At 39.7% G+C, this 60,948-nt stretch overlaps 2 long non-coding RNA genes across 2 annotated transcripts; both read right to left on the reverse strand.

Moving 5' to 3' along the window:
* Positions 1-24,335: 24,335 nt before the first annotated feature.
* Positions 24,336-47,457, reverse strand: LOC121393354. Its single transcript, XR_005961013.1, has 3 exons — positions 47,152-47,457; positions 32,033-32,142; positions 24,336-25,849 (listed from the first exon to the last, which is right to left on the reverse strand). It is a non-coding gene; the product is annotated as an uncharacterized LOC121393354 (long non-coding RNA).
* A 3,925-nt stretch (positions 47,458-51,382) lies between these two features.
* Positions 51,383-52,482, reverse strand: LOC108715822. Its single transcript, XR_001935592.2, has 2 exons — positions 52,331-52,482; positions 51,383-52,003 (listed from the first exon to the last, which is right to left on the reverse strand). It is a non-coding gene; the product is annotated as an uncharacterized LOC108715822 (long non-coding RNA).
* Between the last annotated feature and the right edge of the window lie 8,466 nt (positions 52,483-60,948).

The following is a 60,948-nucleotide window of genomic DNA, read 5'->3' on the forward strand; positions in this document are numbered from 1 at the left end:
TGGTTGCCTTGGGATAGTACAGAAGCCCCAAATATAATGTACAACATTTCTAGCTACTTCTATAGTTAAGCTTTACTTCTCCTTTAAATATACTGTATATTTCAGCAGTTGTTCTATATTGTCTATTGTTGCTATTTTTCCTCCATATAAGATTATTCAAAGCTCTTATTTTAACATCATTGTTGAAAATTCTGGGGTTGAACAATCTGAGAGAAAGAAAAAGAAACGTGAAATGATTTTACAATGCACACGAGTAAATCCAAATAGCATGTACTAAAGCGATACCATAAACAATATCCTGCTGTCTTAGAAGTCTGCCATTACCAAAGAGAAACATGTGGTAGCATTTATCAAACACAGAGGGGAGGCACCCCAAGTGATGCTTTACATGCAGTTCATTGCAATGAGCCTACCTTGTATAATTCTGTGCCGAACTTAAAGGTAATCCATTCCTCAATTTTTTGAGCGATTCTTTTATACTAAGCAAAGCTTTTATCTAGGGCACAAATCCTTTCCTGCTTTTTCGGTCAGACACTTCATATTCACCAAATACGATATTCCTTGGGACTTTTGTAATATTGGCTGGATGTGAAACATTAGATATACTGACACAAGGAGAACATGTTGATACAAGAGCAAAACATCTGTAATAACGCACACCACGATGCACTTAGCACTCCATTCAGGCTTGTTTCCCCCTATAGTCAAGAAGGAATAGCTAGTGATGGGCGAATTTATTTGGCAGGCGCAAATTCCCTGCGAATTCCCGCGATTTGCCAACAGCGAATAAATTTGCGAAACCGCCGAGAAAATGGCTTTTTTTGGTACGCCGGCGAATTTGAGCCGACGGCAAAATATGGACGCCGGCGGCAAAGACGAGACGCCGGTGCCGTTTCGTAAATTTTTTGCCGTTTTGCGGATTTCATGGGAAATTCGCAAATTTTTCGGTAAAGTGAAACGCCCCAAATTTGCCCATCACTATCACTGAATTCTGCAAAATCCTATGGAAAAATAACAAGAATTAGGGTGCAATGGGCGCTATTGTTAGAGGAGATGAGCACGTAGCTTTCAAGCTACCTTGTAACCTATATGGCTGTATTTGTTTTTTTACCTGCAGCTGGCTAAAAAAAGCCAATCACTGATTGGTTGCTGTGGGTTACTGCCCACTGCCAATATGGCCAGTTTTGATAAATGAGCCCCATTAGTGAATATTAAAGGCAAAATACAGGTGTCACTGCATTCACAAGCAAGAATCACTAAGAAAATATAAAGTAAAATCTTCTAATGGTTTGAAACTTGGACACGTGCTACAAAAATGTATTTTTCTATTGCAAATTGTCTATTGTTCTTCTTGTAGTGTAATCCCTTGACTTCAATCTTTTTTCCTCCAAGTAAAAACTGCAGCCAGCTCAGGATTTACACTTGATCATCACAGACAAGCCCATTTTTATTTTAGGCCCCGGTAGTTTACAACAACAAAAAAATTATAGCTGTAAAAAGTATCACAACATAATTTTTGTTGTATAATTAGAGGAATATCCAAGGCAGCAAATGTCCATTCATCCCCAAGTGCTGTTATTACAGTTCAGACTGCCCCCCACCGTCTGCTTTGGGGTCTGTAGGGAGCCAGCCTATAGTTAGGGAACCAGTGCCAAAATAAAAGTGCAACTAGGGTGTATGCATATATCACATGATACTGTAAACTGTTATTGGCAAAAAATAAAAAAATACATTAAGAAAAAAAAAGTGTCACTAGGGCAGTAAACTAGTGATGTTCTGGTTGATCCAAACCCTTGGGACCCATGGGTTTACCCACAGGTCAGGTGGGTTAAGATTGAAATTTGGGTGATCATTGGAGGTTTTGGTTGGTTGTGGATCTGACTGGGAAGTTTGTTCTGCTCCTAAATAATCCCTGTCTTGGAACCAGAGGCATATGCAGAAGTACAGTAATGGAAAGGTTTGGCTCCTACAGTGGAAACATAGCTTTAGTGACAGGTGTAGGTCAGTTCTTGAGGGTTAGAGTTGGGTGTGTGCGGGTTGAGTTTTCCCTGACCCCAAACATTACTACAATGAATGAGGACCAAGATGTGATGCACAACATGCTGCAGTATAACATTATTTATGGGAGTTCTTATCTGGCAAATCCAGAAAGCTCAAAATTACATAAAATTAGTCTTGTCATGAAAGGTTCAGGTGGTTACATTTGACCAATAGAAGGCCATCTCCCATTTGAACTAAATAATTCTAACTTTCTGGAACTTTTTTCTTTTTCTCTGTATTAATAAAACAGTGTCTTCTACTTGATGTAAGTTGAATGAATCTATACTGGTGGTAAAACAATCCTATTTGGGTTTATAAATGTTTTTTAGTAGGAGATCCCTTACACATAAAAACCCAGGTCCCAAGCATTCGACATAATAGCTCTTATACTTGAGGTCTGTATTCAAATGTAATCAATGGGAGTTTCTGATACAATCTTGTATCACAACAGGATGACTACAATCACTTGAATGATGTTTAATGATATTAAATACAGAAACGGAGGATCCATACATAGCTCATTGATTTTGAACAATCACATAGATACAAAATAAGCACTAACAATGAAAGAAGAAAAGAATAGCTATTTGATGATTTTTTGGAAATTTGTTTACATTACACAATTATTATCGCCAGCACTACAATGTGAAGCAAAATGTCCAAAGTGCTAATAATTAGATTAGGAATGGAAACATGAAGAAAGTATTATATGTATACAGTATGTGCGCTCTCAGCAGGACTGAATACTTGAAGGGACTATTATCAGATTTGCACTCCCCATGGGGTGTTTATCTATAATAACGCCACCCCTCCCGTCAGCATCTCCCCTTTCCTCCCTTCAGCCCAGACACAATGCTGAATGCTGATTAATTAAAACAGATTGCCAGCTGATTGATTGAGGAATTCCACGTTTCACATGACAGACCAAAAACAAATCATTACCCCTCCTCTCATCCTCCACTGACAAAGACTCATTCACAGGGCTCAGACCTCTAGGAACAATTTCATCATGGCTCTAAGCACACTGCACGGAGCAGGGAGTCCCTGGTTTTGGGAGGCAAGAAATACAGAACATGTTGGCTCTCCTTGTCCATGTTCAGAGACAGCACAGCATTTGTCTCTTCCTAAAAGAGAGTGCAGCGAATTGCCCTGAGTGAGAGAGAGAGAGAAGGAGGAAGATAAAAGTTGTTTAATTCCAATATTAAAGGGATACTGTCATGGGAAAACATGATTTTTTGAAAATGCATCAGTTAATATTGCTGCTCCAGCAGAATTCTGCACTGAAATCCATTTCTCAAGACAGATTTTTTTTATATTCAATTTTGTAATCTGACGTGGGGCTAGACATATTGTCAATTTCCCAGCTGCCCCAAGTCATGTGACTTGTGCTCCGATAAACTTCAATCACTCTTTACTGCTGTACTGCAAGTTGGAGTGATATCACCCCCTCCCTTTTCCCCCCCAGCAGCCAAACTTTTCAAAAGAGCAAACAGATTTTGTTATATTCAATTTTGACATGGGGCTAGACATTATGTCAATTTCCCAGCTGCCTCCAGTCATGTGACTTGTGCTCTGATAAACTTCAATCACTCTTTAGTTGTGTAGTGCAAGTTCAGCAGCCTAACAACAGAACAATGGGAAGGTAAAGAGATAGCAGCTCACTAACACAAGATAACAGCTCCCTGGTAGATCTAAGAACAACACACAATAGTAAAAGCCAAGTCCCACTTAGACTGATTCAGTTACATTAAGTAGGAGAAATAACAGCCTGCCAGAAAGTAATTCCATCCTAAAGTGCAGGCACAAGTCACATGACTGGGGCAGCTGGGAAACTGACAAAACGTCTAGCCCCATGTCAGATTTCAAAATTGAATATAAAAAAATCTGTTTGCTCTTTTGAGAAATGGATTTCAGTGCAGAATTCTGCTGGAGTAGCACTATTAACTGATGTGTTTTGGAAAAAAAACATGTTTCTCCATGACAGTAATGCGACACGATGCAACAATTGAATTATTTACCTTATTTCCATTGCATCCAATGTGACGCCTGCGATTTTGCACAGCGCGTCGGATCGCTGCGAAATCGGCTGTGTAGTCCTGCCCTAAAGGTGAGCTGGAGCATTTGTTCTTAAAAAAGAGAAGGTAATGCTTCTATGAGTGGCCCCTTGATCAATACAGTCATGGCATCTATGCCTATACCATTGTCTGACATCATAAATTCATGTTTTTCCAAATTATTAACTGAGAGACAGCAGTCTTTTTATTGACAGTGCCATTCATGCCTATGGGTCATTATAGATGGAGACCATATTTTGGGTAGGGAAACAGCACACTAACACTACTTTCACGACTACATATCACGTCCTAGTCAATTAAGAACAAATGGTACAGCCTGAGACTGCCTCTAAATAGCGAGCGATTTCTGTGCTACATGGACTGCTGGTATTCCCATCACAATCCTGTGGCTGTCACTCCAATCTCCCAAGGGGATGTTACAGAGCATAGCAACTAAGGATTGTACCTCAGCATCTCAAAATCCAGGACTTGTTGCCATGGAAACAAAAAAGATGCATCGTATTGCCATGGAAACTGTGGAAACTTTCAAGTTTTTTAACTGTGGATTTTAAAATATTTCAAGTAAAAGCATATAACGCTGCATATATAATATGAGTTTAAACAAACTGAAAGCCAAGTCACAGTCTACTCATATTCTGTTTGGCTTATGGAACACCTGAGGGACCAATGTCTACAAATACAGATTTAGAGGAGACTGACTCATTTTCATGATCTCAACAGTAAAATATAATCATGGAAGCAAATTACTTATTATACGTTGGAAGCGTTTTGCCTAATGCATTGGATTTTTGCATGCCCATGGTGCAGATTATGTTTCTATTCACACAATAAAGCGGTTTAATGGGTAAATGGGGAATTCTGACAAATCCACTTGTTCAGCTGTATGCATATGATTAGAAATCACGGGGTCCCATACAACAAAATTTGCAGGGCCCTGCCCACCACCCCAGCCCCCAAGCCCCATCCCAGATCCCACCCACACCACAGTTAAAAGACCACACAGACATCAGCGCTATAAACTGTAAACTGCCCCACACACGAGTTATAAAAAGCCATTGATAATCAGGTCCCCCCTATAAGTTAAAAAAAAACGGTGGCGCCAGGGACCCCCATAAAAGTTTTTTTTTTAAAAATCATTGGTGGTCAGGTCCCTCCATAAGTAAAAAAAATAAATGTTGGCACCAGGGGCCCCTCTTACAACTTTAAAAAAAATTGGGACCCCAGAGAATATTTTTTTAAAAAAAAAACACTGGCGGCAGGGGCCTATAGAGTATTAAAATAATACATTGGTGGCTAGGGCTTTAAAAAAAATAAAATTGGTGTTCAGTCGAACTGAACTCGTGGCTTCAGGACTCTTTTCTTGACTCTGGGTCTTTCCATGGCTTCAGGACTTTTAGTGTGGCTTCTTTCGTGACTTTGGGACTTTTCTATTCAGGACTTCAAGTCCGGCTCCTTTCATGACTTTGGGTCTTTTCACAGCTTCTGGACTTCAGCATTTCGGCTCTTTCCATGACTTAGGGACTTCGGCAGTTCGGCGGTTCAGGACTTTCGAAGAGGAGACACGTTTTCAGAGCTGCCAAGGGGGGCTGGCTATTTCAAAAACTGCAACATAGCCGGGCCCCCGTTTAGGTCCAGGACACTTGTACCACTGATGGGGCCCTGCATATACACATAGCAAGTACCAGTGGTACAGCCTAAGGACAGTCTCTACAGCCTCTGACTGCACAAATGGATTAAACAGTCTTTATAATTCAATTACACCTCTAAATACCAGATTAAGATTTAGTACAAACTGATGTAGCCATTATAACTGCACTGGCCTGGTACAATACAAAGCAAACATTACCCATGGCATCTTGATCTCAGTCCATCTTGTTTGCCACCAACAATCTTTATGGTTATTCTCAATGGGTTATGAGTTCAGCAAAGAATAAATGAAAGTCAATAAGCAATATTTACCATATAACCATATAAAATGACTACATTATATAAATACATTATCTAAAGTTACATTTTATTAAGCGTTTTTGGAACCGTTTATGTTACCACTAAACTGGTGACTTTGTGCTGAGTTGTGTTCCCTATGGCTGAAGTCAGTGAGAGTATCCGGATGCAGACGCACACCCTGGCCCTCCACAGCATGCAAAACCCTGGTGCTCAGTAAAATAGGTATCGGCAACCTATGGACAATGTACTTCAAAGAAGTTCACTGGCACACAGGTAAGACTGGCAGGGTGAGACCCTTGCTTTAAATTTATTTGAATGCAGCATGCAACGTTTCGGGGTTGACCCATTATCAAGCATACTAGAACGTAATGCACAAAGCAATTTAAAGCGTAGGTAGGTATCGTGACACATTAAGTGGGTGTGACCACAATTAATTTAGTGAACAAAAATCAATTAATAAATGAGACAAATTATCAGTTAATTGAACAAAATGTAATTAGTTTAATTTATTAATTGATTTTTTGTTCACTTAATTCATTGTGGTCACACCCACTTAATGTGTCACGTTACCTAACTACGCTTTAAATTGCTTTGTGCATTACATTCTAGTATACTTGATAAAGGGTCAACCCCGAAACGTTGCATGCTGCATTAAAATATATTTAAAGGAATGGTCTCACCCTGCCAGCATTACATGTGTGCCAGTGAACTTCCTTGAAGTCAGTGAGAGGCCAAACAAGCAGGAACCTGCAGAAAACATTCCATTACAGTCATATCAAGGACTACACAGGCATATAAAAATCATTTTCTCAATAGAGAATCATATATATGCAGCAGAATACTTTCAGTTGAAGATAAAAATGCCAGAGACATAGACAATGCCCAAACACAGTATAAGGCTCTACTCGTACCAGGTATTTACAAGTTCACATGTTCATAACAAACTCATTATAGACAGGTTGTATTATTGGTGAAAACAAATAACATGGGTTTGTGGCTGGACTTCAATGTTTATACAACTAAACATTTAACTCAGTTTGTCATGCGGTATACCCAAAACTCTACTTTTTGCATAGCATTCCATAGAACACCTATATACAACATACTTCACAACCCCGTTTTATCTTGTCTATACTCAAACATCTTTACCTTTTTAATAAATGTTACAAAAAAAAGGGAATTTGAGTTGGCAAAATCAGTGAGTAAATACAACAAGATGACTCCATAATAACACACAAAAAAAGACAACGTTGTACAATACTAATACAGTATGAAGGAATAAAACAAACAAACATGCACAGGGCCCTATAATTAAAAGGGATGCACATAATCCACAATTACTGAATTCCAATATAAAGTAAGATGGCTGAATTCCAAATGCCATCTGAAGCCCAATTTGCATATTAAAACCTGAGCAGCTTCTGCGTACAAAAATATTATTGTCTAACTCTTTAAGTGCCAGAGGACATTGATCCAGTAAACATGCAGTGTGGCACAAATCAAAGTGCTCCCGCCATTCGTAAAAAATATCCGTCGCTGGCACAATGGCACTTTTATACCAGTGCTTTTATGATCTCCAAGGCAGAAAAGGTTAATTATAAAGGTATTACATGCAGTTAATACCTAGTATTTGTGCAAATCTACATCTGCTTGTGCTGGCCCGGCCTGCCCGTCCACGTTATATTGTTTGGCCTGTCTTCCAAGCTGTGTTGTCTTCCATCCAGTATCCTTGATGAAACGATCGTGCCCCTTTGCTCATCCAGAACCTTTAGCTTTGCTCCTCTCTTATTAAGACCGGGCGGCATCCGATTAGCTGAGAGCTCCTCCCGAGGTGAAAGGCGGCTGTTAAAGGCAGAAGCAAGAGCCAAGACCAGGGAGCCTAGCATTGGTTCTGGATTTAGGGTGCTAAATGTGACACTAAAGTTTGTCTCTTTTCGTGACTTCGGGTCTTTTTGCGGCTTCGGGACTTCAAGTTCGACTCTTTTCGTGACTTTGGGTCTTTTTTGTGGCTTCGGGTCTTTTTTGCGGCTTCAGGACTTCAAGTTCAACTCTTTTCGTGACTTTGAGTCTTTTTTGTTCAAGTTAGTCTCTTTTTGTGACTTTGGGTCTTTTTTTGCTCTTCAGGACTTCGACTTAGGCTCTTTTCTTGACTTTGGGTCTTTTCGTGGCTTCTGGAGTTTGGCAGTTTGGCTCTTTTCATGACTTCAGGACTTCTGACGGCGCTGCCAAGGGGTGCCCCGCTATATAAAAAAGTGCAGCACAGCCAGACTCCCCTTTAGGCCCGGGCCCAGTACTGGAGTATCGCCTGTGCCACCCTGATGGCAGCCTTGGATACAATAGTTGCTAATATTCCACAGATGCTGCTGAGAAATGTATCAACTTATGTAGCAAATTGTAACAGTTCAGAATCTGCACCTGAATTACTGAGCTGCCAGACTCAAACACCAGAGACAAGAATGTTTAACTTTAAAATTATATTTTGGAAAAACATTAAAAAATAAAATATGGAAAGCAACTGAAAAAGTCTTTATTTCTTGTAGACAATGTGAAAACAAAGGAACTAAAAATGTGTTGGAAAGGTGAACAACCCTTTTAAAGCACCCAACACAGCCAAAATTATGGAGGGGTGCATTAATATGCTATTTTGGGGGCTACTTAAAGTACCCAAAACAGCCCAGTGTGAGATTGCCTTAAATCACACTCTTGACATTTGATTGAGGCTCATGGATACAAAAGTTTAGGGACCTTGGGACAAATGGTAAATGGTGAAAGATAAAAGATCTAGGTGTTAACAGAAGCCACTGGGGCCAGATCATTCAACAGACATGTCATTAGTTATGTCATTAGTTAGTTAACGATGTGAGGACATAAGCAGGAGGCTGTGTGTAATTGTTAAGTGAGGAGTCCTGCACTCTCTGAATTACTGAGAGATCTCTATAGTACTAAAACAGAAGAGAGCTTTCTCAGAGTCTCTCAGATTGCACAGCAGTAAAATCTCATAATGCAGAGACAATTACACAGCGTACCCAGTGCCTCCCAATCCAAAGTGACTGATTTTCAGGAAATGGCAATCTTCCCACACCGCAACCTCTTAACCCTTTCATAGTTTGCATGACATCACTTCAGTTTAACGGTTACGTAATCACTTACGTTTGCATGACATCACTTCTGTTTAAGGGTTGCGTAATCACTTACGTTTGCATGACATCACTTCCGTTTAAGGGTTACGTAATCACTTAGAACAAGTCTCCAAAATGAAGAAGATACCAAATCTGAGGGTTCCCTAGGGAAATGTGTGTTGTTGGTGATTTCTAGTTGGTACAGCATTGGGGAGTATAAGCAAGGATGGAGTTACTAAGTTTAGAACCCAAACTTGGACACAACTGTGTTCTCCTTTGGTGATCTCACTCAGGGCACCCGTCTCTATGTGGGATACAGCATGATTCAGTGAGCACAGAGACACCGAGACAGACAGACAAGCTAAGGGCAAGTCACCTGGTGAGGAAATTCAGTGTCACGAATCAGCACCCTAAATCCAGAACCAAAGCTAAGCTCCCTGGTCTCGGCTCTCACTTCTGCCTATAAACGCACCTTTCACCTCGGGAGGAGCCCTTGGCTAATTGGATGCCACCAGGTCTTATTTGAGAGAGGAGCGAAGCTAACGGTTCTGGATGAGCAAAGGGGCACAATCGTCTCACCAGGATACTGGAATGGAAGAACACCTCAGGATGGAAGGTCAGACAACACAGCGTGGAACAGGCAGGCCGGCACAAGCAGAGTAGAATAGTCAGACAGGCCGGAATCAGGATTGAAAAGCGTAGAATAGTCGGTGGACAGGCAAAGGTCAGATTGGAGATTCCGGAGTAAAACAGGCAGGCAAGGGTCAGGATTCATGAGGAATATACACCCAGGAACTTTGCTAATAGAACCTAACAACGGGCAATGAGTTGTATACTGAATTCCCCTTTTATACTATTTGAATTTTGCACCAATGCGCGATGACGTCATCACGCCGGCGTATAAACCTTGAAATGCACCGGCGCTCGCACCATAGGGGAACCAGACACAGAAGGGGCAGGACGCATGCTGCGGGCTTTCCTGCCGAAGGCGCCCCCACATGCCAGAGGGCACACCACTGGACCACCAGCAGTAGGTGTTACATTCAGGCCAGATTTTTATCTCACATAGGTTCTAAAGACTTGCACCCTAATATGTATGCCCCAAGGCCTATACGTTAATGCATTTAAATAAAATACCAACCCCTTTCCAAATTCTCTTAATTTACTTTAAGGGGGTTATTTACTAAAATCTGAAAATGTCTCAATATTTTATTTAAACCACTTTGACCAAACTCCCATCCACATTTATACCTTAAAAAATCTGGTACAGGAAAAGACTTGATAAAATCGTGAAAAAAACCGAAATGTACAGATTTGACTTTTCAGATTATCACCGAAAACCACTAATTATTGGGATTATTGTACAAAACCCAGCGCAGATCAGGATATCTTCCAGTTGTAAACAAGACATCTGCCATTGACTAGCCTTGGCAGGTTTGAGATGGAGTACATTTTTATATGGAGTTTTAACAGGAGATTTATAGATTTTATTTGGAGATTTAACAGTAAATCCCGAACGATGTGAGTTTTTTTCAATAAAAAATGGTGTTTTCCCCTTTACAATTACAACCAGAAAAAAATCTGACTTTAATAAACAACCCCCTAAATGTGCACTTTTTAAATTTCTACATATATTACTTTCACTTATGTATAAAGCGTCAACGTATTTCTACATATATTATTTTACTTATGTATAAAGCCCCAACATATTCTGTAGCGCTGTACAATGTATGAGTGTATACATTGAACATTCAAATTAAATACAAAAAACAACAATGCACAAAGATGCAAAAAGGCAAAAAGGGATATATATACATATATGTAAGAACAGCGTGTATGGGCCACACACCATGAGTTTAGTTGAGACCTGGGTGCTCATGCATGAATAGTCAATAGAAAGTAAAGGCACAGGCCAAGGTTTCGTTCCCCATCTTGGAATTTTATCAAGGTCTTGATAAAGGTCCAAGATGGGGACCGAAAAATTGGCCTGTTTTCCTTTAATGATGAACTAAATAAAGGTGAAGTTTTTATTTTTTCAAAAATCCTAGGGTACATCCGGATTTCTTAGATGAACTTTAAATAATAGGCAAAGGAAAGCACCTGGGTTCAGCTAAAAACTAACGTGGGAGTGCTTGATCCACTACAACTTATATAACCCTAATAAATCCATCTATTTCAAACTACTTAGTGCAAAGTGTAAACTTTTTAAGGCAGCACAAGGCAGCACTTAGGGCATCTCATGCATGGTTAGACGTAACAGTGCATAACTGGCTGGATCTGGGTTGTGGTTTGAATTTGGTCAATATTTAAATCTGGGAATGAGTGAGAATGAGTCAAGAATCAAGCAAAACACCCCTATGACCACAATGACATCAGCAAGGAACCCATGAAATCCAACTTAATGAAAAATGAGCAAATAAAGTAGTTGCATATTACATGGTTGCACACAATCCAATGCAGTTTATAGCTATATCATAGTTTCCTACAATGGGGACTACCCCACTATGTGAGACAACCTGCCTGAAGGTTATTAATTAAGGTAAATCCTGTAGGAGCTTGTGTTAGTCCTATTTCAAAATGGTTAACTGGAAATTCCAATCTCAAAGGGTCACATATGTACAGTAACCTCTCTAAAGCAACTAAGTAATGCAGATAAGTGATGGATTATTTCAGGATGGTGTATATAGAATTCCCTGCACAAATCAGCCTATGGCTTAACTAAAGGCAAATTACCGGAAACTTCCCTTAAGCACAATTCCTATTACTTTTTAAGGATGGTCCTGATTACTGCTGTGTCTCCATAGACTGTCATACACAGTCTATGGAGCCCTTGCTCAGGTAGAGGTATTTTCAGATCACTTGTAGGACAGCAGCCAGCTCACATATGTCTAGATGGCCAGCCCTGAGTAGCCAAAGTTGTATTACAGGTATGGGACATGTTATCCAGAATGCTTGGGACCTGGAGCTTTCTGGATAATGGATCTTTCTATAATTTGGATTTTCATACCTTAAGTCTAAAGAAAATCATGTAAACATTAAATAACCCAATAGGCTGGTTTTGCTTCCAATAAGGATCAATTGTATATTAGTTTGGATCAATTACAAGGTACTGTTTTATTATTACAGAGAAAAATCATTTAGTCAAATTTTGATTGTAATTGAGCCTATGGGAGACGGCCTTTCCGTAATTCGGATCTTTCTGGATAACGGGATTCCGGGTAATGGATCCCATACCTGTACTTCTGAACTGTAGAGTTATTCCATTTGGTTATTAGGGAAATCACTATTATTACAAAATCCCCTTCTTTTTTTTTGCAAGATTTTCTTTATTGAAATTTTACAACCATAGCAATTAGGAAAGAGAGTTAAGAAAAGGGGGGGGGGGTAGAGATAGAAAATAGGGAAGGAAGAGGAAAGAAGAAGATAGAAAAGAGAAGGGGGGGGAATGGGCTCCCCTATACAGAACATCAAGCAAAGTGCATGTCAGTACCATCCTAGGCATAGGCACGGATAGTGGAATAATGTCACGTTGCCCTCCAGCCCCCCACGGGGATAAGCAACTAGGTATCCATGTCGCTTTCAAGCCAGCCACCCCATATCTTCCCAAACTTGTCTGGGCAGCCTCTGATTAAGTAAGTCAGTTTTTGGCTAGGGAGGACATCATTTATAAGCTTTTTCCAGAAGCCTATTGTCGGGGGTGCAGTTGCTTTCCAGGTCATCAGAATGGCTTTCTTGGCAAAGTGTAGCAGTTGCAGCAGACTCATCCGTTCATAAGAGGTCAGCGATAGTCCTTCAGTAATACCCAACAAACAGAGCTCAGGGGAGCGAACATTAGGAAGTCCAAGCTTAAGTGCACCATAGGCCAAAACCTCTGCCCAAAACCTCTGAATATGAGGACAGTCCCAAAACACATGCATATAATTCCCTGATCAATATTACATTTGGGGCATACATCTGGAAGTCCAGGGTAGATCTGGGCCAGTCTGTGAGGTGTCAGGTAAATACGGTTAAGAAACTTAGTGTGAATGTACCTATCTCTGATGGAAATATTTACCTCGGGTATTTGGCTGAGAATATCTTTCCATGAGCCTTCATCCAATTGGGGGAAGTCAGGCTGCCATTTCTGGCAAAAGTGCTGCAGTGGGTCAAAGGCATCTTGGAGAAGAAGGGTATAAAACCAACTAAGCGGTTTCTGGAGGCCAGGGCGTCTCAGATATCTTTCAAGCAAGGACTCTGTCACCTCTGGAGCCCTGTCGGGGAACTGAGTCAGGAGTGCATGGCGTAGTCTGAGGAAACTAAAGAGCATACGGTTCGGCAAGCCAAAATCCTCCTGCAGTAAGGGAAACTGCTTAAACTCCCCAGGCCTAACAATATCTCCAAGGACTTTGATCCCAGCCGCTGCCCAGGCGGCCGCATCAGGTAGCAATCTGAGTTGAGGGAGAGCATTATTGCCCCATAAGGGGGACCACCTGGACCACTTGTTCTGTTTCCCATATGGGGACACCACTGCCCTCTGGAATACTGTGCACACCGTTTTCATACAAGGCGTAAGGGAATATATGGAGGAGAGACCTCTATGCAGCTGATTGGCCAACGCTTCAAATGAGGAAATTACTCCTGCCTCGAGGACCACCACCTGATTATTTGGGTTAGGGTTCAGCCACCACCAGGCATAGACTAACTGACTGGCATAAAAATAGAGTAGAAGGTTTGGGAGCGCCAAACCGCCTCTAGCAACTGGGGCCTGAAGGGTCTGCCACTTGATCCTTGGTCGTTGTCCTGCCCATATAAAGCCCCGCATTATACCATCTACCGTTGCAAACCACCTTTTGGGGGGTATAATAGGTGCATTATGAAACGCATACAAAAACTTGGGTAAGAAAATCATTTTTAGTAGATTAACACGCCCCGGGAGTGAGAGTGGCAGAGTCGCCCAGTTCTGCACCTTAAGTTTAAGGGTTCTGACAATTGGAGTCAGATTAAATTCAAGATATAGTGACAAATCCCTATGAATTTCTATGCCCAGATATCTGAAACGAGTCACCCACTGCAGGAGTGGACCATGTCTGGGGTCTTTTTGGGTTTCCGGGTCAATAGGGAACACAAGGGATTTCCCCCAATTCACCCTGAGGCCTGAAAACTCTCCAAATTGCCCTATCTCCCGTAAGAGCTCAGACAGGGAGTCCCTCGGGTCTGCCAGGTATACCAGCATGTCATCAGCATACAGGGAAATGTTTTCCTCCCAACCCCGCATTTGTAGTCCTTTAATTTGAGTGTTGCCCCTAATTTTGATGGCTAGCGGTTCAATCGCTAGGGCGAAAAGAAGGGGAGATAGTGGGCAGCCCTGTCGGGTACCCCTCGCCAGCTGCAGTTCCTGTGACAGACCCGAGTTTACCCGTAATCTGGCCATAGGGGAATCATAAAGAGCCTTCACCCATGTAATAAAATTCTCCCCAAGGGCAAAACGGGATAGAATTTGCCACAAATAGGGCCACTCAACAGAGTCGAAGGCCTTCTCAGTATCCAGGGACACTACCACTCTCTCGCCCGGGTTCTGGTGACTGGCGGCAAGTTGGTGTAGAGACGCCTAAGATTAATGTCAGTGCCCTTAGTGGGCATGAAGCCCGTTTGGTCTGGATGTATCAAATTTTCTATTACAGATTTAAGCCTATTCGCTAGTACTTTAGCCAGTGTTTTCACATCCGAATTTAGGAGGGAAATTGGCCTGTATGACCCACAGTTCTCCGGGGGTTTGCCTTCCTTCAGAATCAGTGTGATAGTGGCTAATTTAGCTGTATGCGGTAGTGGGGCACCAACAGTGATAGTGTTGTATAGGATAGTCAGTTGGGGTGCAATGATGTCCCCATGGGCCTTGTACCACTCAATGGGGAGACCATCCGGGCCAGGCGTCTTTCCGTTGGGAAAGGCAGAAATAGCCTCAGTCACCTCATCAAGAGTGATGGGCCGACTCAGGAAGTCCGTGCTCTCCCGGGGAAATTTGGGAATTGGAATGCCATCACAAAATCCCCTCCTTAAATGTTGTTGAACTTACCTGTGAATTAATGACCATGTTGCACAGTTAAACTAAACCTGGCATAACCAACTCAAGCTGGTGGGGTAAATTCAAGCCAGCAGAGAATTTCTAGCATAAAAATGGTATTGTATGCGACGGCACTCGAGAGCAGTTTATACACAGCTGTTTTCAAGCTAATACCTCTTTTTACATCAGCATTTGACACATTTGCATAAAATCATAAGCCACCTGTGTAAATATATTTGATTTTACATATTGTGCCATGGAGTTAAAGTTGCAATGTTTGCTTTACTCCAACACCTTTATATAAATATACCTCCTTGCAAAAAAGAAAACAAAATAGATATTAGAGCTACTTATAGTTGTGCATGTCAGTTTAGCAAATCTGGAGAAAAATATTTAATTATAAACTTAAAAAAAATCAATAAAAAGCTATGGAAATGCCCAAAACATTGCTTGGAGGTACTATGCCCTCTAATAAGCTACTTGGTTGACTTAAGCTTGTGTTGAAAATTTTATAGAAAAACACTGGATGCCACTCATTCAGTGAGGAGCATAATACACATGCACAGCTGGCTCTTTTATAAGCTTATAGGGAGAGTGGTTCTAAACTAATGTGTTTGAGTTTACAATATAAAGAAAAACCTTTAGGCTGAAAGCCCCCTATGCTTTGGGCCACCCAAGAAGGGTCAGCGCCAAAGTTTGGCATCCATTGGTTTGTGAGATATAAATAAGATCAGGTGTGTCAATCAAAAGATATGTTTAGTCCTATAAAATAAGCAGTGGAGTTGTTTGCAATGTACATTGATGAGGAACTTAATATTGTTGATTGTTAGGCAGCCTAGAATCTTGTCTTGGGATTCTGAACAAACAGTGACACACAAGCAGTGATAAAGCCTTTGGAAGAAATCATAACAATAATTGACATGGGATCTAATAGACATTGCCCTGATGTGGGCAAGATCTTGAACATGATCTTAAAAACAGGTATCTTTATAAATTTTTATAAATAAACAGTATATAAGGGTTGGGACCCAACAGGTCTTAAGGTGGTCATAGAAGCATCACTAATATCAAGTTTTGCACAGTATTCGGTGCATCTATGGTGGAAGACGAGCCGATCAATATCAACAGAAGACTTGGATATCTTCGGCTCATTAATCGGGCACCTTTGAAGGCATCCAAACATCAGCCACTCATTAGTGTTGAATTGTCAGATACAGGTAGAATTCTATTGTTTCTACCCATGTATCTGACAATTCAGCTCTTACAGTTAAGGTGGGCACAGACACACAGATAATATCGTACAAAACCAATTTTCCGTACAATATTCGGTGCGTGTATGGTTGGAAAAGAGCCGACCAATATCAGCAGAAGACTTGGATACCGGTCGGCTCGTCAATCGAAAATCGAAAATCGAAAATTTTGATTGCGTGCCTTTGAAGGCACCCAAACAGTAACCATTGTTAGTGCTGAATCGTCCGATTTACAGGTAGAATTCTATTGTTTCTCCCTGTATATCTGATGATTCTGCTCTACACGTGTGTATTGAAATGAATGATCTTTCTTGGAAAGATCTTTTCCAAGAAAGATCGTAATTGTTACGTCTATGGCCACGTTTAGTATTGAATTCTAGACCAATGTTAGACCAATGGTCACAGGAAAGATCACTCCACCATACTGTTTGTAGTGGGTCTCCACAATCCCCCTAAATAATTTGAAACGTAGCTTTGCATCAGAATGCTTTGGGGGTTTTAAGGTTTTCCCATAATTTGGAGCACTACCCACTAAAAATATTTATACTTTTAAGTGTTAAAGTGGCTGAACTACGGGGGGGCTGGTTTGTGACTGCATCCTCCCATAAGACTTGCCAGAAGGATTGTAAGGATGCTCTGATGTGCCACCAACATCAATTATGTGTCAAAATTGTATTTTTGGGTTTACAATCCCTTGCAGCTTGATCATGTTTCTTTAAACAGCCACAGTAGGCATTAATATATGTCACCCAATGACCTGAATATTTATTTTGTAGGATGGGAAGCGTCAGGCTTAGCTAGTCAGAAATTACTATGTGTATGCACAACTATTAACAGAAAAACAAACTAAACCTGACTCTCAGAGAGACCTGATCATTATGCTCTTTTTAGAAATGCAGCACAATTAAAGCCATTCAGTGTCCAACACGCTGAAGTAAGCAAATTCCCAGTAAGAGCTTCGTTCAACAAGCAGACTGAAGGAACTTACTTATTATCTGCTTAGCTAGCATAAAACTCGAGAGAAATGAGCAAATCACATTATATGAGATGTAAATTCACAGTTCCTGAATCTTTGCCAGTGAATGAGCCAATATTATGATAAAGAGCTTTACTTTGTAATACATGGGCCATACAGTAGAATAAGAAGAGTAATAATGAAGGTTGGAAGGGGTTTACATAATGGACAGATCTGCAAAGATGGGGAGTTTAGAAGAAACAATGGTGTCCGGCTTCTCCATATAAAAGGGACAATGATAAACCGAACATCAGGGGGCAATTTGTTTAAATGGGGATGTCATACAAAGTGGCAGCTTTATAAAAATTCAAATTAGAGTTCACTGCAGTTCACCAGCCCTTTATTCACTGGTATGGAAATTGAGGACCATATTTATCAAAACTCTGCTCTGTTTTTACCCCGAAAAATCCCATAAAAATTAACAGAGAGCGATGAAATTTCCTTATGTTAAAATGTGTAGTACAGGTCCAGGCAGTTCACTAAGCATGTTCTTTCAGCTGCTAAATGGAGTTTGGCTATTAGTCGGTTGTCCCCAGCCATAAAATGGCAACAGACTTTGCACAAAATACAGGCTATCTATATTATGGAACAGCTTTCAGCTCGTGTTCAGGGAACCTTGGACAGATTTTCGGAAATTTGGGCCCCGTGGATTGGCTATGTGGCAACCAAACAGCTTCTTTTATAGCATTGTATGCATAGTGGATCTGTGAAAGATATTTTGTGTACATCATTGTGTTTTCTGTTCCATATGTGGGGAACCCTACTCTCTGAACTCTTTCTCTCTTTCCTATTCCTCTTTCTATCTGTTTTATTTTTTCTTTTCTTCAATAATTGGAGATTTTTGTGGCATTGTTTGATCTTGCATTTGTTATGTGACAACTTATGCCATTTAAATTGTATTGCATTCAATGTTCATGAGGCTTTATGTGCAACGATGTCCACTATGTAATTGTGCACTATTTTACTTTGTTTACTTTTCTTTTTGTAAAACTAATAAAAATTTCTGAGTAATAAAAAAAAAAATGTGTAGTACAGAGCCTTATTTTCAGTTCTGATAAATATCCACTGAATGCCATTGTGCACTTCGTGGGTACCATAAGATCCCTTTGAGGGCCTAGTGCAGCCAACAGGGCACCGTTAGGACAGCACTGAATTATATCAAAAGGTTGTGTATTTATTGTTATGTGTTTCAGCTCAGCACATAACTTACCCTAACTTACATTACACTATGTCATGCATACATTGTCGAACAGATTGCACAGACAACAGTGTAGATTTTATGTTGTGGGCAAGGTTAACAGCCTGCAGGCAACGTAGAATCTATGTTTATGTGTTGTATAAAAGTCAGGGAAGATTAATGTTCCCAGAGAAGGCTTAAGATATAAGAGAACGCACCAATCAGATCTAGACAGAGTGGAATGAAGATCACAAAGTTTACAATAAGTACATTCAGTAACAGAACTATGATCGCTGGGATCCCGTTGCAGCGCGCCTTCCCAGGGGCCTGAGGGGATTCAGCCTGGGTTCTACCGGTAGTTCCACTCCATATTTTTATTTAATGTTTATATGGGGATAATTGGTTAATTGGTTGATACCATATCCCAGGGATGGGCCATGTTTGTATTTTTTCTTTAAAATATATCTGTAAAACACATTTTTATATACAATTTTTTGGCTTTAATAACCAGTTAAGCAAACCTATACAAAAAACAACTGTCTACATGGAAGAGCCATCATTTACAAGACAGGAGATGACATATTATAAGAAGTTTGTCTATTGCAGCCTTTACAGCACAGAAACAATCCACCTGCGAGATCCCTCTGCTAGAACTGCCCAAGAGCTTATTCATTATATTTAACAGGGACATTCTGAAGCTCATAATTGTTTAATGGGGAGGATTAAGTTGACACTCTAGGCAGAGAGTAAACCAGACTATGATTGTTACACCTTTAATAAACTACTCAGGAAGGGATGATAGTAATCTTTCCCCTGTGGCCTTTGTGCTGTTTAGTTTATATGATTAGTTTACAATTACAAGCCAATGACAGTACTTCCCATCCTGCCAGGCCATACTAATGAGGATTCTTCTGACAGCACCCTGGGCCATTCCAAGGAAGAATCTGTGCATTGCCCTGAAGCAGAAGTTGTTCTTTGTAGGCTAAAAAAGGGCATATCGCAAAAAACCAAACACCTGAATATGTCTCAAGGGGACTGTAACAAAAATCATCAAAGAGTATAGGAAGAAGAATTCCAGTAGGTTAACTGCAATACATTTATAATGATGATGGTGAAGCTATTCTGGAGAGTGGATGGTTAAAGATCTTAAACCAGTGAGTAAAGAAAAACCGTGTGGCAGAGTCGATACATAAACTCTAAAGGTGACCATTAGGGATGCACTGAATCCACTATTTTGGATTCGGCCGAACCCCCAAATCCTTCGCAAAAGATTCAGCCGAATACCGAATCGCAAATTAGGGGTGGGAAGGGGAAAGCATTTGTTACTTCCTTGTTTTGTGACAAAAAGTCATTTGATTTCCCTCCCTGCCCCTAAATTGCATATGCAAATTAGGATTCTTAGGATCTTAGTTTGGATCAAGTACAAGGTACTGTTTTATTATTACAGCGAAAAAGGAAATAATTAAAAAACCTTTTTAACTATTTGATTATAATGAAGTCTATGGGAGATGGCCTTTCCGTAATTTGGAGCTTTCTGGATAATGGGTTTCCGGATAAAGGAGCTATAAATGTTACTTATTACCTAAATACAACTAGGTAAGGGGCTTTCTTTAACAATGCTACGACTGCTGCATAAATGTGGCACCAAGTAAAAAGCAGATAATTTTAAATTATAAAAAGCCCCAGCTGTATTACCAGAAAAATACGAATCGTAGAAGGAGACTGTAATTCTTCCCTTTATAAAAATTGGTAAAGTTTTATCATCAGTTTGTAGTACAGCCTTAGTCTCTAGTACAAAGGACATTATGTGACTTAAGAGACCAACTAAACTCATAAAAGTAATGGAAGATATCCTTGATGAAGATTAAGTTAAGGCCCCCAAACACGGGCCAATAAAAGAGTCAACAGCTTATAGGGCAGTGTGTGGGGCCATCCGACGGGCTTCCCTGATCGATATCTGGCTGAAAGTTGACCAGATCTCGATCGGGCAGGTTAAAAAATCCCGTTGGATTGCGACCGCATCTATGTGTCTATGCAGTCCCGCGATCTGACCGCCTGTTTTGGATCCATTATGATCAGTTTCGGACTGGGATGCCAGGGGCCCACCAGAAAACCTTAGACCGTGGGCCCACTTTCCAAACTATTATTCCTCCTCTCCTCACTCAACCTCTAGTCTTTTATCTCAACATGTTATACTCTATTCTTCCATTATTAAGCCTCTTTTTTCCCCATAATTTAAATAGAGAAAGACCATGAAATAGGTCAAATGGTTAGAAACAAGAGGCCCACTGACACCTGGGCCCACCGGGAGTTTTCCTGGGATCCCGGTGGCCAGTCTGACACTGATTATGATCTGATCGGTGGGCCCTAGAGCCCACGATTGGATCAGCCTGATATCGCCCAGTTCAATGTGGGCATATTGGGGAGAGATCCGCTTGTTTGGCGACAAAACGAGCAGATCTCTACGTCTATGGCCACCTTTCGGCAAGGAGGGATTGTTTACACTGGATGAAAAGTGCTTATGATCCCTGAATAAATATGAAAAAACTCATATATTTCTTTTATTTGCCAATAAAATTTGCCAGAGGGCATCACTTTATATTAGATTTACAGTAGACATAATCTAAGGTAATACACTGACAGTGAGAATTGTACAGCTCAGTAATTCTCCCAGCAGTACAAGTACAGGTAGACTGTGGGAAGGCATTTGCTTGTGTGTAATATAAACTGTACCATTACAATAGTTCAATATAACATTATCAATAAAGCACCCTCCATTTTAATGGGTGGAGGTTGGCCAGAGATTTATTGAATCAAAAACAGATAACCTCCTCCTTGCCATGTTATACCAAACATACTGTATGTTACCCAGATGCTAGGCACGATCAGGGGCGTAACTACAGAGGAAGCAGACAGCGGCTGCAGGGGTGCCCAGGAGGTAGGGGAACCCCATGAGGCCCTACTTAATGAGCAATTTCAATTTATATTTGTAAAACAGGACAACCTCTAGATATTTTGGGGACCCTAAAATAAATTTGCTTTGGGGCTCAGTAACTTCAAGTAACTCCCCTGGACAAGACCCAAATGGCAACAATTACCTGCCAGCCGCTGTGTCAAAAACCTCTAATAGTATTGACTTCCTAATATGGGTAGACTTCATAACACAATGGGGCCAAGTTATCAAAATTCAAGTTTCATTTTTTCCCCAAAATTCCTGAAAAATGCAGCAAAAAGGCTGAAGCTAACAAACTCAAGAATATTCTTCAGGACCGTGAATATTTATTAAAGAAAAAACCTATAAAATATTCAGAAAAAACCTTGGCAAGTAAAAGCGGGCGAGGTTCAATAGAAGTCGATGGGAATTGTCTCTATCAACTTTATTGAGCATTTTATAGAGTTTTGGTGTGTTTTTTCTACCGTGAATGCTTTTTTTGAGTGTGTTTATTATGTAAAAATATTCATTGCAGGAAAATGTACTAATGCGCTGAATATATTTATCTAAACCTGCACAATATTATTTATTATTCAGACTTTTGGGACTTGCAATTTAAACTCTGACTGCTGATCCTGTGCCAAGAAGCCACTTCGTATTGTTCATTTTGTACAGGTATGGGACCTCTCATCCAGAATGTTCGGGACCTGAGGTTTTATGGATACCAGATCTTTCCGTAATTTGGATCTTCACACCTTAAGTCTACTAGAAAATCATATAAAGATTAAATAGGCTGGTTTCACAAGCAGGTCGAACAAATATGCAGTCAACAAGCTTGACATGAGCAGTTCATATTTTTAAATGAATTTATCCCAGGTCATAACCGCATGCATTACATCATGTATCAGCATTCACAAGTGCATTATGCATAAGGAGACAGGATCAATATTTGAGTAGCAGAGGACTGTGTAACATTGATCGTGCAGAGCTGCACTGGAGTTTTTATAAATAGAATAACATACATAGGGAGACTATAATTAGCTAGCGCGCTAACGGCAGTGTCTGTATGAAACATAAATACATTGCTAAATTTTTTATAGTAAAACATTCTAAAATACAGTGGATTTATAACATTAAAACACAAGTTTAAATACACATACGTTTAAAAATGACGTCACAGAATGATAAAAGCAGAAATGAATAAGAAATAATATACAGGTATGGGATGCGTTATCTGGAAACCCGTTATGCAGAAGTTCCGTCTTATGGTAAGGAAATCTTCCATAGACTCTGTTTTATCCAAATTATCCAAATTTTTCCAAATGATTTCCTTTTCTTTGTAATAATAAAACACTTTGTACTTGATCCAAACTTAGATATAATTAATCCTTACTGGAGGCAAACCCAGCCTATTGCGTTTTAAGGGGCTATTTACTAAAACTACTTTTTCTCATTTTTGAAAAAAAATTTTGACCAAACTCCCAAACCCAAATCCCCTTTATTTACCAATAATACATCTCGAAAAAAATCTGCCCAACAAAATCAAGTGTCAATTCGAATCATGCAACTATTTCAAATTGATGCTCCAAAAACTCAACTTTTTCTTGTTGTCCCTCGAAAAACTCAAATGTATCGGCGTATCGAACAAAAATCAGCGCAAACAGTATGAAAAAAAAGGTAAAAAACAAGTTCCAAAGGGACCATCTGCCATTGACTTCTACATGATTTTGACAGGTTTTAGCTGGAGTATTTTTCCGATTTGAATTTTTAGCAGCTTCAGAGCATAATAAATCTCAAAAAAATTTAGTTTTTTTTTCCTTTATAAACTCAACAAAAAAAACCTAATAAATAGGCACCTTAATATTTAAAAGACTTTTTTATTATTAAAATAATAATTATTAATACGTTAATAATTATTATTATAATAATAATTATTAACATATGAATATCCAAATTTTACAAGATCTACTATCTGGAAAACCACAGGTCCTGCACATTCTGGATAACAGATGCCATACCTGTATCCCCTACTTTTAAATATAAGAATATTAGAAATTACCTATTTAAAAACCACACTGCCTTCACCGTAATGTTTTTTATGTGATTGCTGAGTTCTAACATCCTTACATATAAAGGAACAGTAACACCAAAAAATTTAAGTTTTTTAAAGTAATGAAAATATCATGCAGCGTTGCCCTGCACTGGTAAAACTGATGTGTTTGCTTCAGAAACACTACTATAGTTCATATAAACAAGCTGCTGTGTAGCAATGGCGGAAATTGAAAAAAAGTCTATATGGCACAGGATAAATAGTGGCTAACAGATAACACCATTATGTTCTACAGAGCTTATCTGCTGTGTAACCTGAACCTTTTCTCCTTTGAATGGCTGCCCCCATTGCTACACAGCAGCTTATTTATATAAACAATAGTTGTTGGTTTATGTAATTATTTTTGGTCGGGTCATCGAGGCAGCCAGACAGTGGTTTGATTGGTAGACTGGAAGATGAATAGGAGATGTTCTGAATATAGTGAATAAAGTACCCCCTCTTGTAAAATATAAGGATATTATTAGTTACCGAGGAGTTTCATGACCATATAAAAACACGAGGCCGAAGGCCGAGTGTTTTTATACAGGTCATGGAACTCCGAGGTAACTTCTAATATCCTCATATTTTACAACTGGGGGTACTTTATTTATTATAATACACAAATTTTAGTGAGTCATGTGAGAGAAATGACATCACTACTCACCGTTTATAACTGATGACATCACTACTCACCGTTTATAAGGATATAATTTACAGGATATTCATGGCTTTTGTGTATTATATAAAGATAAGCAGAACAAATAAATAGATGCCAGCGCTCACACTATGCACAACATAAGTCAGAGTTGTTAAGTAGTGATAAGCAAATTTATTTGCCAGGTATGGATTTGTGGCAAATTCCACACTTCGCCACCTGCAAATTTTCTTTGAAAAGCTGTGGCAAAAAGTCGCCAAAAAAAGATGTCAAAAAAGTCGCCAAGACAAAATGGTTGCAGAGACAAAAAAATTTGCAATAAGAAAAATCGCCCAATGTGAGTGGCTATGATTTGTTTTTACATTTGTCAGCTTAGTTTGTACGTTTGTATTTTTTTTTTTTTGGGCAGAAAAGTCGTCAAGACATAAAAAGTTGCCAAGACAAAAAAAGTTGCCAAGACAAAATTGACGCTGAGACAAAAAAGTCACCAAGACAAAATTGTGATAAAAAGTCGCCATAAGAAAATACGCCCAATGTCAGTGGCTATGATTTTTACATTTGCCAGCTTAGTTTGTACTTTTGTATTTTTTTTCAGTTTTGCTTTTTTTTCAATTTTTTCCCTTTTTCATACCTTTAGTTTTTTCTTTGCTTTTCAACTTTCACAATAATTAATATTTTTTTTCAACACAGATAGCATCATCTCAACATCATCATCAACATGGCTCACTTCTCTAGTGGTAACTCCATCCATCTCTATCTGAGAAGCAGTCACTTCTATAAAGTGGCCACTAATACCCATCCCTTGGGCTCACAGGCTGTTGGCTCCGTCTGTTGAGAAGCAAATCTGCTCGTGCCCCTGCTCCATTCATTTTAATCGGATCAGCCCAAATACTGAGCTCACGCAAGCTGATTGTATTCAAATTAATGGATTCAACAAATATTTGCATTGCAACGGATGTGTGTCCATACCAAGTTCTAACAAGCTTGCACTTGCACAAGTTCATTGAATGCATCTATACAGAGGTTTAGTCTTATGATTTGCTTGGGGACAGACTGCAGCTAATATAGGAAATGTTGGACTTGCATTCAAAGAAAACATGTTCTTACCAGCATCTGTTAGACTAACTTTGCTTCATATCTAGTCGAACAGATATAAAGGTATTGTTTACATTGAGTTATTAATTACATATTAACATTATCAATTCATATCCAGGCACTTTTTTCTTATTTGCTGGATGGTATGTTAATATCTATGGTGTTCGAGTGAGAAAAGAATTATGTTATCATTCTTCAAATTCATGGATCGATCTTTTATCTCATCCCTTCCACATGAAGTCTCCTAAATCTCCCTCCTCCTGCTAAACTGAGACCTAAGGGCACCTAATCTTCTTTTCGGCATCTGTTAGAGCAGTGATGTGCACTTGTGGGATGAAATGTATAATCGCCTCTCTGCAAAGCCATTCAATGGTTCACAGCATCCACTCTATCCTCATCTTGGTTATTTAGTCTCCTGTGGAACAGAATAGTTAAATGTTCAGAAAGAATAAACACTTCTTTAATGGAGTTTTTGTTTTGTGCTTTACTGGAAATGAGAAACACTGGTTCCCAAGAGATTTAAGGTCAGAGACACACGGTCAGATTCGGGGAGATTAGACGATTGGCAACAAATCTCCTCTTCTTGGGGGGCGACTAATCTCCTCGAACTGACTTCCCGCTTGCTAGAATGTAAATCACCGGCGGGATGGCACTCGAATCGCTTCATTTTCCATAATGACCCGAAGTTTCCACGTGAGGCAACTTTGGATGACTTTGGAAAACGAAGCACTTTGAGTGCCATCCTGCCATCGATTTACATTCTAGCAGGCCCGAAGGCTGTTTGGGGAGATTAGTCACCCCGAAGAAAAGATTTGTCGCTGGGCGACTAATCTCCCCGAATCTGCCCTTAGAGACAATACTAATTAAGAACGGCTAGAAATTGCCACAGTCACTACCAGGAACAGCAGGAGTTAAATAGCCGCCTTTGTAAAAGAGAGAACAGTAGCCAGAATTAACAGGTGATAGACATTAGTCAAAGGCCGAATTGTCAGGTTCTGAAGTGTCCCCATGATGGATGATTCACACCCCTTTTCCTAGCTATCACGCCACATCACATTGCAAAAAAAAAAGAAGCCTCGGCATCTCTGAGTAAATACCAACCTAATCCTCATGCAGACATTAGCCCCATCTTGTACATGTATTTCTTAAACAAAGGCTCTTTTACGTATTTGTAATTGTGTGTATTTGTAGAGCATGTTCAGTATCTGCACAGCTGGGCACGAGTGTAGCACAATTCTCTTGCCAGCTACAAGTCTCTCAGCTCTTACTTAGCCTTTCTCTACCCCATTTATCCATTCCCTCTACCTCCTTTCCCTGTGGTTGGAAGGTTTTTTCAGCACCGTCTGTATAGCCTTCCGTTTTCTGTAATTAATATTCGGTTTTTCAGCCTCCCTGTGGATCTGTAATGTTCAGTGTATGTGCCGCTCTCTCGGCCTCCCTGTGGTTTTGTAATAGTGCCTCGTTCTTGGTTTCTCAGCCTTCCCATTACTCTAAAACACATTCGCTCACTGTATATCCATTACAAGGAAGGGCAGCATTTCTGATATTGAATCTGTGAAGTCTTTATTCTGAGTTTTGCTTTTCTCCAACTTTTTCCCCCAACAAACTATACTATTTTGACTATTTTATTAAAAATTTTTATGAGCAGTGATCATTACCATAACTACTCCTGATCATTACCATAACTATTCCAGAAACAATTCATTTGCTACATCTTAAATTCCCTCTTTATAATATCATGTTTGTTTATTCTCCCTATATATTCTCCAGCGAACACTCCACCACACTTCGCCAGGCGTAAATTCGTCACCACTACGCTCATGCACTAAAATGCGAAGTTGCGTTTTAGCAGCCGAATGCTGACAAAGTTTCACTAGTGTTAATTCATCAGCGCAACCATTTCTTAGTGATCTGATGCTATTGTTCAATTCTGCCTAGTGAAACTTCATTAGTACTCTTATCCTTAGGTCAATTTGAATAGGGCATATATATGTCTTTATTAGAGATGTTGGTGCAAATGCTTAAAGTGGTCACTTATTATTACACATGTCCAAGGAAGCAAAATAAAGATTAAAGAGAGCCTCTAATGTCCTAGACATGAGCCCATCCTAACACAAACGTGGCATGCCCCTCAAATTGGTTAAAAAAATGTTAACACAAACAACACTTTAATAGTTAGGACTTTTGAAGGCGATCCTGCTTTAAAAAATGAAAAGACGCCAGCGTTTTTTATAACTTTTGTCCCTGACATAAGATTGAGGAAGATATAGCTTTGTTTTATCAGTTCGCCTGGTCTAAGGTGGCGAAGGAAAATCTGGCGCAAGAGGTAACGATCGTTCGCCTGAGCAAAAAATGCTCCTGGCGATAGGGCACGAAACTGCACTAGCAATGGTCTCTTTCACTAGCGAATTGTCTTCTGCGCTTGTTAGTAAATTGGCGCTGTCCCTGCTGATGAAATTTCTGGCGAATTGTCGCTAGTGCCACTTCGCCCTTTAGTAAATCTGTCCCATGGTGTTTTGAACTGTGGCGCATGCCTTTTGAGAAACTGCAGCACCAATCGAAGAAAGAGCAATGCAGTATACAGTGATTATATATACAGGTATGGTATCTGTTATCCAGAATGTTTGAGACCTGGGCTTTTCTGGATAAGGGGTCTTTCTGTAATTTGGATCTCCATACCTAAATTCTGCTAATAAATCATTCAGATCATTTAAATATGAAGTAAATCCGATAGGGTTGTTTTCCCTCCGATAGGGATCAATTACAGCTAGTGATGGGCGAATTTATTCGCCAGGCGCGAATTCATGGCGAATTTGCGCGATTCACCGCCAGCGAATAAATTAGCGAAATGCCCGCGAAAATTCGGCCAAAAAATTTGCCTGCGGCAAAAATACATTTTGCCGGCGTCGAAAAAAAACGGCCCGGCGCCGTTTCGCAAATTCTTTGCTGTTTTGCGGATTTCGTGCGAAATTCGTGAATTTTCCGATGAAACGGCGCAAATTCGCCCATCACTAATTACAGCTTAGTTGGCTTTAAGTGCAAAGTACAGAAAAAAAAGGAAACCATTTTTAAAAATTTTAATTATTTAAATAAAAATGAGCCTATGGTAGATGGCTTTACTGTAATTTGGGTAATTTCTGGATTACGGTTTTCCGGATCCCATACCTGTGCCCACACATTAACCTTAATGAATTCATACATCGTTATCGTTCTTCGGGTAACGCGGGATCTGCTTGTTAGCAATCTAAAAAAATAAAAGGGGGGGTCTGAGACACAAGGAAGAACGTAGAAGTTTTAAAACCTAATACCTTATAGCACAGATGAATTAACAGTATTTATAAGATATATTGGAGTTTGTTGTACTATAGTCAGTTATAGTCAAATGTTTTTCTTTTATATCTTTACAATAATATATGACTATGTTCACTTTGTTTTCATTCATCTAACGGCTTAAAAAAGCAAATTTATATTAGCAAACTAATGCTTTTTTGATCCTAATCCACCCTCTCCCAATGTGTACCCAACCCACTACTCCTTATGTACCTGTGTCACCCCCATCTTTGATGTTACTGGAAGAGCCCAGTTGGGGAAGGAGTGAGTATATACAGTAAATGAGAGATGTCACAAGCAGGAATCGCCATTAGCAAAGTTGTGCCCATGACCACTTGTAAAAAAAGTAATTGGCTAGCAGAACCCAATTGTCTGTACATCACTATAACCAACCTCTTCTTTCTAAAGGTGGCCATACACGGATAGATCCGCTCGTTTGGCGATGTCGCCAAACGAGCGGATCTCCCTCCGATATGCCCACCTTGAGGTGGGCAATATCGGGCTGATCCGATCGTGGGCCCTAGGGCCCAACGATCGGATCCTAGTGTTCGCCAAACGGGCGGTCGGATCGCGGGACCGCATCAACGAACAGATGCGGCCGCGATCCGACGGGATTTTTAATCCCATCCGATCGAGATCTGGCCGACTTTCGGCCAGATCTCGATCGGGGAAGCCCGTCGGGGGCCCCCATACACGGGCCAATAAGCTGCCGACACGGTCTGTCGGCAGCTTTTATCGGCCCGTGTATGGCCACCTTTAGTTTCAAGCAAGTCAGGGATAGGCTTCGGTTACAAATAAAGCCACATAGTTTGAATTGGTTCCAGGCTTCAATTTTTTTCCCATCAACTCATCACTAATGTAATAGCACGGAATAATTTTGTTATTCAAATTCTATTGATTCCCTCCAGTTTTTCCACCCTCCCTTACCTGCGGTCTTAACACACTAAGGGCGGAGACACACGCAAAGATTCGGGGAGATTTAGTCGCCCAGCAACAAATCACCTCTTCTTTGGCCTTCATGCCTGCTAGAATCTAAATTGCCGGCAGGATGGCACTCGGAGCGCTTCATTTTCTGAAGTTGCCTCATGAGGAAACTTCGGGGCGATTCGGAAAACGAAGTGCTCTGAGTGCCATCCCGCCGGCGATTTACATTCTAGCCGACGGGAAGGCTGTTCGGGGAAATTAGTCGCCCGAAGAATAGGCGATTTGTCACTAGGCAACTAAATCTTCCCAAATCTTCATGTGTGTCTCTGCCATAAAAATGTGATGTAAATAAAACACATTTAATTGTAAATGCGGTGAAAGCTTTTTATCTCTAAATCAGTCACTGTCTTTATCTTGCACCTCAAAGAAATTCTGTCTTTCAGTCCTCTCTCTTTCTGACGGTCTCTCCTATTTCTCACCAGCTGCAAGCTGCTGCTGGTCAACTATGTTCCTTTGGGGGAAACTGTCTGTGGAAAGCTGGCACCCACACACTGCTCACCATATGCAGCTTGCCAAATAAATATGCATAGAACAATTTATATATAAACAGTAATGTACAACATACACATCTGGAACCAAAGTCATTAATACAGAAAGTCCCAGGAAGGGTTATTTGAACGGTAATTTGCAATGCCAATGTTCTTCATATTAACACTACAGAAACATTCTTTCTGCTGCCTTATAAGTTTGGCACAGATGTTTGTCCTGCAGCTTGATTCTAATGAAGGCACAATTTAATTATTATAATAGCATGCAATATTAAGAAACAATACTGTGACAATAAAACAAACAAACCTTTATACAGTCATATTAGATAATAGAAGGCAGAGTAACAGTGACTTTGTAGGTTTTGCTCCCATTTAAAAAGGGCACAGTTATTTAGTAGTTAAACATGAGGAGACTTCGCAAGGGCCCTGTGCATAATGGGGCCCCTAGTGAGCAGTGATTGTAAGTGGGAAGAATGAGGGAAAATAAGACATTCAGCTAAAGGCAATTTAAACCTAACGGGCGGGACATAAAATGTGTCACCATGTTGTTTACGATGGATTCCCACAAATCACTTTACTGCCATAGGGTATCATTCAATAACAAACAGAAATTCGAAGGAGACAATTCAGGATAAAATAATTTCTGACAGCTCAAAGCTGGAGAAAACTCTCTGTAGAAAAAAGAAGGATAGGAGATATGGAGAAAATGCTTTGATATATTTTGGAGATTTTGGAGAAAAGGCATAAAGACTTTCAGAAAGTTTTTCAGGATAAGCTTTTATAAATGTAAAGGAATTTAACAACAAAGAAGACAATTAGATACATCTGACCTGGGTCCTGGGTAGGTTATAAAATAATATATAGCACTAGTGTTATAGTGCACCCCATGATGCCATGATAGCCCTGTTGCTACCATGAAAGAAGTTTTGAATAACCAAATGTAGCATTCATACAACTTTAAAAATGGTGAAAAAGTAAATTTAAAAGGTGTAGACAAAGCCCAGCAATGCTATTAAGCTGAAACACCCTTTATGTGGAATATGTTTTGAGACCATGTCTTTTTCAAGGGTATATATATATATATATATATACATTAGTAATCAGCATACTCATTGAAGTAGTGAATGAAGTGTTTTATTGGTAACACAGCATTTTATCCAATACAAAACACTTCATTCACTATGACAATGAGTTTGCTGATCCATTACTACTGCTTATTATGAATATTGATCTTGCACCTCTACTCTACCTAAGATTGAGTGCGGACACCCAGAGCATTTATATATATTCTCCAAATTACACTACACTCTTACCACTATGGGGCTGTTTGGTGCACATTACTGGTTTCACCACTTATGGGTAATGCCACCTGAGACATTAGCCTAAGTTAGGGGTCCCCAACCTATTTTACCCGTGAGCCACATTCATATGTATAAGGAGTTGGGGAGCATTGGATGGGCTGTGATTGGCTATTTGGTAGCCCCTATGTGGACTGGCAGCCAAGAGGAGACTCTGTTTGGCAGTCCAACTGGTTTTAATGCAACCAAAACTTGCCTCCAAGCCTAGAATTCAAAAATAAACACCTGATTTGAAGCCACTGGGAGCAACATCCAAGGGGTCGGAGAGCAACATGTTACTCCTGAGCCACAGGTTGGGGATCACAGGAGTAATCACTTGCCTAAATAATCCCTTATCTCCCTTAAATCATTCCATCCTAACGAGAGATCGTGATTCTGCATTACACTAAGGGAACCTTGCATCAAGTAATTGCTACAGTATCTCTCCATCTGACTAACCAGGAGTTGGAAGGAAGTGGCTTCACTTCAGGGGATCTTTTACAAAGGTTTTGTGATGTAAACATAGCCAGCACCTCGGGTTTCCCCTTGTGAGTTGTAGGCAGGATACCCTGAAATAAAAGAATGCACAAGTTTCCAGTTAGAGACAATACCAAGTACAAAAAAGATAAAACAGTAAAAAGATATAACAAAGGATTATATCTCTACAGGAGGCCAGAGGCAAGGGTGGGAGAAATATTTGCCATGCAGATGCATATCTACCTTCCTACCTAAGAAACACTGTAGACATTGCAGTTTTCATGTTACTGAAAGAGGCGTAAACACTGATATATTGCAAATAAAATCTTAAATCCTGGGAAGAAATCTCTGCCACTTCTGAAGGGATTTCTTCGCACAGAAGAGAAATGTGCAATAGTCTAGGGGCATAAAAACAGTTACATAGGTGCCGAGAGTCTGTATGTGTTTGTGACTATACATGAAATTGAAAAGTATCCACTTATTCTAGAGCAGTGTTATAACTATTACAGTACTTACAAAATACCGCCATATATATATATATATATATATATAATGCTAGGTCCCCATTTAGAAGGTTTCCACAGGTTAGCAGATTGTGTGATAACTGAGGACAAAGCTGTGTCAGGGCTTATGGAACGGGTTATGATTCGGCCCTCAACCGTCATGGCCGTAACTGTGTGCATTGACAGGACTAGAAAGAGACTGTCGCTACACACACCTTGATCCGGATCCTGGTCCTTGGATCAGTCAAGAACAATAAAGAATTTAGACGACCACAGTTTCTCTATAAAGGCAATGGAGAGTGTTGGTAACAGGCCTTAATTAGCTGACTGTGACTTCACTCAGGTTTCCCCCCCCCTCCAAGACAACGGGACCCTTCTGGGGTTTTAATTTTTGTAATATAATTTAAACACCATAGCAGCATACCAGAGATAAAATGGCTTCTTCTTAGAGAAAACAGCAATTTGATACCACTAATACCTTTACAGAAGCTATGGGAAATAAATTAATTTAAATCTACAGTCTCTTTAAATCTCAAACTATTCCATAGGAAAAACCGGAAAATTATTACATGAAGATATGGCGTCCCTTTAGCAATGCAAGACTAGACCTGTGCATATAGTGTCATTTATAACTGAAATAAGGTCAGTAGTAGTAGTAAACAAGAAGTGATCTTTTACAGATACCTGAATAATGAGTCCATTACTGTTTCTTTAAATATACCAAATACACCAGCAACATCTGTTTTCTGTAGCAAATAGCAGTATATCATAGATTTCACAGAATACTTATTTAGAGCATTAGAGCAAGTTACACTTTCGGGCACATTTACTAAGGGTCGAATATCGAGGGTTAATTAACCCTCGATATTCGACCATCAAAGTTAAATCCTTCGACTTCGAATATCGAAGCCGAATGATTTACCGCAATTTGTTCAATTGAACGATCAAAGGAATGATTCGAAGGATTTTAAACCATCGATCAAACGATTTTCCTTCGATCAGAAATTGCTAGGAAAGCTTATGGGGAAGGTCCCCATAGGCTAACATTGGCGCTCGGTAGGTTTTAGGTGGCGAAGTAGGTGGTCGAAGTTTTTTTTAACTATCGAATGGTCGAATAGTCGAACGATTTTTAGTTCGAATAGTTTGATTCGAAGTCGTAGTCTAAGGTCGAAGTAGCCAATTCGATGGTCGAAGTAGCCAAAAAAAACTTCGAAATACAAAGTATTTTTTATTCTAATCCTTCACTCAAGCTAAGTAAATATGCCCCTTTGACTAAAATATCAACAAAAATGCAATCTCAGTCCAGTATTATAATACTTTCTTTTTCTATTGCTCTATCCATATGATCCTATCTTCTTATCTTGCCTTTTTTCTTGTTTAGGCTGCTCTAAACATTCCTTTTTTTCTTTATGAGAACTTCCATTTTCTTCTTGTTTATTAAAACTCCTTAAAGGGCAAAAGGTTAACACTAAAAAGCAATAAGGTCATGACCAGCCCAGATTTCCAGATAACTGTACATGTTTCATAAGTAAAGCAATGTGTGGAAGAGTCCCAACCACTGCCAAATGCATGTACTAGCGCTTATTATTTTTAATTAACTATTGATATAATTAATATAGGGCTTTTCAAATATTATATACACATTATTTATATATATATATTTTTTTTTTAAATAATTGAACAGTTGAGTATGGTGCTGTGTATATATATATATATATATATATATATTTATACACTAAAACACTAAAATAACTAAACAAAACTACACAAAACTTTTTTTCTCTATACTCACGTCTACATCTTTTGATCTTCAGAGGATTATCATGAGGATCCTAAGAATCCTCTGTGAATCAAATGTGTAAACACGAATACGGATAAAGCAGAGCATGTGCAGTGAATCAGCAGAAAAGAAGATGGGGAGCTACTGGGGCATCTTTGGAGACACAGATCTTTACTGCTAAAGGGCTGTGGTTGCCTTGGGCTGGTACACAACCCCAAAACATAATGTACAACATTTCTAACTTCTACTACTTTTTTAGTTAGGCTTAAGTACTCTTTTAAATGCCCCCCCCCCACCTAGAGACAATGGCGTAACTACCAGGAGTGCAGGGGTGCAAACGCCCCTGGGCCTGCACCCCTTAGGACCCACTGGAGCCCTGAAAAGTTTTATCATGTGCTGCAGGGTGGGGGAGATTTTTTCTATGCGCATCAGCATGAGGCCGTTGTGCACTTCAAGGGGGTGGACCCAGCGGGTAGCCCGGTTGCACATCCTACACCTGGGCCTGCTGTTGACTAATTACGCCACTACATAGAGAAGAGCACATGAGAACAAGACAGTGTATACCACAGATTTTGATAGTGGGAACCCTTCATATTAAAACTACAGCTGGGGGGGGGAGGCAACTCTTCCTTACACTAATTCTGGGCAGTATCATTCTGTGGCTACTAAAGCAAATAAAGTTCTGTCTTGCATAAAAAAGGGCATTAACTCAAGGGATGAAAACATAATTATGCCTCTTTATAGGTCCCTGGTAAGGCCTCATCTGGAGTATGCAGTGCAGCTTTGGACTCCAGTCCTTAAGAGGGATATAAATGAGCTGGAGAGAGTGCAGAGACTAAGTGCAACTAAATTGGTTAGAGGGAGGGAAGACTTAAATTATGAGGGGAGACTGTCAAGGTTGGGGTTGTTTTCTCTGGAAAAAGGCGCTTGCGAGGGGACATGATTACACTTTACAAGTACATTAGAGGACATTATAGACAAATAGCAGGGGACCTTTTTACCCATAAAGTGGATCACCGTACCAGAGGCCACCCCTTTAGACTAGAAGAAAAGAACTTTCATTTGAAGCAACGTAGAGGGTTCTTCACAGTCAGGACAGTGAGGTTGTGGAATGCACTGCCGGGCGATGTTGTGATGCTGATTCAGTTAATGACTATAAGAATGACTTGGATGATTTCTAGGACAGACATAATATCAAAGGCTATTGTGATACTAAGCTCTATAGTTAGTGTAGATATGGGTATACATATAATTTGTGTGGAAGTAGGGAGGGGTGTGTGTATGGATGCTGGGTTTCATTTGGAGGGGTTGAACTTGATGGACTTTGTCTTTTTTCAACCCAATTTAACTATGTAACTATGTAACAGAACTTGATACAAGACATCTGATGGAACAAGGAAACTTCCTTACCTTTAATACAATTAAGAGATATGGTGACCTCAAAAAACCAGGGATTGTTCTTGTAATCTCTCAATTTATTACTAAGATCGAATCAGATTGTATAGAGGTGTAATTACTATTCAACAATTTATCCACAAAAAAGTAGTAACCCCACACTATCTGATTAGTTTGTTTATTTTGATCAAATTTAATTTAAAACCATTAATACTAATAAATTATATCAATTAGTGAAAGTGCTTAGTGCTTCTTAAACCGTGCAATAGTACGTAGTTAATTAATTGTTAATACTCAATCAATTGATTTTACAATATAAATATCAACTAATCTATAAACTAATTAAAACCAATTAAGTACTTATCTCAGTCACCAATTAAACTCACAAATTCATTAGGTAGAGTGCTAGTGCTTACATATAACCAATTAATTTATGAATTCATCTTAAATTCTCAATTAATTAAAGTGCAAATTAAATCAGTTATGTTGTTGTTAAAAAAGTTATCAAAAGATATTATAAAATAACCAGCAATTCATGAAATAAAGAGATTGAAAAGGAAAATAGAGTAGAGGTGGCACTTTCACTAATTGATATAACCTATTTATGGTTTTAAATTAAATTGGATTAAAATAAATAAACTAATCAGATAGTGTGGGGTTACCACTTTTTTGTGGATAAATATGGTGACCTGTAAATACTTGGGTACATTGACACATTGTAACTAAGTAAGGTCTGGTTTGTCTTTTTCTGTTCAATTCTAAGGTGTGATTTTTGGAAACTTTTATGTGATGCTCACACATTTGTATGACCTTGGTGCCAGTGAAAAACTCTTTTGTATGTCTTCAACGCTGACAGTTGTACAATAAGAGGCTACCTTACAAATTAGTACATGATCATCTGGTCTCTATATGGGGGAACCACAGGTCAGGACACAATTCAATGAACGTCATTGCTTTTGGACAAGGGACTGATTTAGACAAGTTAGGAGCAAAAGAACGTGGGATGTAATACTAAAGAACATCAAAAAATATAGTATAGTATAAAAATTAAATGATCCTGACCATTGCTAAAAATGATATACCGTATATATTCGAGTATATATATATATACCGTATATATTCGAGTATAAGCCGTCCCGATTAGAAGCCAAGGTACCTAATTTTACCTCCAAAAACTGGGAAAGCTTATTGACTCATGTATAAGCCTAGGGTGAGAAATGCAGCAGCTTCTGGTAAGTTTCAATCAAAAAATTGAGGGTTTCTGCTCCCATTCAGTGGTGGAACTATCGGGGGAGCAGGGGGTGCAAGTGGGCCAGGGCCCTCACCCCCTCAGAGCCCCCCGGCAGCTCGCGTGCTACTGAAATGCAGGCTGAAAATAGCGTAAGGAGGCGGGAAGGGGGCCCGGCTGTGCGTCCCACACCAGGGCCCGCACCCCTCTAGTTGCGTTACTGCTCCCATTGGAGGTGCCGGAGTCTCGTTTTTGGATGCCGGCGAATATTCTTGGAGACTATTCTAGGACGCCGGCGACTATTCTTGGACACCGGTGACTATTCTTAGACGCCGGCGACCGTTTTTGCGCTTGACCCAAGTATAAGCCGAGGTAGAGTTTTTCAGCATATTTTGGGGGCTGAAAAACTCGGCTTATACTCGAGTATATATACGGTACATAAACAAGATAAACAAGAAAGTATCAGAATACTTTCAATGGATATTAAGCTTTCTGTTCTTTCTGTCCTTCTCAATGCTCATAACCCTAATGATTAACTATCTTGTTTTACTATTAATCATTTCATTATTGCCTTTGCCTCTTTATTTGATCTCCCTGGATTTCATTATTATTTCTTCCTTGGGTTTCATGTTCCCAAAGCGTTCTTCTACGGCTTGCTCCATATAGTAGACGTTTGCCTTTCTCTCTCCATGCCTACGTTTTTTCCTCTTCTTCTCAGGGTCATTCCCTCTATCAATCTCTCATACTGTCTCCCTCATGTTTTTATTCCCTCTCACTTTCTCTCCTATAAAGTTACTGTTAGTTTTGAGCTCCTGTGTGCTGACCCTGTGACCCTCCCCAAGCTCCATCAGGGACTGTAACAAATTTAGGGATTTACATCTAAGAGGCTGAGTCAGTAACAAGGAGCTGAAACTTTGCAGAAAAACAGGAGCTGGAGAAAGAGGGAGGGAGAGACCCCTCAAATATGTGAAATGGCCAATATGTGAGGACCATGATATAAGGCTAATGATATAAGCTTAAGTAGGAATTCTTTTAAATAAATACTATTAGTCAACCAGATTAAATATACATGAAATAGTACAAGATTGATTGGTATAAATTGCTTATTGGTACATAGTAGCTAAGGAAGGGATGCACCAAATCTATCATTTTTGGATTTGCCCAAATACCAAAAGACGTCTGAATCCTGAATCAAATATGAACCTGAATTTCCATCACTAGATACAAGACACAAGTCAAGTTCGCATTTCTTCTTAAATAGCTAACTGTCACTTCATAAAAAAATGTTGATTGTTGACTGTCCCTAACAATTTTTATGGCTTTGGAAGCCGGATAATGACCCACAATGCTTGACTTGATTGTCTTTCCAAAAGGAAATCCCAGAGAAACAATGACGAGTGATATATCTAAGGCGTACAGATGGTAAGTGTCACATTCAGTGGCTGGATTGCAGTGGAGGCAATAGAGAAACTGGCAATTATAGTTTAAACTATATCAGTTGAAAAGCTAGGATTTTTTTTTCTAACAAAATATTTTGACATGTTTTCTTTATTTGGAAATAATTCACAAGTCTCTGGAGAGCTGCAGCATTGGGCAACTAGAGAGCTATATTTTAGAGCACATGGAGATGCAGAAGCAGTAACATCTCTGGCTGCGTATCACAGGGCATATGTACATGTACAGACAGCTGGGCTCTTGTAAGATAGTACGGTTCAGGGGCAGGCTGAGAGATAGTGAGTGTTTGTGTATATGCTCTTCCTAAACCCTCTCACCCATCAATCTTCATCTTGCATTGTCCCACTGCACCTGTTAACTCCCCCTCCCTTTCCAGGCTCCTTCCTTCACTTTCCAAGGGTTTTAAAGTTTTCTTTTTGTTTGGATTTTAGCAAACACACAATTCATGGGAAAGACATACAGTTCAACCCCCAACCTGGGCGCCTAAAAACATTCTAGCATTCCAGACCCCCCCCCCCCAACTCTAAAACTGGTCATTGTGTTCAGGAGAGAAAATAAGGCTTAGTACTGGACAGGTTAAAGCAAGAGTAAAGTCTTTTCTCTCCTAGCCCACCACTGATTTCCTTGAGTGGAAATAAATATCGGCCTTCCAATATCTTTTTTCTTTCTTCGCCATTAAGAGCTTTGGTGTGAAGTGTCATTTTCAACAACTGGTACAGTAAACTACTGGCCAAGGGGCAATCTAATTCTATATAAAATATGTATTTATATATCTAATATTTGAACAGCACAATCCCTTGGAAAAATTGTGAGGCAAGATGCTAGAATACAGCTGTCTCTGTGGTCTCTACATCTGCTGGAAACTAGTTGTGAAAGAATCTTTCAGAGTGAGGTTTGATAAATGCAGTTTGGATTGCCTCATACTTGGGACAATACACTGCTGCTTTGGTCTGGAGAGGCCAAGCTGGCAGTTAATATCGTCACCTGAATTTTCCAAGCACAAAGTTCTTGTTTATAAGGTAATGCATTTTGGGTGCAGTCCATGAATATTTATTATATAGTGAACACAATAGATTTTAGGGACGGTTTAGACCAGGCGTCTACAACCTCCAGGCTGCGGCCCACTACCGGGCCACGGACAAACTTGAGTTTGCTGCAGCATGCACAAAATCTATGCGCCCCAGGTCCTTGAAAAAAATGATGATGGTTTTACACTGGTCCCTGGGGCAAAAAAAAGTTGGAGACCGCTGGTTTTGACAAGTGATAAAAGCAGGCCCGGATTTGTGGAGAGGCCACCAAGGCCAGGGCCTAGGGAAGCAGGATATTAGGGGCCGGCATTCTGCCCAACCACACCCTCATTGGTTCAGAAGCATTGGGGAGGCGCAGGAGATACAATAGTTTTTAAAATTTCCTGTGCACCAATCCCCATTGCTCTGGTTCCGATGATGAAAATTTGAATGAATAATAGGCGAGAAACAACAGTGGGCCTAGGGGCACCTGCTATGTAAATACGGGCCTGGATAAAAGAAGGCTGAACTCAGCAGATCCAATAACAAAAACAGAACTTCTTGTCATAGAAAACATTTATAGATTTATAGAATAGAAATCCATGCCTCCCAACTGTCCCGTTTTTAGAGGGACAGTCCCTCTTTTGACAGCTCAAGCCGCAGTCCCTCATTTGTACCGGAAAAGTCACGTTTTTCTCTGCACTGAACAGCCAGAAAATGAAACAAAGTTTCTGACTTAATTGTCTTTTGTCAGAGAGCCCAGAACTGCCACAGCAGCAGAAAAGATACTTTTGTAACTATTTCGAGATAGAGCAACTAAGTAATTGTAACAATATAAGATAACAGGTCCCTTAGGAGAAGTTAGACTCACAGCTTAAAGGGCAATTCAACTTCATTAGCAAAACTGTAATAACTGAAAAAAAAACAGAAATATGTTCAAACTTTCATAACCTGCCAAATTTTGTAAAATGAAAATGGTATTTAGGGGGTGTGGTCACAAAAAAGGGCATGGTCACGTGCCAACTTTTTTGTCCCTCTTTTTATTTGCAAAATGTTGGGAGGTATGATAAACTGCATAACAAGTCAAAATGTCATTATTTTTGGTTAGTGGTTCTGCATTAAGAGCTTTTTTGTTGGCTCTTTTACCAGTATCAGCCTATCCTAAAGCTACAGGGGTTGTTCAGAGGTTAAGGCAACCAGATCATGTAAATCCAGATAAAAAGCTGCGCTTTTTGCAATTATTTTAAATGGAATCTGTTCATAAACGGGGAAGGCAAGACATTTGCATCCAGGTTTGCAATAGAGAATAATCCAGCTCTAAATACAATGCCGTGTCCCTAACTCCAGAGCCCCTTCCTGTCTGCACCTATTAGAAGTTTCTGTATATCCTTACTTATAGTACTTACAAGTGGATCATCCATACCAGGGCCCTTGGTCTAGTGTGACTTGTGTTCTCTGAAATGGTGTTTTTTTCAGTTGTGTGAAGTTTTGGTACGGAGTGTTTGGAAGAACAACACTGCTGCACGTGACATTAGCATTAAATAAAAGCATTTAGCACAACATTCACCATCTATTCACATACTGTAGGCTGTAAATGCGCTGCTGCCTGTCAGGAGACCAATTGATTTGTGACTCTGTACACTAACTAATCAGGCTACAAACTTGCTTGTTTCTCACATCATAAAATAATCTCAGACAAAACATAAAAATATTAATGTCTCCTTGTGTTTTGTCTTTTGAGGTAGAAAATGAGTCACTTGGAGGCCCATTTATCAAAGGTCAAATTTCGAATTCATGTGAATTTTTTTTCCATTGGAATATACTCACAATTTGACTGGGAGGTTATCAGGTTATTTTAGAAAAAAAATTAAATGTCTCTTATTCCATGAAATGGTTCTGACCCGAATTGTATTCAATTTGTATTCGTGCGAATCAAAGTTTTTCTCCCAAAAAAAACCTTGAATGCCAGGAAGGCTATTAACATCTCCAAATGGCTCATTGGACCTCTGCCATTGACTTGTATATTAACTCGCCAGGTTTTAGGTGGCGAATATTAGAATTAGGACTGATTCTATGGCCAAGGTGTGATAAATTTCACATTGAAATTTACATTCGAATAGGGGGAATAAAAATCAAATGTGTGAAATTTGAAACTCGAAAATTCGAATTTACTTTTCGACCCTTGATAAATCTGCCACTTAAAATTAAAATGTATCTTCAGAACGTTTTTTTCCCTTCAAAATAGCACATTTTTGTGGTTTTAAAGTTATTTATAAATGTAATTGCCATTGGGAAAAGTATTTGACCGACCTTTTCTGCACTGCTGGTTCTCACTCTTGTAACAATGTAACAGAATCAGGCCTCCCCAGACAGATACTGCTTACATTTACATATAGTTTTAAAACTACTGAATTTACATAAATAATGTATATTGGAAAGTTGCTTAGAATTTTCTTTCATTATTTAGGGCTACTCCACACGAGGAGATTAGGGGAGATTTTGTCGCCTGGCGGCTAATCGCCTCGTCTTTTGAGCGACTATCTCCCCGAACTGCCTCAGCATTTTTCCCCATAGACTATAATGAATGGGGGAAAACGCTGAGGCAGTTCGGGGAGATAGTCGCTCAAAAGACGAGGCGATTAGTCGCCAGGGGACAAAATCTCCCCGAATCTCCTTGTGTGGCCTTACCCTTATAGGGACTACCCACTGATGAGGATCTTAGGGGAAAATGACCTCTATACAAATGTATATTACGTATATTGCCTATTATGGGTGATTTCGGATGAGAGGGGGCAGAGATAGAAAGCGCAAATGCAAATTCTGACCTCAACAGCTACCTATAACAGGCCAAAAAATGTCAACCCTTTTGTCATAGAGATCTGGACTTCATAAATTTACATTTAAAAGTTTGTTTCCTTTGTTTGCTGCCTGTGCCTTAAAGGAACAGTAACACCAAAAAATTAAAATGTTAATAAGGAATGACAATATAATGTATTGTTGCCCTGCACTGGTAAAACTGGTGTATTTGCCTTAGAAACACAACTATAGTTTATATAAACAAGCTGCTTTGTATCCATGGGGGCAGCCATTCAAGTACAGGATACACAGTAGATTATTTCTGAAGAATCCCATTGTACACTACAGAGTTTATCTGTTATGTGATGTGTATCCTGTGCATTTTCTCCTTTGTTCAGCTTGAATGGCTGCCCCCATGGCTACACAGGAGCTTGTTTATGTAAACTATGGTAGTGCTTCTCAGTAAACACCGCAGTTTTACCAGTGCAGCATAACAGTAAATTATACTTTCTTTATTTTAAGATATTTTAACTTTTTGGTGTTATTGTTCCTTTAATTGTCTCTCCATCCCAGTCTTCTAGTTAAATCGTCCAAAATGCAAATAACTTGTTGCCACAATCCGTATAAATCAGTGATAGCTCAATCCAACAGTGATCTGGGTTTGCCAACGTCCAGAAAAGCGATATCATGTAGAAAATGAAGATTTCACTGGAGAGCTTTTTTAGTGAAACAGTGAAGACGTTTATTCAAGATGCATTAAAGCACTACATGTTTCGGACCTCTAGGGTCCTTCTTCTGGTTAAATCGCCTGTGTCTTCATCCAGCAGCTCTGTAAATATAAATGAGCATTTCATGCATGCTGTGTGCCGTCTGAGACACTTGTTTGGGTTGGGACCTCATTTTTAGAATTGCTATAATATACCAGAAAAGATTGCTGCATTTTTCAAATCAAAGGCACAAATCAATGTTTTATAAGCGGACACTTATTTATTACACATGCTGCAAGTTGGATGCACGACTGCTAGGGATGTAGCGAACTGTTCGCCGGCGAACTTGTTCGCGCGAACTTCGACCGTTCGCGTCCGCCTAATGTTCGCGAACGTTTGGGAACGTTCGCATTTTGAGTTCGCGTTCGATTCGAATACAAATCGTTCGACCATTCGACCATTCGACTGCTAAAATCGAACGATTTCCATTCGTTCGAACGATTTCCATTCGTTCGAACGATTTCCATTCGTTCGAACGATTTCCATTCGTTCGAACGATTTCCATTCGTTCGAACGATTAAAATCCTTCGAACGTTCGATTCGAATGAAAATCCTTCGATCGAACGATTAAAATCCTTCGAACGTTCGATTCGAATGAAAAATCCTTCGAACGTTCGAATCGAACGATTTTAGCGGGTGTTCGAAGTTCGCGAACTGCTCGCGAACGTTCGCATTTTTTGCCGGTGTTCGCGAACGGCGTTCGCGAACACCAAATCGGCAGTTCGCTACATCCCTAACGACTGCACACAAATCCTTGATCTTTAAATCCAACTTGCAGCCTCTGTATTAATAAGTGTCCTCCTTACAAGGACTGAGATGATAACCCTAGAATTATCTAATTAGGTAAATTGCAAACTAGTTGCCGCACAATTGTTTCTTAATGAATCAGTGTGCAAATAGCATCACTAATGGCGTTCAAGGGGCACATTTATCAAGGGTCGAATATCGAGGGTTAATTAACCCTCAAATTCGACCCTCGAAGTTAAATCCTTCGAATTTGATGGATTTAGCGCAAATACTGTGATGGATCGATCAAAGTAAATATTGTTCGATCGAACGATAAATCGAACGATTCTAACGATTTTAATCGATCGATCGAGGGATTTTTCTTCGATCAAAAAAAGCTTAGAAAAGTAATGGGGAAGGTCCCCATAGGCTAACATTGTATCTCGGTAGGTTTAAACTGCTGAAGTAGGTAGTCTAAGTATTTTTTAAAGAGACAGTACTTCGACTATCGAATGGTCGAATAGTCGAACAATTTTTAGTTCGAATCGTTTGAATCGAAGTTGAAGGTCATAGTAGCCTATTTGATGGTCGAAGTACCCAAAAAAATACTTCGAAATACAAAGTTTTTTATATTCGAATCCTTCACTCGAGCTTAGTAAATGTGCCCCCAATTGTAAGTCAGTTGCATGTGTGGGTGCAGCATTCTAAGTGAACTTGAAGGTCCACCTTTTCAGGGAAAGTGCTACTTTCACACATACCCCATGACTTCTTGTGCCCTGTATGTTGTACATTGCACACAATTCATTAGAAGTGGCACATTGGTGCTAAGTGACAGTTGTAAAGTGTCTGTATAAGACCCTTGACAATAGTGTTATTGTGTACAATTCTATCCTTGTGCTCGTAAATGGGCCTTCACCTCCTTCAACCAAAAGTCAAACTAACTTGCACACAATTAAAATATACCAACTAAACGGCTTAAAGCAACGACACTCATTTTCAGGTACAAAATACAGCTTTTGGCAACTGTTTCCTTTTAAATCAAGACTCAGGTGTTGATTTATGAATATAACATCAGCAATTTGTTTCCAGCATTAGTCTAGTGCAAGTTAGAAAATGATAACCAAAGCTTGATTATAATGGTGCACTTAAATTAATAAACAAACTTTTACTATTTACATCCATATTAAAGATGGAAAGTCCTGTTATACTTGGGGTGCCAAAAGTTAATCACCCCCAAGTGATCACATTCCCTTGTTTGTTATAGTTTATACAGGAGCAGTGACCAGTAGGGATGTCGCGGACTGTTCGCCCACGAACTAATTCGCGCGAACATCGACCGTTCGTGTCCGCCGAATGTTCGCGAACGTCACGCGACGTTCGCCAATTTGGGTTCGCCTTAGCTGGCGCTTATTTTTGCCCTTTCACCCCAGAGCAGCAGAAACATGGCAGCCAATCAGGAAGCTCTCCCTCCTGGACCACCCCCACACCCCCTGGACCACTCCCCTTCCATATATAAACTGAAGCCCTGCAGCGTTTTTTCATTCTGCCTGTGTGTGCTTGGAAGAGCTAGTGTAGGGAGAGAGCTGTTTAGTGATTTGAGGGACAGTTGATAGTAAGTTTGCTGGCTAGTAATCTACTTGATACTGCTCTGTATTGTAGGGACAGAACTCTGCAGGGATTTGAGGGACAGTGAGTTTAGGTTAGTTGGCTTTGCTGACTAGTAATCTACCTTCTACTGCAGTGCTCTGTATGTAGCTGCTGTGGGCACTGCTTCTGATCTCATCTGCTGACTGCTGTAATAACCCAATAGTCCTTGTAAGGACTGCTTTTATTTTCTTTTTTATTTTTTTACTTTGCTACTATAAGAGCCCAGTGCTATTAGTCTAGCTGTGTTGGGGAGTGGGACTGGTGTGCTGCTCCTAGTAGTTCAGCACCAACCAGAGTAATTCTTTTTTTTTTAATATACATATATATATATATTTTTTATTTAACTTATCTTACTGTTCTTTAACGTGTCCAGTGCTGTTTGCTGTTCTTCATAGTAGTGCACCAATAGTAGTGCACTTGCAGGCATTGTTTGCCCAGTGTGTTCTTCAAACAACTGCCACCTAGCTGTGTGAGCTTGTTCACATTCTGTCTAAATATCAATAATAATACCGTCTCCAGAAACACCACCTGAGTGACGTTTTCCAAGCAGCAATAATATATTCCGTATCCACTGCTGTAGTGTATACGTTGACCTTGCAGGCATTGTTTGCCCAGTGTGTTCTTCAAACAACTGCCACCTAGCTGTGTGAGCTTTTTCACATTCTGTCTAAATATCAATAATAATACCGTCTCCAGAAACACCACCTGAGTGACGTTTTCCAAGCAGAAATAATATATTCCGTATCCACTGCTGTAGTGTATACGTTGACCTTGCAGGCATTGTTTGCCCAGTGTGTTCTTCAAACAACTGCCACCTAGCTGTGTGAGCTTTTTCACATTCTGTCTAAATATCAATAATAATACCGTCTCCAGAAACACCACCTGAGTGACGTTTTCCAAGCAGCAATAATATATTCCGTATCCACTGCTGTAGTGTATACGTTGACCTTGCAGGCATTGTTTGCCCAGTCTTTAACCAAGTGCCACCTAGCTGTGTGAGCTTTTTCACATTCCGTGTCCAGAAACATCACCTGAGTGACGTAGTGTGATTTCTGCCCTTTACAGCACAAAACGCAGCGCTGTGTCAACAATGTATTTTTCAGATACATTTTTGCCCTTGATCCCCCTCTGGCATGCCACTGTCCAGGTCGTTGCACCCTTTAAACAACTTTAAAATCATTTTTCTGGCCAGAAATGTCTTTTCTAGCTTTTAAAATTCGCCTTCCCATTGAAGTCTATGGGGTTTGCGACGTTCGCGAACCGTTCGCATTTTTGACGCAAGTTCGCGAATATGTTCAAGAACATTTTTTCCGCCGTTCGCTACATCCCTAGTGACCAGCTCCATGTTGTAGCTCCCACCCTTCCCAGCTATAGTCAGGTGATCCCACTGGTGTCTAATAAAAGGGCAGCCAAGTTTGGGAGTTTTACTTTGAAAGCAGCAAGTAAGTTGCAGGTAAAACTTAGTCCCTTTGTAAAATGTATAATGAAGAAATAGAATTATTAATGAATCAGATGAAAATTAAGCGTAGGACTGGCCATATATGGGATGACTTTGACCAGCTTAAATATATTGCAATATATGGACAAACAATCCCTGTTTTGTTTAAAGGGTAAGGCATTTTTCAGTAGCAGTATGCACAAAATGTCTCTGTCTTAAATATATTGATAATGGGTTGAGTGCAGAGGACTCTTGTAGTTGACTATATGTATTTTGTGGTCACAGCCTCATTGCACCCCCGTCTAATGGTTTTAAAAAATAGTGGTGAGCACAACTTTCCCTTGTTCGCATTCACTTACCTGACACCCCGGACCGGTGCTCCTTTCAGGAGAAAACTGCACCCATCGTCTTCCGGCTTCTTCTTTCTTCTCTTAGCTGTGCATGCAGAGTAGAGCAAAAAGCCGCATGCGTCTGCTCTGGGAAATTTGAAGAAATAGGAAGCCAAAAGATAGAAAGGATCTGTATATATTGGCCTCTACAGAGGCCTTATTAAAGGAGAAGGAAAGGCTTGCAGCACTTGGGGTGCCAAATGTTAGGCACACCCAAGTGATTGTAGTTACTTACCTGAAACCCTGGGTCGGTGCTCCTTTTAGCAGAAAACTGCACCGGCCCGGGATTATACCAGTGAGCATTACAGAGTGAACTTCTTCTGTCTTCCTCCTTCTTTGCGTGGCTGTGCAGTAGAATGAAAAGCCAAACTTTAACTAAAAAGTCAGCTATTTCGTTCAGCTGCGCATGCGTTAGCCCCGGGAAATTTGAATACAGAAGACTGCTCCGTGATGCTCACTGGTATAACCCCGGGCCGGTGCAGTTTTCTGCTGATAGGAGCACCAGCCCGGGGTTTCAGGTAAGTCAATACAATCACTTGGGGGTCCCTAACTTTTGGCGCCCCCAACTTCTGCAAGCCTTTCCTTCTCCTTTAACAAGGGAATGGATAAGTGTGAGTGCAATAAACAACAATGTTCAGTTCAGTTCAGAAATTGTCCCATTGTGGTCCACACTGCAATGTGATGGCCAAGGCTGTGTCTCAACATGTCTCGCTGCTTCATTTCCATTCCAATGATTAAGGGCATCCAAAGCAAAGAATATATTCAAGTTCCTGCTCATGAAATAATAAGAATGCTTTTCAAAGATATCAAGAAATGGGGGGCATCTCCTTTAAACAAGTGCCTCACAGTAAGGGTTAATGCCTTCTAAAATAGCTAGTATCTCACATGCTGTGACCTTGAATACAAATTCTTAGAGCCCTGAATAGAGATCTACCATTTCCTCAGGTGTGTAAATGCTAAACCATTTTGTGAATCACAGGCGTGGCCTCAGTATTCACAGTTCTTTGTAAACCTGACTTTAAATATGCAAAAATATAGGTCTTCCAACTCTGCAGGGTTCTTCGTTCACTTGTTTCACTGTGAGAAGCCTTAAGCAAAGTTGTCTCAGTGGGCTGGGAAAGTGCATGTGGTTACAAATATCCCTTGAGTGGATATTGATAGATCAATCTATCAATCAATCACAACATATACAGCGTAGAATTTTACATTATACATTACAATATTTACTGCATATCTACATCTGCATGTACATTCCATACAAAAACAGAAAACTCCAAAACAACTTGAATGCAATTAAGATAAGCATTTTTGTATAGGACCTGTTATCCAGAATGCTTGGGACCTGGGGTTTTCCAGCTAATGGATCTTTCCGTAATTTGGATCTTGACATTTGAAGTCTACTAGAAAATCATGTTAAAATTAAATAAACCCAATAGGTTGGTTTTGCTTCTAATAAGGATTGATTCTATATTAAAGGAGAAGGAAAGAAGAAGCCGGAAGTGTATTGCTCAGTGGTGCTTGCTAGAATAGCCCCAGGCCGGTGCAGTTTTCTGCTGATAGGAGCACCATCCCGGGGTTTCAGGTAAGTAAATACAATCACTTGGGGGTGTCTAACATTTGGCACCCCCAAGTGGTAAACAACTTTCCTTCTCCTTTAATTGGGATCAAGTAAGATTTTTAAAGATCTGGTTTATTTATATAAAATGGAGTCTATGGGGGACAGCCTTTCCATAATTCAGAGCTTTCTGGATAACTGTTTTTTTTTTGGATAACGGATAAAATACCCAAATACCTGTATAGATATTTGCAAGTTTCTGGAGACCCTGCTACTTTCTTTAGGCTTATATAGAATATACCTGTCGAAACTAGTATAGCACTCTAAGAGCTAACCCCCACTATAAAGGTAACCTTTGGTATTGACTTAACTAGTAACTAGTTATATTCAAGCTGCAATAACATTTAAATGAAGTTCATATCAGAAGAGAAGAGCCACTGTTCATTTACTTTAACTTCTTAGTCCAGGTATGGGACCTGTTATCCAGAATGCCCAGGACCTGGGGTTTTCCGGATAATGGATCTTTCTGTAATTTGGCTCTTCATACCTTAGGTCTACTTTAAAATCATATAAACATTAAACAAACCCAAATAGGCTGGGTTTGCTTCCAATAAGGAGTAATTATATCTTAATTTGGTACTGTTTTATTATTACAGAGAAAAAGGAAATCATTTTTAATAATTTGGATGGTTTGATTATAATGGAGTCTATGGGAGATGGCCTTTCTGTAATTTGGAGCTTTCTATATAATGGGTTTCTCAATAATGGATCCCATACCTGTATCAAATAACAACATTATGTTTTTATTCTTATATACAGTAAATCATGCCGAATTCCTTGATGGGCTAAAGTAATATAATACCTTTCCCCTTGTTTTTTTTTACCCATCACGTAGTTTCCTATACTTGCCATTGTTTCCTCTATTCTTGTCACAGTTGCCTTTTCCAGCAAAATCATTCAGTTGCTTTCTTCGCCTCTTGCTCTCCAACTGTCATTAATGAATCTGTCTGCTTCCCCCTCTCCTCAATCTCCCTCCTAGATACACTGCGACTGTTTCTCACTGATCCCTCCTTCCTACAATCACATTTCCCAGGTAGGCTCTCAGCTCCTTACCCTCAAGGGCTCTATTGGGAAACTACATTGAAAAAAAAAAAGGAAAAATAATCAAATAGTTGTTTTAAAGGGATTTAATGAGCCATCCAGGGAGCCATGTGAATGCTGAAGAGAAAAAGGCATAATTCTTCACTCTGCGCTCTATATCCTCTAACTGCTGTTATAACCCTACAGCAATGAAGATCTCTCAGCTCCATTACTGAACTCTGTCCCAGGAGACATAAGAGGGAAGCTCTTCGCAAAGGGCTTCATACAGGGTGTCACCTCTGATCCTTCCACTTTAATTTCCCCTTGTATAAATTGCACAATCCACAATGTAAATACAGCCACTTAGAATGTATACATGTGTACAGAAAATACTTTTTTAGGGATCCAGTAAATAAAACATCCTGATATACCCACCAATACCCTCAGTGTCAGACTGGGATGCCAGGGGCACACCAGAAAGCCTTAAGCTGGCCACAGACGATACGATCGTACGAATCAATGATCAGACTTTCCCAACTCCCGACCTGCCACTAACCATTCAGATCAAAGTCTTACCATTCCGACTGGAAATCGTTCGATTGGCAATACATGCAGAGATATTATCGGCAGCCGACAGAAATTTTCTAACCTGTCCGATAGACCAAACGACCAATCTCCGACGGACGAAAAATGTCGGGACTCTCCACACACGGTTCCGAAAATCGTACGAATCCTCGATTCGTACGATCAGATCTTTGCATCTATGGCCAGCTTTAGAAATTGGGCCCACCAGAAAACCTAAGACTGTGAGCCCACCAGACAGTGGACCTTTCCAAACTATTATTCCTCCTCTACTTACTCAACCTCTTTTTCTCCTAGTCTTTTATATTTACATACAATATTCTCCAATTATTAAGCATTTTCCCCATAAAGAACTAGGGAATGACCATGAAATAGGCCAAATGCTTAGAAGCAAGAGGTCCACTAACAACCGGGCCCACTGGGAGTTTTCCTAGTATCCCATGGGCCAGTCCGACACTGAATGCCCTATAAGTCCAAAGTATCATCTGTTATCCCACATCATTGTTTCACTGCTCATTCAGTTGCTTGTTCTTTACATGGCACCATAAAATTATGCATTAAAACATTTCTCATTTAGTCACGGCTTCCAAGGAAGAATGCAGCTACCATGCCAAACCTGCCTAGAGGAACACAAGCCCACACACCAGCAAAAACCTTCTCACTTTCCCCCATTTGATAACAATTGACACAACAGAATTACTAGGAATAAACACATTAGGAATAGAATTCTTCTCGTACAAAATAAGATAGTGTTGTGGTACTCAGAGCTATAGTTTACAGAACACAAGATTTAGTAAACTGCCTGCACTTATTTTTACAGCTGCCCGGTCATGCTTGAGTTCCTCAGAAACTAATACATGGTAAATTGTATGATAGAAAGTATAATTCTTACAGCATGCTCTTAGAAATAAGTATAATATTTCCAAGGCATTCACACACAGGCACATTTACATATAGGCAGTTGGAATATAAATAAATGCAAAGTGAAAGTTATTAAACTCTTTATTCCACTAGACTTTGTATAGATTGTTGACCAGCACTTACACGACCCAATGCAGGACTGTAACCAGCTTGTATATATCTACTAATGAACAAGTTTTGGATCACCCAGAAATGCTCATGTTTTTGATAGAAATTAATAATTCTATTCTCCAAAGTAGAATTAAATTGATCAGAAATTGATCAAAACATTGCCAATGTCATAACATTCATTTTTCCCCTTTTTTTTTTTTTTTTTAATAAATGTTCTATTCATTCATCAGCAACTTTACATTCATCAAAGAATCCTCCATTTGCAGCAATTCAAGCTTTGCCGGCCTTTGGCGTTCAAGCTGTCAGTTTTGGAAGATATTCAGGGGAAAATTCAACTCATGCCTTCTTCCGAGATGTGTAACTGGCTTGTAAAGGATTTTCTTTGACCTTACAGTTCCCACAAGAGTTCAGTTGGTTTGAGGTGCTGGCCAGTTCATCAAATACAGCACACTGGCTTTGTGCTTCTTTTCCAAGCTGGTTTTACATAGCTTAGAAGTATGCTTTCGGATTGATGTTCCGCTGCATGATGAAATTTACACCAATCATGTGTTGACCACAGGAAATGCCATGCCACTGTAAAAACAAACAGATTTCTGAGAGATTCCAAACTTTTCAATGCAGCCCTAAATGAATTGTTTTCTCTATCACCGCCTGAGTTTTTTAAGAGGATGGAACCCAGTTTCACTATTAAAACATTCATGGAATACCCTATAGCAGGGGTTCCCAAACTTTTTTACCCGTGAGCCAAATTCAGTTGTTTCTGGGGGTACCAAATAAGGGCTGTGATTGGCTATTTGGTAGTCCCTATGTGCACTGGCAGCCTACAGGAGGCTCTGTTTGGAGTAAATCTGGTTAATGCAGCCATAACTGCCTCCAAGCCAAGAATTCAAAAATAAGTACCTGCTTTAAGGCCACTGGGTGCCACATCCAAGGGCTTGGTGAGCAATGTGAGCCACTGGTTGGGGATCACTGCCCTATAGGTTTAAGCTCTCCCATTGGGTCTGCTTTGCATAAAATAACTCTCACTTGAAAAGCTTCTCACATGGACCCCCGGAGCTGCAAATACATTTTTTAAATATACATTTACAGCATACATTTTTGTAGTCTTAAAGTGCTTGAAGTAAAGCAGGTAATACAAGTTTTAATTATCACTATTTACTTTTACATTAAAGCTGTTAATTCTAAGAAAGAAATAGCTAAGTTTGAGAGAGAGAGAGAGCGCGCGAGAGAGAGAGAGAGAGAGAGAGAGAGAGAGAGAGCAATGTTCTAATTAACAACCAAGTCAGGATAGGAGAAAAATCAGAATTAGTAAATTAAATAGTGTTATGCAAATTTAATTCAGTTTTAAGCATTGGGGAAGAACAAACTAGCATGGAAGGTAAAAAAACATTTTCAAAGCATTAGTGGAAGAAAGAGTAATGAGTGACACATCACTCGGAGGTTCCAGAGGATGCTTCAGTACTGGAAAATGCATGATTAAGGGATGCGGTAATAAGGCATGCTGTAAGAAGGAATATTTTGTTGTGTTATTATAACAAGGTCATGCCTTGTATATTTTTGTTGAGCGTTATGCGGGCTTAATAATTTATGGACTCGATAAGTGATGAACTGTATTTAGAAACTTTTGCAATGAGCTGAAAAGCTGAGAAAGAAATGAATAATTTAAAGCAATAACGATATTTCCCTTTTGCACAAGTCAACCTGTTTTAATTCCATAAATTTATTTTATTGACGACACAGAGATGTTTCTGTTTGCCTGAAATGCTTCATATCAGTTTAGTTAAAGAGGCATCCACTTTTGGTCGCAGCACTGGCTCCTGTAAATCAAAGCACTGGAACGAATAATGGCAATTTGTCTTAAGCTCCCCATAGATGCAAAGATTTTTCTTCCCGAACGACCAATTTTAGCGAAGTCCGACCAATCGTTCAAAATTATAGTGCGGTTTTCGGCCGACATCTGTCAGGAAATTGATCGGCCAGGTTAAAAAATCTTTGTCGGTCCCAGTGCAATGTATCTATGTTTGCAGGGCCAAGCAGGCAGCTCCCCTTTGTTTTCCTGGCAAATTGGTCTTTTTAGTTGATCACAACATCTATGGCCAGCTTTAAGGAGGTTATTTATTTATTTGAGAAACCATAGCTAATGATTATCCCCTCAAAGGAGATAATTGTTTGCACATTCCATAACTGTTGCAAATGTTATTGCCTTCTCCTTGAGACAATTTTTAAGTTACAGTAATATCTATTCAAAGTTTTGTAGAATGTAAAAAAATGTTCTTCTAATGCATATACTGTATATACATTTATGTTATAGCTAAATACAATTTCCTTAAAGGGGTTGTTCATCTTGAAATTAGCTTTTAGTATGATGTAGAGAGTGATATTCTGAAAAAAATTGTAATTTGTTTTCATTTTTTATTATTGGTGGTTTTTGAGTTATTTAGCTTTTTATTCAGCAGTTCTCCAGTTTCCAATTCCAGCCATCTGATGGCTAGGGTCCAAATTACCCTAGCAACCATGCACTGATTCAAATAAGAGACTGGAATATGAATAGGAGAGGCCTATAGGATGAATAATAAAAAGCAATAGCAATAACAATACCTACAAGGCAAATAATTCAAAAAATGTAAGGAATAAAGAATAGCCAAGATCACAAGAAATGTCACCAGTGATGATTTGTTAAAGGAATTATAGCACAAATAACAACCGGAACCTAAAACCTCATTCAACTTCTCAAATCAAGATTGGCCGTTGGCCATCTTTCTTTTTGGCATGTTCTGATCCTACTTACCAAGCTCACGACACCTCTCAAAGTGTATTAGGAAAAGGAGGAAACACTGGGCACCCATGTGACAAGAACATGATCCATAGAAGAGGAGGTAAGAGACCAGAGTATATTGATTAAGACAAACTTTTCAAGATGAAATACTTGACCAATAATAAGTATATATCTGTGGGTTTCCATGTTTGTGTTATAACCACGGAAGCCTTACACATAAAATAGGTCCCCACTGCACTGATATGAGTAGTAGAAGTGGAATGAATATATGGTTTGAGTGGCACTGTGATTTGAATCTGCTGTTGTGTGTACAGTGAGTGACTTTTGCAATGAATTGAATCCTAGTAAACAGAATGGGTTACAGTGCACAAATTGTGCAATATTCTATACTATTGAACGTACCCAGTGGCAGCTAAAAGGACAAACACACTAGAAATAAATAATATACAGACAAACTCTATCAATGTTGGATGCAGCTATTACTGGCACTCTATGGAGGGCATGGATTTGTCAAGGCCCTTTTCTATCAGCTGTTTTATGGTACGGCCATTAGGACCTGGCAAGTTCACACTGGATAGTAATGACAAAAGAAAGTGCAGCCTGGTCTTTATAGTGGGTTAACACTCTGACCCCTTAGTACAAATGTTTTACAGTCCAGCATTGTTATAGTTAAGGACCAGAGTCCTGCTACATCACATCTGCTAAGGATGAATTGCCAGCTGTTCTGCAGTAGGACTTATACAGAGATGTTAACCCTAAATATTCTACTTGTACTTGAATAGAAGACTGACTGAAAGATAGATTACAAAGTGTGATAAATGGAGCATTTTCTAGTTGGAGCAGTGTTGTTAGTGAAGTAGTTGGTCCTCGTCTTTTTACTTTGTACATAAATGACCTTGAGTTTGCATTTGTCTCTGTTTCTGGTGATGATAGGACACTGTGCAAAAACATGTTCCATGCAGATGTTTTCACTTTGCTGAGTAATAAATTAAAATACCAGGTAGAAAACTGGCAAGTGAGAATCAAGTTTGACAAATACAAGGTTTTGCATTTGGGCAAATATAACACAAATGCAAATAGCAAATTGAATTATGTTGGCAGCCTCCTTAACTGATAAGGCTTTGGGTAATGAACTTCATAATCCAAGTGCCAGTCAGTGTCTGATAAACCTAATAAATCACTCATTTGCATAAAGAATGCCATTGACTTGAGGGATGAAAAAATACTTTGTCTTTTTATACTGTAGTTTCCTGGTAAGAGTTCACTTGAGTATGCAATACAGTGTTGGGCAACTGTCCTAATGAACTTAAAATAGTGCAGAGACATGCAACACAACTTGTACAGTAGACGGAATGCAACAAACTATGAGGAAAGACTATCAAAGCAAGGTTTGTTTTCTCTTGAGGAATAGAGAGAGGGAACTATTTACCAAAATGTTAAAGTACATTATAAACAGATAGTGCTGGACCCTTTTCACAAAGAGAAGAATAAAGGACAAGAATCCACTGTCTGTTTGTGTGTGTAGGTATTTACAGTATCAATATGTTTGTAGATGTGTTTACACCGAGAGCAGGGACAACAGGTGTTCTCTTTTCTTTCCTTACGCGTCAGTGATGCTGTGGGACACATGGAAGGGTTAAACTTGATGGACAGTTGCCTTTTTCCAACCTAAAGTATCCATGTTGCTATTAAAGCTTACAAAACCTAAGCAATTTTTAAGGGGGTTATTTACTAAACTCCGAATGCAAAAATCACAAAAAATTTGTGATTTTTTTTCCACAAAATCGGACTTTTAAAAAAAGCACAAATATTTTGGAATTCAATACACCCCGAGGATGGAAACGTCTGAATCATAAAACCCAGGATCTCAGACCTGTCGAGGGTGCATATAAGTCAATGGGAGAAGACCCAACGATTTTATTATGTGCGCTGGGTTTCGTGAATTACCCCAAAGTTTTTGGAAAAAAATCGATGTTTTCGGGTGGAAAATCTGGAAAAATCATGAAAATCGGATGAAAAATCCGAAAAAATTGTGAAATTCTGATTTTTTTCCCTCAAAGCAAATTTTTTTTATGGTAACAGAACTTTTCAGTATTGCCTAATATTGCTATAATTTATAGTATAAGGTTCATAACTATGATGTACAAGCAAACGCTAACTATACATCAGATTCATGGATAGTGACATGCAGTTATATCTTCTGCAGCAGATACTTTTATCAATTCAGATGTTAATTTTCACCAAATTAATGTATCAAGCCCAACTTAACATACTCCTATGGTGGAATATGTGATGTGCGTATTGACCTGTGTGTCATGAGGCTTTGAGTTAAGAGTTGGACAACCATTTCAGGTTCTGGTTGGGTATGAGTCAGTCAGAGGAGGTACATGCCTCCTCTGCTTCCACAAATTCCCAGTTTTTGAACCAGAAGCATGCACAGAAATAGTATACAGAGTGGGAAGATGCAGGTATGGCTTGGTTGCAGGTCCTACAACGGCAACATTTTGTGGGTTAAGGTTTCTACGAGTGTGGGTTGAGTTGCTCATGGCCCACTAGTTGGGTTTAAGAGAAAAAATTTTGCATTTTACCCTACATTTAAAATTTCAAAACTGTGCTATGCCACTGATGACAGGGTATCATTAGTATTGCCCATGTATTATTACCAGGTTTGCATGACAACATCAACTCCAACTACTGCACTAGCAAAACAGCTCTGTGTGACATCTGGCCTCAGGCATGGGCTGATTTGGTTTTGAAAGAGACACTATGCATTTTAATATATTGTTATGTATACAGTAAAAGGACAAAATACAAAGCTGTATCAAGATGGTGTTTAAAAGAGTAAGTACAGAACAGTGCCTGTATTTGTTTAATAGCAACCTCATGCAAAAAACTGTATAGATAGTGATATTATAGAAATGAAAATACAGTATAAAGTTTCCGTTATCTTGTAATCACTGGCCAATGTGCGCTACAGCATAGCTTAAAGGCCACACTGAGGTACAGATTCCAACAATCTCCAAAGAAGACACCTGCATTATTCTAGGCCTGGGTTACATATGTTTTAATGCAGCTATGAACAAAGCAGATGCTTTTTGGTAACATGGTAGCCCGCAGGTGTGTGGGAGATACCTCCCAATGAAGTAAGGGATAAGTAAGATTTACCTACCAAACACGTTGGGGCTCATTTATAAAAACTGGGCAAATTTGCACCCATGTCAACCAATCAGGGATTAGCTTTTTTTTAGCTAGCTGTAGGCTGAACACTGGAAGCAATTGTTTGATTGGTTGCCATGGGTTACTGCCCAGTTGCAAATTTGCCTAGTGTTCATAAATAACTCCCCATGTGCAAAGTGCCGGTTTCTGTGCAATTTGATATTGTTTTCTCCGCTGCAGTATTTTCCAGTGTCACTTGGCTGTGTGCAGCTTTGCATCCAGAGCAATTATGCGCATTTCGACAATATGCACAGTATTATGCATTTTCTGAAAATCTTAAAGGGATCGGAAAACATGTTTTTTTCAGAACACATCAGTTAATAGTGCTACTCCAGCAGAATTCTGCACTGAAATCCATTTCTCAGAAGAGCAAACGGATTTTTTATATTCAATTTTGAAATCTGACATGGGGCTAGATATTTTGTCAATTTCCCAGCTGCCCCTGGTCATGTGACTTGTGCCTGCACTTTAGGAGAGAAATGCTTTCTGGCAGGCTGCTGTTTTTGCTTCTCAATGTAACTAAATGTGTCTCAGTGGGACATGGGTTTTTACTATTGAGTGTTGTTCTTAGATCTACCAGGCAGCTGTTATCTTGTGTTAGGGAGCTGTTATCTGGTTACCTTCCCATTGTTCTTTTGTTAGGCTGCTGGGGGGGGAAGGGAGGGGGTGATATCACTCCAACTTGCAGTACAGCAATAAAGAGTGACTGAAGTTTATCAGAGCACAATCACATGACTTGGGGCAGCTGGGAAATTGACAATATGTCTAGCCCCATGTCAGGTTTCAAAATTGAATATAAAAAAATCTGTTTGCTCTTTTGAGAAATGGATTTCAGTGCAGAATTCTGCTGGAGCAGCACTATTAACTGATTCATTTTGAAAAAAATTTTTTTTCCCATGACAGTATCCCTTTAAGCATCTTAAGAGTTGGGTCTCGCACAAAAGTCTGTAGCCCCTATTGATGAACCCCCCAGGCCCGGATTTGTGGAGAGGCCACCAAGGGCCGGGCCTAGGGCAGCAGGATTTTAGGGGCGGCATTCTGCCCAACCACATCCGCATTGGTTGAGAAGCAATGGGGAGGCGCAGGAGATACAATAGTTTTTAAAATTTCCTGTGCACCAATCCCCATTGCTCTGGTCCCGATGGTGAAAATTTGATTGAATAAAAGGGAGGGGACAGGCGAGAAACGACAGTGGGCCTAGGGGCACCTGCTATGTAAATCCAGGCCTGTGAACCCAAGTGTGGGAATACTGGAATTACCTCCAGGGTGGCAGTAGCTCCAGGGCTTCCCACTGTCAAAAGGTGCAGTTGCACATGATTAATAATTGGCAGTAAATGGTTCTTGCAACTATGAGAGAGTGCATTGATAGTGTTTGGGAGCAAATACCTTTAATGCACATGTCATTTTAGTATGCCCACGATTGGTAGGGCAGAATTCTGCATGAACTAGAAATTATACAGTAATCCTTGTGTGCAGCCTAATGAATCACTACAGATCTGTCCAAAATGAGAAATTGTGGCACAAGAAACAAAATGGATAAACCTAAAAGACATAAGAACTAGAAACTAGCCTAACTCACTTCAGTTATTTGAACAATAAAGGGGTTAAGTGAGCGATCACAGTAGGGTCAAGATGGAAATCTGAGCTTTCACATCTATCAGAGTTATTATCCTTTTAGAAACCTTATGAGGTCCCTATCAAGAGGGCTGTTAATGCTCGGAATTTTCCGTCATTGTCCGGGAAGATTGCTATAGAAGAATCCATATGTTAAACAAGAAAACTGACATAAGGACACCGATACGTCAGGACTAACATAGAATGGAGCCAAGTAACGGGAATCTGTGATATACATAAGCAGCTAATTTTACAAAATATACTTGACTCCAACATCTGCACTATTTTGTCACTATTTTGTCAATGCTGCTTGATAACTTCTGGCGCTTTGAAAAGTACTTAATCCAGAATAATAAAAGCTGTTGACAATTAAACATGTTTGGAAAGTTGAGCAACTGTTCTGAAGAAGCTGTAGGCGTGTGATAATCAATAGCATGAAAGGGGGTGACTTCCCTTTAGCATTTCACTGGGGGTAATACAGGAGGTGCACAATGATTAGTAATGGGAGGGGAATATATTTTAGGGACACAGGGGGTCTCTGAAACCTATCAAAGGAATTTTTGTCATGCTGTTGTTTAAGGAGGGGGATGCGGTAGTAGCAGGGGGCACATTATTCTGCAAAGAGGTTGGGAGGAACCGCATTCTAACTTAGTTATATGTTAAAAACCTGACAAATGATAAAACCTGCTTTCACTGAACTTCCAAACATTAGCACTGATTTTGGTTCCTTTTGGAAGAAATCTACTCCTAAGGGCTTGTTTAAAAAGGAATCAAGCATGCGGTTGAAACATGCACCAAATGGCCCATATTTGGATCTTTCCAAATGTCGCCATTTAATTCCACTTTACCATCTTGACTGTCTGCAAAGTGAAATTTTGTTTTAAGGCTTCTAGTTTATATTTTCCTGAGAAAAGACTAAATGATCTAGATTTCAGGTCCTGCATCAAGCTGTCATCACCGAAAGAATGGTTGCAATACAATCCAGCATTTTCAGTCTTTACAAGCCTTGCATCACAATCTACAGTATATCCTCACTTCATCTGGAATGCTGCTTTTCTTTTTGACAGTTTTAGAGGCCTTAAAGCAGCAGGGTTCATCTATGATATCCAGCTAAACAGAAAGATAGACAAATATTTAACACAAGCCATCTGTCGCTTAGGATTCTGAAATCTGTTTGTAGCTACAACTAAATATGCATCAAGGGCATATAAACTATACAATTAAATCTGATCAAAATAATTTTTTTTTGCATCTCTCTTTTTACCTGGATCATGTATGATCTGAATTGGTTGTACTGTATTTTTGGTCTAAAGTATAGAAACCCTAATTGGATTTGCTGGTGCTTACGTGATCATAGCCTAAAGGACTTGAACGTGAACAGCAGACTTGATCCATATGAGCAACTTAGCCATTAGACATGAGCAATTGTGGTTTAATATGGTTTTCCGGATAACAGAGCTTTCCGTGATTTAGATCTTCATACCTTAAGTCTTAAGTCTAATAATTTATTCATCTTTAGGGCTTTAGCATACTTCAGGGAGATTCAGGGAGATTTAGTCGCCTGGTGACTAATCGCCTCTTCTATGGGGCGACAATCTCCCCAAATTGCCTTCTGCCTGCTATAATGAGAAAACGCCAACGCCAATGCTTCGATTTTCAAAGTCGCCCGAAGTTTCCTCGTCAGGCAACTTCAGAAATCAAAGCGCCGCGAGTGCATTGGCGCTGGCTTTTTCTCATTATAGCAGGGGGAAGGCAGTTCAGGGAAATTGTCGCCCCGCAGAAGAGGCGATTAGTTGCCAGGCGACTAAATCTCCCCGAATCTGCCCATGTGCTACTGTAGCTCCCTTATAATTGCTGTCTGTATATTATTTCACTAGTAAAGGTTTTTTAAAGATGATGAAGTGTCCAAATT

Source organism: Xenopus laevis, chromosome 4S, assembly GCF_017654675.1.
Source record: "Xenopus laevis strain J_2021 chromosome 4S, Xenopus_laevis_v10.1, whole genome shotgun sequence".
Lineage (NCBI taxonomy): Eukaryota > Metazoa > Chordata > Amphibia > Anura > Pipidae > Xenopus > Xenopus laevis.